Raw genomic sequence first — 71169 nt, forward strand, 5'->3', positions numbered from 1 at the left:
TGTTCAAATCAGGGTTTTTTTTTTTTTTTTTTTTTTTTTATTTTTATTTTGATTAGTAATAAGTTTTATTAGAACATATTGAACAGGAGGTGTACTAGATGTAAAGATAGCTAAATATTAAAAGTACAACTTTGTATAATATTGATATGGGAAATGATAGATGTTGGTCAAGCTAGACATGGAAAGAGGAGTATAATTATATTTATAAATGTGTTTTTCTACTGTGATTTTCAGTGTCATTTACATTAGTTTTTTATATTTATTTTATATTAGTTTAGTTATTTTCTAATAATATATATTTTCTATTTTTACCTTTGTTTTCAGATGTTCACAAAGGCAACTGCTGATGGTACACTTTACACACGAGATTGGGATATTGAACCTCTTTTCCCACTGCCAAATGTGGATGCAGTCAACAAAGAGTATTCTCTCTTTCTTTCTCTGAGTTTGGTTTCAAGGCTTGCTTTTCGTTTTGTGTGTATATATATATATATTGATTGTAGGTTACACACGTACCCATTGGGTCTTGAACCCACGAACTCACCGGACCCTAGCACTTATATTTGTCTTTGCCTTGTTCTTAATTTTTCTAGGATTGATGCATGCATTACAACTGGTGGGTGAGGTTGTGGGTTCAAGATCCATTGGGTGTGTGTGTTACCAACCACCACACTCCCCCAAAAAAAAGGATCTGTAGGATTGATGCTCATAAAAAAAAATCCAGGACCAATGGACCTTTTATTTTGAGTTCATCCTTCTCTTTCATTCTTCAATTATGCTAAAGCAGTTTCCATTCAAGAAAGCATGATTTGGAGCTTCTCTCTTATTTTGTTACCTTAACTGTTAAATCATATAGTTTATAATATCAACCTTCTCCTACAAGGAAATTGCTTAGAAATTCTCTCTTAAAACATTGGGTATATTGTACAGACTTTGGCGATAAACACAAAACAGAATTTTTTTTGGAATATGGAGGGTGGGGTGTTGTGCGGAAGGGCTTGGACACAACTAGGTCTTTAAATTGAGCTTTCTTAATTGGTCAATTATTGTTAAGGTTTAATTTATTGGTTTATTAATTGGTTGAGCATGTTTTATGGATATGTAAACTTGATGGATGATTGAGAAATTGATGAGAGAATGGGTTGCATATGAGTTTTGATTTGGTTGAGGTAAAGCATGTTTTTAAACCTTTGAAGTCTAAGGCTGATTTTTTTAGCCATTCTTTGATAAATTGCCAAGAGGTACAAAAGTGAAGCAGTGAAAATAGTGGTTTTAAAGATAGAACACAATAAGGTTGTCATTATATCTTCTAGTAAGCATTAATTAAGAAAGAATTTAGAGAATGCAGGGTTCACAATGTTGTGTAGTATGTTACAAAAACTGTCACATGGGCATGATTTTAAGAATAGCCAATAAAGAGAAGAATGTAGTTGGTTTAGTGATGGATGGGGAAATAAGTAAAGAAGGAAAAGATTAGAAGAAGGAAATCAGTTGGCTCCAGAAAGTGTGGAGGACATTGTAAATCTAGATGTTGAGAGCAAAAACAATTGTTTATTTACATGTTGTGGTTGGAGCTATCAAAGGGGCATATTGAAGATAGTGTTAAGGAAAAATAAAGGTTCTGGAAAGACAATACCTTCAGATAGACTTGATGAGTGCGCAGTAGAAAAAAAGACAGGATATGTTTTTTCAACTCGAGTTAGGGGTTGGTTGAGTTGTGCTTCAATTTAGTTGTCTCTTGGTTCAGTGCAGAAGGTTTGTGTATATTGGTTTGTAGGATTGTAGCTTTTTCTTTTGAGCCTTTTTTTAGCTGTAAGATTATTTCTAAATTTTAGTTAGATGAAGCTACTTTATATGCAACACGCGCTCGTGTGTACACAGTTATTTGGATTTACATTGACAAACAGAAAATGCTATTTGTTATATCCAGGCTCATAAACAGTTGGACATTATATTAACTTGGTGAATTTGATAAGATGACGGATGTTAGAAATTGTTAGTTTCTTAATGAATCCATTCCTGTTACATGTATAAATTTTTATGCTAATATTGGGGAACTCACTGGTGGTTATATTGATTCAGATTAGATTATATATGAGTGTGTGTGTGTGTGTGCGCGTCCGTGCTCATGCTTGTCTTTATAGGTACACGAATAGAGATAACTATTGGGTATATTTGGATAATGTCTGGCATATTGTCCATGTATCCTTAAGTGCTTTATTTCCTGCAGCAGTTTGCAGAGTTCAACCCCAGGATCGTCATTGCCAAAGTACAAAAGAAGTCCAAGTAGGCGATCTAAAAGTAGGTGGGAGCCTTTACCAGAGGAGAAATTTGTTGACAAATCAGCATCTGTCGTGAGTGATACAATGAAATATGGTGGCTGGATAAATGCCAATGACAAGGACAGAAAGGTATTCTTGTGACACTTGTCCTCCTGGCCTTCCTTTGTAGCGCACACAGGCAGTTGATTCATAAATTTTCTTTGTTTTCTTTCCTTACTAAATTTTATTCCTTTTTTTTTGGGATCAAAATTCATTTTTTTTGGTTAATTGCCTTCTCTCTCTCTCTTTCTCTTCCTTGGGGGTGGGGAGTGGTTTGTAGAGGGTGTTTTTGTTACCTTCTTGATTGTGTCTGTGTGTGATTGTCTCTATTTCTGATGACATGCACATTTTTCGCTTAGCTCTAGCTTTATGCAAGTTAGCATCTAAGAATCATATCTATTTTAGATATTTAGTAATTTGCTATATTGTTAAAAAAATTGTGTGCAGCCTTTTTTTGGGAATAATGGGAACAAGGAGAATAACATGAGTGGTATGAAATTTTCTTCGCTGGACCAGAAAAATGCAAGTAAGAATGCCCAGAGGCCAGTTAAGAAGCAGCGTTATGCTGATGGTTTTAATGTTGCTGATAATTGTGATGCATCTAGTGACAGTGATAAGGAACAAAGCTTAACAGCATATTACTCTAGTGCTATAACACTTGCAAATACACCAGAGGAAAAAAAGAGACGTGAAAATCGCTCTAAGCGTTTTGAAAAAAGGCAAGGACGAACAGAAAGTAATCAGTTCAAACCAAAAAATGCTGGAGCTGGAAACCTGTACAGTAGAAGGGCTAGTGCCTTGGTGCTTAGCAAAACCTTTGAAGATGGTGCTGCCAGGGCTGTTGAGGACATTGACTGGGATTCCCTTACTGTCAAGGGGACCTGCCAGGAGATTGAAAAACGCTATTTACGTCTTACTTCTGCCCCTGATCCTGCCAGTGTAAGTTTTTATCTTGCTTTTCTGTCATTGGCTCTTTAACATTTGAAGTTTAAACTAAATTCGAATAAGATACTGATGACATGTTTATGATCAATATAATTAATTTTCTCAACATTATACTACTCTACAGGTAAGGCCAGAAGAAGTGTTAGAAAAAGCGCTGGATATGGTTCATAATTCTCAAAAGAATTATCTATATAAATGCGATCAGTTGAAGTCTATACGCCAAGATCTAACTGTACAACGAATTCGCAATTGGCTGACAGTGAAGGTATAACAATGCATTATGGTGTTCTCTCTCGGCAGATCTTGTATTGATCTGTTGTGCATAGGCATTCAGGATGATTAGTGGACTTGTTTTAACCTTGGTGGATTCTATAGCGTTGCAAGTTCATTGCTTTGACCACATACATATATACATACGTACACATATATATATATGTATGTCTATTTGTGTTTGTGTATCTTTTGAAATTGGTTACGTTGTTCATTCTTCATACTCATGTTTCAGGTGTATGAAACCCATGCCCGATTAGCTCTAGAGGTTGGGGACCTGTTTGAGTACAATCAGGTTGGTGATCTTACTAGCTGAATAACATTTTCTTATGTGTATGATGTTTTCTCTTTTGTACAGCTCATTTCTCTGATTCTGGTAAATTTGTTTTTTACTGTTTGTCATGTCTATCTTTCCGAGTCTGATTCATTTCATTGAAGGCCATTTCTGTTTTCAGTAATTTGTCAAGCCATTTTTATGTGCTGTTTAACGGCCAGACTTTTGAGTGTGCTGCCTACTTGAGCTGTATACACCACAGACATGAGTTGCATATTCTGAAGCTAGTATAAGTTTTGTTTTATGTTTTGTGTACTTCCTACTTTAGCTTTTATTTTCATGATGTTTTATCACTCACCAGAAGAATGGAAAATAATATTAAAGGTGAAGGCTTGGGTAAATACCATTATCGCTTTCTCATGTACTTGAATAATTACAGGTTAATTGATTGTGAAAAATACTGGGATGTCTTATTGAACAAATTAGGTCAATATATGTACTTGTGATGTGAATATTATGCAGAAAGAAATAATTTCTAAATTGACAGGAAAACTCTAGTTTCAAAATTATGAAACTCACCCCCACCTCCAAAGGGGAAAGAAAAAAAATCAATAGCATGCTTATTGTTAAACTTGGGTGAACAAATGTTCATGTTGAGAGTTTTATATCTATTAAAATTTCACGTGTCATGAGTTACAAAATAGTTGTTGGGTTGTGTTCAGTCATTTAATCTGTCTTTTGTGCCTTTTGTCACTTTAATATTGAATTGGCTCAATTTTAGTTTCACTGATGGTGGTTTTTATATTGAGAATTTGAGACATTGACTCGACTTTATTTCAAACAGTGAAGGGTTTATTTTTGTTTCTACTTTTATCAGTATTGGTATTGGAGGGTTTATTCTTTCTTTTCGCTGACTGCTTTAACTGACACCAAAACTTGCATCTTCCTTCCCATGTGCAAGCAATGCTACATTGTAGCAGTTTGTTGCAAGTTAGTTTGATTTGATTGGGTTAATAATTAGTAGTTTTGCAAGTTTGAATTTGATTTTTTTAGTGATCCATTTAGATGTTAAACTATAAGATTTTACTAAGTTTTGTTTATTTTTTAATCCTTTTGGGTGGACAAATTTGTAGTTTTTGTAGAGAAAGTACTCTTTAACAGTTGTATTAGAAATACTATATTGTGCCACTTATTTAAGACATAAGTAAAGGTTAGTCAAATGAAAATAATTGGATGAGTGACATATTTTAGTTTTTGCAATTGTATTTTTTTCATTATTATAATTTTATAATGATGCATAGATAGAAACTTAATTATGATATTTTGCTATTAATTTTTTATTTGATAATCTTTTTTATTTGTGATTTTTCCTCTAATAAATGAAAATATGATTATGAAATACATTACTTTTTATTAAATTACTCCAAATTGCAAAAAATAAACTTAATGAGACTGCCTATAAAAAAATTATCGCACACAATTCGCGAGAGAGAGATGCGTTGTTCTCCTAGACTGTTTTTTAATTTCAGAAAAATTGTTGAGTAATATGGTTTTCGTTTTTCCTTTGGCAATTGTTGTTAATGTAATTCTTAGAGATGTTATAATGCCCTTAAGAATTTGGTTCACTGGTTGGTTGCCTTCTATGTTGTTTCAGTGCCAATCACAATTGAAAACCCTTTATGCTGAAGGAATTGAGGGATGTCATATGGAGTTTTCTGCTTACAACTTACTGTGTGTAATTTTGCACTCTAATAATTACAGAGATCTCTTATCATCGATGTCAAGGTTAGTTAATTTGCAAAATGATAATTTGCTTTTATTTGTCTATCATTGTGCTTGAAGTTCTTTAAGATTTTGTTATTTTGTTTTTTATAATGAAGTTGAGACTGCCAGTTTATACAATATTTTTTTTTTTAAATTTTATTTTTATGTCATGCATGAAATTAGCTTGTGAGCTCTCTGTTTCTTAACCCCTTTGGTTGCCAGATTGTCAGATGAAGCAAAAAAGGATGAAACTGTAAAACATGCTCTTGCAGTTCGTGCAGCTGTCACTTCGGAAAATTATGTTATGTTTTTTAGACTGTACAAGACGGCTCCTTACTTGAGTACCTGCCTTATGGGTGGGTATACATTATGAAATTGTCTCATAATAAGTCTTACATAATCAACCACATAGTGGGAGTTATGTTAATAATAGTTATTAATTTTTATGCAGATCTATATGTTGAAAAGATGCGGTATAAGGCTGTGAGTTGCATGTCTCGTTCATATCGCCCAACAGTACCTGTTTCATACATTGCTCAGGTTCTGGGCTTTATCACTGCCAGACCAAGAAATGAAGGGAGTGACGAGAAGGACTCAGATGGATTAGGGGAGTGTGTGGATTGGTTGAAGGCACATGGTGCATGCCTTATTGCCGATAATAATGGGGAGATGCAACTTGATACAAAAGTATGTTTAACCTCACCTCTATAGTTTACAATTGTATATGGTATCTATTATTGGCTAAATCACTTATCCATGATTGGTAATTGGAATGTGAGTACATGACTGGATTCCCCTCTATTGATCTTGGCTTGCTTTATTTCATTCACGAATTCTCTCAGGGTTTGCATTACAAACCTAATTTGCTTTCCTAACAAAATCCTTTATGACACGTAGAACATTTGCATCTTTTCTCCTGCCTCAGGGTTTCTTTTTTGGCAAGGAGAGGGGGGTGGGGTTAAACCTAAGTATTAAGAGCTTAGTGATAATGGTATGCACCTCATTGATCTCGTTGGTAAGTGGTAACACACTGTTTATCGTTGGGTGAGTGATCAAAAGGGCATTCACAGCTGCATATATGGGAACTTTGTAGGTGGGACATGAGACATGATATAATCTTGTGTTCTTCAAAGATAGCTGAGCTTTTACTTAAAAAAAAAAAAAGGAAAAGAAAATGCATGGACGTTTTATATGCCATTGGGCTGCATTCCTGATCATGTTTCATGTACTGGTCTATGATAAGGGTGTTTTACATTGTTGTAATTGTTGATGAAATTCTTTAGTTTTAATTACATTTTTTAACTGCTTGTTGTATATTTGATTTACAGGCTTCATGTGCAAGTCTTTTCGTGCCGGAGCCTGAAGATGCTGTGGCCCATGGAGATGCCAATCTTGCTGTTAATGATTTTTTGACACGAACATCCTTATAGCCAAGGTTTTGTATTCATTTTCTCTTCGTTCATTAGTAAGGAAAGTAGTGGAAAGATCCTGCCGCCTTATAAAATCTGTTGTATTTCAAAGGGGAGTGGTATTTTCCACTTGAATGGGATTTTCGACAAGGTTGAGCCACGGCAGGGTTGCCCATAACATTAGCAAGGTTTAGATCAGAGCTGTATGATATTCACTTGTGATGAAAAGAATCCAGATTCCCCGAGAAAAAAAAAATGCTAAAAATTGGCAGTGGGGTTGATTTAGCAATGTAGTGGATGATTAGATTTCAATTTTCTAATCAAACCCCAATTCATTCTTTTTTGCGAGGACAGAACATAGTAAATATATCATATTTGACAAGAGAGGAAAATAAGGAAAATTAACTTCTTGTTGTATGTGTGATTAATCATTTCGTACGTGTTCAATTTAATATTTTTTGTGACTTACTAGTTACTACCCATATGTTGTGTAGTTAATAAATAAGTAAAGTTGAGTAATAATTTATTTATTTATTTCATTAATTAGTTTTGATAGATTTGAAGTAGCACTAACTTTAGGTAAAGCTATTGAACATGTTGAAACATGAAATTACTAATTAGGAATAAATAATAATGATCTGTCTGTGAGTCTTTAAAAAAAAAAAAAATTTAATATCATTTGTCAGTGAGTCTTGTTTTTAACAATCGTATATAAACAATTATAAAAAGAAAAACAAAAAAGCAATTGTATATAAACAAATAAATTAAATGTTACAAAAAAAAAAAAAAAGTTAGGTTTCAAACTAAGAGCTTGTTTGGATTGGGGCTAACTCATTACTCAACATCTATCACTCAAAACTTATTACTCAAACTCATTATCCATTACTCAAAACTTAGAGTTTTGAAACAATCCAAAACTCAAAATTATTTGTTTAGTTTAGAGGTGTGCATGGGTCGAGTTGAGAGGATTTTTTGATCAAACTCACCATGGTGAGTCAAAAAAAAATTTAACCTAATTTAACCCATCACATAAGTTCAACTCAAACATAAGTTCAACCCATATGGGTTGGGTTGAACCCATGGGTTTGACAACTTTTTTATTTATTTATTTATTATTAAATTGAGTAGAAAAAAAAAATAAATATTAACATATTAAAAAGAACTCAAAGATTAGTATTAATGTAACTCCTTAAAAGCAAACAACACTAATGACTAAACAACAATAGTAATTTACTAGGGTTTGTGTGAAGTAATTGGCTTTTATATGAGATAGGAAGAGCTGGTTATTTAAAATAATTTATTAATTATATAATATTATATATATATATAGGAAGTGCTGCTTTATAGTTATTTTTTTTTTAAATTATTAAATATATAATATATCTATATATATATATATAAGTGCCTTATAGCTAGTTTTTTTTAAAATAAATTATTAAATATATAATATATTTTAAATATATATTAAATATGGGTGGGTCGGATCGGGTTTAGCGGGTTTGTAATTTTATGATCCAAATCCAACCCGACCTGCTATAAAAATAATTTTTGTAACCCAACCCAACCCACAAAGCCCTAAAAACCAACCCAATCCGGTGGGTCGGGTTTGACAGGATGGTGGGTTTTCTGCACATCCCTACTTTTGTTCATAATTGAGATTTTGATATTACTCACTTTTTCTCTTTTTTAGTGGAGCTCACACTTGCCATAGGAATAGAACGGTAGCCCGCATGTCCTCTCAGCTCATATAAAAATTGTTTAAAAACAACTTCCTTCTTTTCCACACACTCTAACTCTCAATCCCTTCTTCCCAATTTCAACAAATGCAATTTCAACAAATATTCTTCTTCCCAAATCTCCAACACTCTTCGAATCCATCTCTGGCACCTCCCACACACTCCGATTTCCATCTCTAACCCATTCCATCAAATACCCATCTCCCTCATCTCTAACATGCTGCATATTCCATCTCTAGCATGAATACCCATTTCTCCAAATACCTATCTCTAGAAAACAGAGAGACTCATCTCGTCATCTATATTGTAGACCCATTAAAAGTAAAGTTTGAAGCTTCTATTCTTCTCCAGCAAAAGTTGAAGACCATCTCTAGCAAAAATCAAAGATTATCGGTGAGGTTTTTTTTTTTTTTTTTTTGGAGTTGTAGTGCTCTGTTTTTCTTGCTTTGTTGGTCTTTATTTTGTTTTCTTTCGAATTTTTTATGATTTTTCCTATTTTCTGGCTTCCGAAAATCATAAAAAATAAAATATGTTGAATCTGGCCTCCATATTTTGACATGTTGAAGGTTGGATTTTTCTTAGCGTGTGTACAAAAAATCAGGGCAAGACTCCAAGAATTGCTCCAAAAAAGACCCATTATTCCTCCTCAATAAATCAATGTTTCCTCGTGTCAGAGCGGATTTTTTCCTTTGCCCAGAAAGGAACACTAAAATTCATGAATGGGTTCCAAAACTCATATTTCTACTTGCTTTATTATTTTCCCCATATCTTTTTTTTCTCGATGTATGACTTTATGACTATTGAAAATTGTGTTTTGATTTTGTTTGTGCAGGGTTGAGTTTGTTTAGCTTTTGGTGATTATGCTCTGAGGTTAGGAATGTGGGTATTTGGTTTCTTATGACTATGCTTTGAGGTCAAGAATGTGGGTATTTGGTTTCACTTGCAAGTATGCTCTAAGTTTGTCTAGATTGTTCTCGTGTGATTTTGCCTCTATGGTTTTGTTTGTTTTTACTATAATTGTATTCTGGGAGAGTAGAATTTTGTATTGACATGTAGCACTCTGGTGAATAATGTTCATAACATGTTGCATTAATGGAGTTAGTTTGGCTGATGGAGTGTTCGCCATGGAACGAGCTTGCTGGGGATGAAGAGGGAAGTGAAAATGAGAAGAGGCTGAGAGAAGGAAGTGAGAAGATGGGAAATTTTTGCTGAAAATTTGGGGGAGAAATGAAATGAAACAGGGGAGTTCCAATGGTAATAATCCAAAGCTTGACTCTGATGTGACAATGCACTGGTTTCGGGGCCCACAACCTCATCTTATTTATGCTACTTGCAACTGAGTTTCAGTTTTCAAGTTTTGAAAACAGTAAAATCCTGTTTTCATTTTCCATCATCCACATCCAAATTTTTGAGTATTTGAGTCATGAAAACAGTGATCCAAAACTAAGCTAAACAGATGGTCATTTGTGAGACCCACTCGGTTTGGATGATAGATCATGAAAACTGAGTGATATCACTCAGTTTTCATGATATCCAAACAAGCTCTTAGACCATTGAAGTTTAATACAATCACAAATTAAGCTTTATAGTTTCAATAATTTTGAATTGAACTCTGAACTTTCAAAATTGTATTAATCTGAATTTGCAATTAAATCTGGAATCCAAACTTAAAAAGTCCAGAATTTAAATTGTTACCATTTTAATTTTTTGTAACTTAATGAAGCCATAACTCTCCGCAATGGGAAGTGCCCAAGGATTATTAGCGAAATATAAGTACTAGCTTAGTGCACATCGATGCCCTAATAGGCTGGGATGGCACTGGGTGCTAAAGAGCAATCTATGGACAATTCACTTTCGTTATTCACCATAGTCGTAGTGTTTGAATTAGAATATTTGAGAATTCTTAGAGTAAATCCACCATGAAATTTCTAAAATCATATTCATCCATATTAAAATGAGTGGATTGATACATAATCACTATTTAAACATTTTTTAACACGACTTTAAAAATCAATAATAGAGTTATCTTAAGAATTCAATATTAAAGATAATTAGAACTTAGTTGCAAGTCGGGCAGGCACTTTTTTTTTTTTTTTTTTAGGAAAGTTAGAAAGGCAGGTACCAATGTTTAAAACACTAATTCTTACCAACAAAATTTATTGTGTTTCGCTCTTAAGATTATACATGCCTTAAAGCTGCTGTTGTGATTTTTTATGGACAAAATTTAGTTACAAAATTAGTTGTAACTTAAAATAAAAAAAAAATTACTATATAATTTAAAAATTTAATGATTGAATTGCATATTTTTTACACTCTTAATACACATGTCAAATTTGGTGTCAATTAGATATTATTTTTTATATGATTTATAAATTTATATTTTATGCATAATTTTAAACTACAAAAACTTGTAATTTAAACAATTTATTCCTGAAATAGTTATTAATATTTAATTTTCTAAAATTTTACAAGCAAGGCGGATATAAAGATGTAATCTAAATTTTAACATTTTTCTCTAATAAAAAAATATTGAGAAATGTTGTAGTCTAAGATAAGTAAACTTAGTTACATTTTTATATTTTGATGATTTTTGTTTATTATCAGATCATTCAAAACATCAATGCATTTCTGTAATTGCATTTTATTGATCACGTTACCCATGGATTTATCTCGTGTAAAAAGTAAAAACTGCACTGCTTCTGTTTTATTTTTAAAAAAAAAAAAATTAGTATTTGATAGTCGGTGGAGGAGGATTTGAGCTACAAACCTCTATTGACAACGGAAATAACATACATTTTAACATTTCATTTCCTCGCTTCACCCAACAAATCACATGAAATCAACCATACTTCACACTTCAAATAAAAAGATACAAATAAAATTTCAAATAAATTTGATATTCATTCCTCACCAGATGAAGAAGAAGCAGAAGTAGAAGGAGATTGGGGCCAAACACTAACCTTCTCTTTCTCATATTTCACATACAAAGCCGTAACCGCCGCCACAAAATAAACCTGAATCAGCACAATCGATGGCGTGTGATAATTTATCACTCCTTTACCTGTGGCTATCTCCACCAACACCAAAGCCGTTAGCCCTAAAATCGCGACCCGCCCGTTTATCCTCTCGCTATACGGGCTAAACCCGAAGTCCACTTTCAACCCGCCCGATACCGGTTCTTTTAGCGGCACTGGTGGCAGGAACATTCCGGACCCGGTGGATGATGATGATTTTTTAGGTTTTTTGCCCTTTCGGAGCTCCGCTTTCTTTCCGGTTCCGCTCCGGTACCGGAGTCGGACCTGCGAGAGGCGGTTCTCGAAGGAGTCTTGTTCGGGTTCGGATCCGGTGGAGGTGGAGTCAGTGGATGGTTCCGGTTCGGATTGGGGATCGGTGGCTCGGGTCGTGAAGGAGAGGGAAGGCTTCGGCGCGTGGGGTTTGGGTGGTGAGGGCGCGAGTGGGAATGGAGTTGAGAGTTGCAAAGACGAAGAAGGTATGTTTGCCATTTCTCTTCTTCTTTAGTTTATTCTCTGTGCGTGTGTGTGAGTTTTAGTGAGTTTCTTCTTCTTGTTCTGGATAAGAATTCATTTCACTATTTGTTTTTTATTTTTATTTTTTATCTATATTGTTCTTAACTTTTTTTGAGGTGAAAATATATATATATATACATATATATATATATATTTATTAGTGGTGGGAGGCGTTTGGATTGGCTCTTTGCTTTGCTGAGTGGACAAATAGGAGCAACGTGGTGTTCTTTATTTTATTGGATAATATACAAAAATCATCCATGTAGTTTGAGCTAATAAGTACTTTCAGGTACTCCTAAATATTTAATTTGTTCCTTAAAACACAAATGGCTCTTAACACGCCATGATCCTCTAAGTATTCTAGTTCCTTCCAATAGCCAACAGTAGATAAAAATAGCAATCATATTTAAAAAGCAAGAGAACTTTCAAACAGTGTTAAGTGGTGTTTGTACTTTATGAGTAAAATGAATATTTAAAAAAAAAATTGACAGTTTTTTTTTTTTGGAGACCAAATATAGAAACAGTATTTGAGATTGTTAATTTTGGTATTTAACTTTATTTTAATTTACCTCTTTTATTTTCTCTTCATTATTTTGAAGGGGTTAGCATCTCTAAACAGCTAGGCAAGTAGCCAATTACTCTCTCTCTCTCTAATGTTTCCATAGCCAAAAGGCCCAAAACCGAAAATACAAGTTTCAACACCCAACAGATATAGAGATAGGCAAGGTATTTCATTTGCTACAGTGGCTCATAAAGCCACCCCAATTTTAAAACAGGTTAATTTCATTTGGATTGCAATATATTGACAATATATTGCAATATATTGTCCTTATCTAATCACCTGAGTTTCCACATAATTGTTCATATTGTGAAAAGGTTCAAATGAAAATGTTTTTAGTTGATTCAATTACGTGTACCTTATCAAACATGGAAGGGGTAAGCTCGAGAACTAAAAGCCCAAAAGGCTACACTTGGAATGGCATCAAGAAAGAGGCTTTGTTGGACCTAGGCCCAATGGGTTCTAGGAGAGGTCCCAAGGCCCTTGATTGGCCCTTGTGCTGCTCAGCCTGAAACTATGTTCATGACCCACACCAAGTCCTAGAACTCCTACCGAACTTTGATAATAAAAGTAACAACCAATCACCTATCGACAAAAGTTTTCGGACAAAGAAAAATGTTTGACCACTTGAGGGAGCACACTACACACCCATCCTCCAACCAAAAAGCTCAATAACTAAACTCCCTCAGAACTCAATATAATCGTTGAAGAAATGTCTACCTATTAGATCAACATTTAATACTCTAACCTATTGTCACTCCTTTTACACTAAATGGAAAGTGGCAGTGCCCCAATTGCATATCTTTGGGGCAAGCATCCTATTAACCTATCTTCTCAACTGACTTAAAGGAATGGTTTGTTATCAGAATTCCCCACTTCATAGGGCAATTGGAAATTAACCCCTAAGAAAACTTATGTAAACACCTACAATTAGGAAGTAAGTTATGTTTATAAGAACAATTCTTCTTAGTCTTCATGATAGTGCCTCGTGTCAACCCTATGAACTAACTTTGTCTTCAAGTGCCCCATATCAACCCTTTAGGTTGGTCAAAATCCTAGGAAGTAGGATGTTAATCTTACACGTTTGGATCCAAATAGTTGAAAACTCATTAAAAGGATTTAATGGGCTTTTCGTCTTCTAGCTATGGATGGACAATTGGGCTAAGCAAAATATCTATGAATGAGCAATGAGCATCTGGCTCACTTGGGAGACAAAAAGGGTCTCATTATTTTCCCATCCCTACAAATCAATTACTCTCTCTAGCTCTATAAAATCTTTTGTTGAAAACAAAAATCCCTGAGAAAAGAAATAAATTTACGGGCATGAAAATTTAAGAGTCATGTATGCAGGGCGAAAATAGCCCAATAACACAATTTGACAAAATATTTAGTAATTTACCATTGTTTGCAAAGTATTTAGTAATCTACCACAGGTTTGTAATTCGAGTTCGTGGAACTCGAGTTTTACATGAAACTCAAGTTTATGAAAATCAAGTTTCTTAAAAATGTGCTACAGTGGCACCTACTGATTTGACATTTTCTAATAAAGAAGTCTACGTGGAACTTGAATTCCTTGTGATATAAAACTTTTTGGGTGTGTTTCAAACACCTTCTCCACCTTTTCACAATTATTGACTTATCTCACTTAAAGTCTTTAGATAGCTACAAAAGAAAGATGCCATATCCGGTCAAAGAAGATTACCCCATGGCCTTAGGAATAAGTGGAAGATAAGCTCTCAAGTGACCTTGACAAAAGAAAGAAAAAAGAGAGACCCACACCTACCCTTTTGTTTGTTTGTCTCTTCCTTTTTTTTGAGAAACCGCCCCCCTAAAAAAGAGGGGGGGGGGGGGGGGGACAATCGCATTGAATGGAAATATTTGGAACTAATGATGAAGCGTATGGGTTTTGCAGACAGATAGGTGGCCTTAATGATGTAATGTATTTCATCGGTTAGGTACTCGATCCTGATCAACGGCGAGCCCTCACCAACCATTCACCCAACCAGAGGCATCAGGCAAGGGGATACTCTCTCTCGTTACCTATTTCTTTTTTGTACGAAAGGCCTCCATAGCCTTCTTCAGCATGCTGCGGATTCAGACCATATCAAAGGAGTCTCTATATGTAAAACCCTCGGCTGACTCACCTTTTCTTCACCAACGACAACCAGCTTTTCTGCGGGTCATCCATTGCAAAATGCCACAAAATTCAAGATCTTTTGAGCAATTATGAAAGTGCTTCTAGGCAACATTAACGGCCTGCTTGATAAGGAAATTCAGATGTGGCAATAGCGCTCACGAGCGCTTTTTTTAAGGTGTGGGGACATAAATACATCTTACTTTCACAGCAAGGCCTCCCAAAGATTCCGAAGAAATCAAATTCTTGGGCTGAGGAATAGTCAGAATGTTTGGTGCACTGAGGATAATCAGATCAAGAACATTGCTTTTGGGTTTTACCAGTCCTGTTCTCATCCTCTTCCCTATCAAATTTTGATGAAGTACTCCACAAGGTTCAACCCTCAGTTACGGATGATATGAATGCAATGCTGCTGCGATAATTCAATAGGGAGGAAATTGAAATTGCCATGAAACAAATGGCACCCATGACAACCCCGAGCCCCGACGGCATGCCCCTGCTCTTCTTTCAATCTTTTTGGAGCACTGTGGATGAGAATGTCTACTCTGCCATTCTCGACTGCTTGCAAAACTGTAAGATTCTAACTAATATAAATCGTACTCATATTGCTTTAATTCCAAAAGTTAAATCCCTGGAAAGAATCACTGAATATCGTCCTATAAGCTTATGTAGTGTGATCTATAAACTAGTGTCTAAGGTGTTGGCAAACAGGCTTAAAAATATCCTTTCCTCAGTAATTTCAAAAAACTAGAGTGCGTTTCAGGCAGGTCGGGTGATCATGGATAACATCCTAATGGCCTTTGAAACACTGCACTATATGAAGCACCATCAAGTTAGCAAGGCAGGTTTCATGGCCTTGAAGCTCGACATGAGCAAAGCTTACAATCGCATTGAATGGAAATATTTGGAACTAATGATGAAGCGTATGGGTTTTGCAGACAGATAGGTGGCCTTAATGATGTAATGTATTTCATCGGTTAGGTACTCGATCCTGATCAACGGCGAGCCCTCACCAACCATTCACCCAACCAGAGGCATCAGGCAAGGGGATACTCTCTCTCGTTACCTATTTCTTTTTTGTACGAAGGCTCANTTTGGGCTAAGTAGCAAGGTTGGAAAATACAACTTCTTTCCCAAGCTGGACAGGAGGTGATGCTAAAGGCGGTAGTACAGGCTATACCAACCTATGCCATGAGTTGCTTTAAACTCTCCATCACTTTGTACAATGACATAGAGCAGCTAATTCGAAAATTCTGGTGGGGCCATAGAAGGGAGCAAAGAAAAATACAATGGTCAAAATGGAGCACACTTTGCCTCCTAAAGGACCTAGGTTGTATAGGGTTCAAGGAACTCCAGAAATTTAATGACACTATGTTGGCAAAGCAAGTGTGGAGGCTTTTAGAAGATAAAAACTCTCTGTTCCATCGTTTTTTCAAGGCAAAATTTTTTCTTGATGGGACTATTTTTGATGCGAAGGAAGGTAATGGTTCCTTCGTGTGGAAAAGCATCCTTAAATGGAGGGAGGTCATAAAAAAGGGTGCCCAATGGAGAGTGGGTAGTGTAGAGAATATCCTCATTTACCAAGACAGGTGGTTATTTGACCCCCATTACGCTAGTGTCCAATCCTCCCTAATTTTCTATGGTTGTGATGCGCAGATATCAGTGCTAATTGACAAGGAGAGGAGCTACTGGATTAAAGATGCAATTAACAACAACTTCTTACCTCACGAAGCTAAGATGATCAAATCAATCCCTTTATGCTTCACCGAGGTAAAAGATCAGTTGCACTGGCCGGGCAAGGTGGATGGTGTCTATTCGGTCAAGGCTGGGTATAGGCTTTTGATAGAAGATGAGCTGACCTCAAATGCAGACCCATTGACTCCCCCCCCCCCCCCCCAATCCTAAAGGCACATGGAAGGGGCTTTGGAAATTGAAAATTCCCAACAGAACAAAAACTCTGCTTTGGCGAGCAGTCTTGGATGCTCTTCCAACCTGAGTCAACTTGGTCAAAAGGAAAGTCCTTACTGATGCTACCTGCCAGCTTTGTGGCTTAGACCAAGAGTCTACACTGCATGCTCTATGGCTATGCCTGAAACTGTCTATGGTATGGGATGTGCATTTTGGTCCGCTAAGGGACGGCGCAAAAGAGTGCTCAAATTTCTTGGAAGTATTTCAGGTATGCATGGAGAAAGCCCATCCCACGAACATGCTTGCTATGATTTCATCTCAAATTTGGCTCAGAAGGAATAAACTAAAAGTTGGTGAATCAATAGCTAACCTGAGACTACTTTACTCTGTGGCGTGAGATGCTTTACTGAAATTTCATCAAGCTCACACCTCGGAACCATCTCCTCCTACTCGATGCCAAACCAAATGGGAGCCTCCCCGTACGGATTGGGTCAAAATCAACTTTGATGGTGCCGTTTATCAAGCGAATGGCAAAACTAGTTTAGGACCATCATTCACAACGACCACGGTCTAGTTATGGCTACATTAAAAGTTATTCCATTGCCCACCTCAATGGAGATGGTGGAAGTGTTGGCAGCAAGGCGGGCTCTTATCTTTGCAAAAGAGCTTGGATTTGATCATATCATCTTGGAAGGTGACTCGGACATTGCGATTCGAGCTATGAAATGCAGTAGTTTCTTTGCTGCAAGCTTTGGCCACATCCTCTCTGACATCAAGGTCCTGTCTACTCATTTTAGGCACTTGGTTTTTAGGCATTCCTGTAGACAAGGAAACAAAGTAGCACATAACTTAGCAAGAGCAGCTTGTAATTTTTTTCCTTTCTGTACTTCGATTAAGGAAGTCCCAGTAGTCTCTATTGTGTTTTATCTTGCTAAAATTTTAATTGAATCGTAGCTAAGCTTTGCTCATGTCGAGCTTCAAGGCCATGAAACCTGCCTTGCTAACTTGATGGTGCTTCATATAGTGCAGTGTTTCAAAGGCCATTAGGATGTTATCCATGATCACCCGACCTGCCTGAAACGCACTCTAGTTTTTTGAAATTACTGAGGAAAGGATATTTTTAAGCCTGTTTGCCAACACCTTAGACACTAGTTTATAGATCACACTACATAAGCTTATAGGACGATATTCAGTGATTCTTTCCAGGGATTTAACTTTTGGAATTAAAGCAATATGAGTACGATTTATATTAGTTAGAATCTTACAGTTTTGCAAGCAGTCGAGAATGGCAGAGTAGACATTCTCATCCACAGTGCTCCAAAAAGATTGAAAGAAGAGCAGGGGCATGCCGTCGGGGCTCGGGGTTGTCATGGGTGCCATTTGTTTCATGGCAATTTCAATTTCCTCCCTATTGAATTATCGCAGCAGCATTGCATTCATATCATCCGTAACTGAGGGTTGAACCTTGTGGAGTACTTCATCAAAATTTGATGGGGGAAGAGGATGAGAACACGGACTGGTAAAACCCAAAAGCAATGTTCTTGATCTGATTATCCTCAGTGCACCAAACATTCTGACTATTCCTCAGCCCAAGAATTTGATTTCTTCGGAATCTTTGGGAGGCCTTGCTGTGAAAGTAAGATGTATTTATGTCCCCACACCTTAAAAAAAGCGCTCGTGAGCGCTATTGCCACATCTGAATTTCCTTATCAAGCAGGCCGTTAATTTCCTTTTGGAGAGATTTCACCAACATTTGATCCCCACCCTTAACTGCTTCCATCTCGGCTCTGACTAGAAGCTTCTTCTTCACCTTAAGCAGCTTCCTAATGCTTCCAAAACAATTTTTACTCCACACCGTAAGTTTTTCCCCACAGATTTGAATTTTCCCGGCTACCTTAGACATTGTGGCCCCCATTATAGGCGAACCCCAGGCATTAGTGACTGTGTTGCTACAGCCTCTGTCTTTGAGCCACATTTGTTCAAATTTGAAAGAGTGATTTGGTTTAGGGATGATACCTTCGGGTTTCACAATAATGGCTTGGTGATCCGAGAAGTTAAGAGTAAAGGTGTTGGACTTTTGTACTTGGATTATGGGAGAGCCACAGGTTGTTTATAACTGCTCAATCAAGTCTTTCAAGCACTAGACCACCATGGTGATGGCCTTTCCAGGTAAATTTCTTCCCTACGAAACCCAAATCCTTCAACCCAGCCTCATCCAACACGTCACAGAATGCCTTCATTAGATTTTCACATCTCGGACCCAACCCACACTTCTAATGAGACCAGAAGATTTCATTGAAATCCCTAGCACACAGCCATAGCAACGAGGGCCTTGAAAGGAGTTGACGAAGCAGTGCCCAAGTTTCACCCTTTTTGGCTAGATTAGCAAAACTATAAATACCTGTGAGGTGCCATATCCCTTCCGTCGCCTCCCCAACAACAGCGTCAATATGGTTTGGCGACGAAGAGACTACATTGATCTTTATTGTGTTCTTCCAAAACAGAGCTAGGCACTCCAACCGATTGGCTTGAGGAGAAACCTAGTGTTGATCAAACCCCAACTCGGTGCACAAATTAATCAGCCTAGCTTCACCCGCCGACGTCTTGGCTAGGAAGAGGGTGGTTGGATCTTGTGCTTGGATATATCTTTTGAGCTCTTGAACGGTGCGCCAGTTCCTAAGCCCACGCACATTCCAGAACAGTAGGCTCATCATGATCGATGGGGCTGCTTGCTAGCCACCACTGTTTGAGGTGAGGGTGTTAATGAGCCATTGCCTGACGTTGCTCTTCTTTTCTAAGAGTTTGAGTTATCTAGGGTAGGAAGTGGTCCATGTTTGCCTAAGGAAACTTCAGGGTTTTCTTCCTCTGATATGTGAGTGGGTTGTTGGATCTGCACCCATCTTTTATCATTGGGTGGGTTCAACGGGCATTGGGCTAGGGTGGTATTGGTAAAATCCTTGAGTGGACTTGGATCCGTGGGTTTGGTAAGGGGGCTTTTGGGAGGAGGGTCTCTAATTGTGCTTGGTCTGTTGACATCCAATGGGCTTCGGCCCGAGTGAGGATCATTTGATTTTTACATGCTGGGTCCACACTATCAAAGTAACGGATATCCTCATTGATTTCAGCAATGAGTTGATCAAAGTTTACAGGCTGTGTGGGCTTTATTGGGGGAACCAAGAAGGGCGGCTCTAAGCATGCCATGTCAGTAGCAGACTGTCCTTTGGAACTATTCGAGGTGAAGTTCACGTCATGGTCCAGGCTTTTTGGTGACAGATTGGTCTCTAGGTTTCTCGATGACAGAGCTGGTGAGAATTCGCTCGCCGCTGTAAGTGGAGAGTCCTGCTGCTATGACTGGGTTCCGGCCTGCTTTTTCCCGTGTTTATCGGCTTTCTTGTTGGCATAGAAGCTCGGGACAGAGAGGAAGTTTTTCCTAGATGCCATGAAAGGAGCTGCTCTAAGCCACTCCTCGAAGTGTTGTTCCTTTTTGTTTAGTGTTCCCTCACTTTCTATCCAACGTTCACAGTCCTTGTCAGGGTGGGTGAGGCAACCACACCAATAACATAGGTTTAGGAGGCATTCGTACTTAAATGAGACCCAATGGACTTTGTTGTTGTCTAGGGTGATGAGACGACCCCGACATTGAGGGAGGGAGATGTTAACATCGACACGAATCCGTATAAAACTTCCTCTGTCGCAGTCATTTGGGTACTTGGGTTGGGTAACCAAACCAATAGCACCATAAATCTGTTCCGCCACCTCCTTATTTCGGAAGTGCAAGGGGATATCATGCACATGCACCCAAAAGGATACTATGTTCATGTCCAATGCATTGATTGGTGCCGAGTGTTCATATCTTGATAGTACCATGATGCACTTGTCAAAGCTCTATGGCTCAGTTGCAAGGATTATGTCAACCTCTTCTTTGGAGTTGAAAGAGAAGAGGATAAGATGATTGCCGATGAACTTCATCCGAAAACCCGTTTTCAATCGCCAGAGGGGATTGAACGTGTTTGCAATGGTGTTAAGGTTGATAGGGTGTCTTGTTAGGAATCTGGCTACAATGGAGAACTCTAACGTGGCTTGGTCAGAGTTCAGGGCCAAGCCGATGCCTTCCTTCTCTGATAGAGAGAGGGATTTCCAACGGCTTGACAGATCGTCCATTGATGGGTTTGAAAAGCAAAAGGATAAAGGGGGAGAAAAGAACTGTTTCCCTGTAACCCCAGAAAAACAACTCAACTAGCCTGAGAATAATTGTGTTATCCATAGGGACGTAGACTCCTCCGGAAGGGAACAACAATGCTACGCAACTACAGGGGGGTTTAGAAATGAACCATCCTCAAAAGCGAGCAACCCTCACTACAATCGTCTAATCTCTCATAAGCTAAAGACAAATAAAGGAAAGAAAAAAGGTTCAAGTGAATAAGGAGAAAAGGCCTTTCTGCCAAGTCACTTACTTTTGCACTCTCCCTCTTCCAAGAGTTTGCCTCATGTAAACTCTGATCGACACCCTTGCCCCTCTGATCTACATAGATCGGCTCGCCCCTCACTTTCAAGAGTTCATCTTTACTATATACTGTCCCACAACATAGATTGATTTCTCTGAAAATATAACACAAATTCATTTGCTCTTCTTCTTTATTTCAAGGAATTGCTTTTGGGTCACCCTTCTTACTCTCTCATGCAGATCACTTCTCCAACCATCATACCGTGGTCGTTATTTGTTCTCTAATCACTTTGGTTGTAGCAATCATAGGCAACGTAGGCGAGGACACACATTTTGTTCAAATTTTTAAAAAACTCGAGTTTTATATTACAAGAATCACGAGCTTCATAATCTCAAGTTCTATTGGAATTTCTTATTAAAATGCCAGATCAGCGGGTGCTACCATGGCATATTTTTAAAAAATTCGATTTTCAAAAACTTTCCACAACTCGATTTGCAAAACAATGATTAAAATTGCTAAAATATTTTTGCCAAATTGTGCTATTGGGCCCTTTTTGTCCTAAGCAGTCATCTGTGTATAGGATAACAAGCGCAGGGAATATAGCCCAAAAACCTAATTTTAAGAGCCCATTTAACTAAATTGTGGGCTGCAACATTAATAGATCTTCCAAACCCAAATGTACATACAAATTGGAAAAGATTAGTAAATGTATCATATTTGTGATGTGATATCTTCTCAACGGAGTCTGGAGTTTCCAAGAAGACTGAAATGCTCATTAATGGACAAAGCCTCCATGCGAGTCCCTATCCACCGTCAACTTTTCGACACCCACAGTTTTAATTGACTGAATGACAAACATGTCAAATACTAATTAATTACTATTATTTCGTGTTGTGCACTGTAATCTCAAACTTAAAAAGTTTTGAACTGTGAAAAATGCATAAAACTTAGCCATCAAGGAAAACTTGAATTGAAAACAACTAAACCATATAGGTCCTAGTCCTACCATGTGTGTGGGTAAGTTAGAAGCACACCTTACAAATTTGAGGGACACAAGTTTTCATCATACGTCGCTTTTGTGATTAATATTAATAGTTCCAACTTCCAAACATTATGTTTGAGAGCTAGGGATACCCATAAACTATCTATGGATAGAATCATGAAAAATAAGCTTAATTCATTTACTTTGTAAGCACTAGCATCCAAGGATACCAAAAAAAAAAACATATTTTGCATCCTCAAACACATTACTTCATCTATTTTACTAACTCATTTTACAACTCAACTTACATTCCAACTTTTTTTTTTTTTTGCTACATACAACCCAATAAAATAATATAAACTACCTAATACAATAATAAAAAATATTATTCTCTCTCTCTCTTTCCTTCCACTACCTTCTTCTCTTCACACACAACTATAAAATTAAATATTATTTTTTTACAACCTATAGCACTACCCCAGTTGCTATTTTACAATCCAAGACAAAAAAACTCACTATATCTGAATTTGTATACTTACTATTCATAGGTTGTAAAGAAAAAAAAATATTTAATCTAGTGGTAGTGTGTGAAAATAAAAAGATAGTGGGAGGAAAGAGAGAGAGAAGAATACCTTTTATTATTTTATTAGGTAGTTTATATTATTTTTTTGAGTTATATGTACAGATAAAAACTGGGATATAGGATGAGTTGTAAAATGAGTTGGTAAATAGATAAAGTAGTATTTGAAGATGCAAAATAAATTTTTTTTTTTTTTGGCATCCCTGGATGCTAGTGCTCTAAGGGTTGCAAATATGCAACCTTAGTATTCATAGGTTGCAAATTTTGGATGGAGTGAATTTTAGTTGTTTTGAGTTGTAAAATAGCAACTGAGATATTTAGAGGCTGTTTGGATTGGGTGTTTTCATGACTCAATTCTCAGTTTTCATAACTCAATTCTCAAAAATGGTGGGACCCATAACAAAATACTCGTTTGCCTGTACTAATACTCTATTTCCATAACTCTGTTTCCAATACTCAATTCTCTACTTTTTGAGTTATGAGTTATGGAAACTGAAAACAACTTTTGGCTGTTTTCAGTTTTTAGTTTTCAATTTTCAATGACAAACTTGTAAATAACATCACATAACCGGGCCTACAGTCAGATTTTTGCTCCCTCTTTCTCTTCTTTTCTCTTTTTTTTTTTTTCTTTCCTTTTTGTCTTTCACGGGCTGGGTGTCTGCTCCTCTTCTTCTCCTTCTTCTTCTTCTTTTTTTTTCTTCTTTTCTTTTCTTTTCTTTTCACTTTTTGGGTCTGGTTCTTTTTCTTTTTTTTTTCTTCTTTTCTTCTCTTTTCACTTTTTGAGTTTGGCCCTTTTTTCTTCTTCTTTCACAGTTTCCGTTGGCTGGGTTTTTTTTTTGGGTTTTTTTTTTTTTTTTTTTTTTTTTTTTTTTTTTTTTTTTCCCACCTGGGTTCACGGTCCCTGGTTTCTTCCTCTTTTTTATTTTTTTTCACTGGGAAACTCACAGAACCCAGTTAAAAAAAAAAAGAAAAAAAAAGCTGCAGTGGCTGACAGAGCTGGGCCCATAAAATAGTGTGAAAAATGTTGAGTGATTGCATTTCAGTGATGTACCAAACAGGTATTGAGTGATGGGTAATGGGTGATGAGTGATGAGTATTGAGTGATGAGTGATGAGTGATGAGTGATGGAAATTGAGTAACGAAAATTGAGTGACCAAAAAAAGCTGGCCAAACAGCCTCTTACACCCTCAATCCTAATGCACCTTGCGTCAATCGCCATCTCCCAACTCCCAAGCACTGTAACTTCATGTGCATCGCTCTGAAGTACTTGGCAGTCGGCAACTCATTAAAAATTGAAATTTTCATGCAGCTAACAAAATTGATGTGACATTCAAGACTGTGCATGGAAATGAATTTGTCAAACTATAATAAGTGCATGCTTTCATGTTACTAAGAATGTACATAAAAATCTTATCAAAAAAGAACGTACATAAAAATTGACTTAAAGCTTATGCGCGAAGTAACAAGGGAATACGGTGGGAACGACTTTATATTGTCTTTGTTATGTCAATGAAGTATGAAGTATGAACACGCAATTGTTTGTTTCCTTCTCCGACAAGGAAAAAAGTAAAATGTGAAAGCCCAAAACATTATCCGTTTATTTTTTAAATAAGCTAACTTTTGTCTTTTTGTTTCACCTTCAACAAATAAACTATCGAAAATTACGAAAATATTAACCTCACCTAGCATACTATCTAATATAGATCCTAATTCGTTGCAACCATTTTTTTTGGTTAGTGTTCAAACTTTTTGGCATACTATCTAATATAGATCCTAATTCATGGCAACCATTTTTTTTGGTTAGTGTTCAAACTTTTTGGCATACTATCTAATATAGAAGAAAATATCTAGTGAGCTCGGTATATAGTTTCTTTGTAGAATTGACACATGGGCCTCATAGATATACACCTGACTTATATAAGATTTTCTCCTAATATAGAGCCTAATTCATTTGCAACCATTCTGCCTTCTGGTTAGTGTTCAAACTTTTGAATTGATGTACTAGTTAGGGTTGAGGGTGTGGCCAAGCTAACCTATAAAGCCTTACGGGTTGCACCCATAGCTTGAGTTGGTAGTTTTTGTTGAGATCTTTTGATAGTACGTTTAGGAACAATATTTTATACCATTGTTGATATGGTTTATTGTAAATTAGTATATAATAAAATTGGTGTCAATAATAAACTTAAGTAAAAATTATATTACTCTAATCATAATGGAATAATTATGAAAAATGGTGTGTTTCTACTTTCTAGCAGTTCTCAATAGTCAATCCTATAAAAATATCTTTTAAATGTATTATTCCTCTTGTTACAATGAGTCAAAGGGACTTTGTTCTCTGGCTTCGAATTAAACTTTCCCTATGGAAAAGTTTGAAGTGTCACCGAATCAAGTAGCTTTCAACTTTCCTTAGGCTTAATTATTTTTCCTTGATGTATTTTTTAGGTTTAATTCTTTTAGTCTAGTAGATATTGATTTGATTACTATGTATACTAAGAGGTGAATTTTCCCCTTCTCTTAAACTCTTTTTAGTACAATCCAAAAATATCAAACTTTATCAATTGTGTCGTTCTTATTCTTTGGTTAGCTGAATAATATGAAGTTGTGAACCCAGGGACTGTTTGGGACTATACGTATCCTTTAGGCCTTTATATTGTCATGCATATATGACAGTGTGAAACTCAAACAAGCTAGCAAAGCATAGAAACAAATCAGAAAAATAAAATGAGATGTATACAATTATTTCATGACCACAGTATCACATGGATTTTCGTCAGAGGGTATACCATATGTGGAATGTCATAATGACACGCCCTATAATAGAGGGTTGCTCTTTTGACGAAATGAAATACTTTGAGGTCTGAGTTTGCCTTACATTTTGGCCATAGTTGGATCCCATTAATTAATTTTGGTGTTATTACACTTTTTTTTTTTTTTTTAATTTTATTTTAAACTTTTACATAGTTATAATTAGAGCAAAGGTTTTAGAAACATGGAGTGGAGCATCATATATAGCACAGAATATTTGGACTCTTATAATAAAGGGCTGCTTTTTTGACGAAATGAAACACTTTGAGGTGAGTTTGCCATACATTTTGGCCAGGGCTGGATCCCATTAATTAATTTTGGTGTTATTACATTCTAAAAAAAACTTTAAATAATTATAATTAGAGGAAATGTTTGCTACATACTTGTATGTAGCAATTGCTGCATACAGGGATAATGTGATAACAAAAAGAAAATAATGTGTCCAATAGTCATGTCAATGCACATGACTAAGTGAACCCTTAAACTCTTATCCCTCTATTTTTGCTGTCACATAACCTTGTATATATGCAGCAAAAGTAAGCGCACATGAATTCATGGGTTTAATTTTGTAGGTCAAATTGGAAAAAAGAAATTGCCCCAAAAGAGAAGAAAGTGGGGGAGTTGACAATGTTAACCAAAATTTAAACCTAAAACAAGGAGTTTCTTCGTTTTTCATGATTCTCCTTTTTGCTGAATAAATAAACAATAATGTTAATGAACAAGAGAGATCAAAGTCTAAGAAGGGACCAATCCATCTTAAATAAGACATGGAGAAATGGGAGCGGACCCAAGAGGAACTATCAGTCCAAGTGGCCAAATTGTAGGCAAAAGAATTGGATTATAATTCTTTTTTCTACTCGTTATTCATTAATATTATTTGATTGATAAGGTATTAGAAAAAAAACAAAAGGTATCAGTATCACGAAGCTGAAAAATATTATCCTCATCATTATCCTTTACACCATATGGAATTGACGGGTGAGTCATCATCATGAGAGACATTGATGAATCAGTTGGGGGTAACTATTGCTTTCAGTGATAAATAATACATTTATGCAACTATTTTCTTCGGTCAAATATCATTATACGGGATACCTCTACTAATTTAGATCCTACGGCAACTTAATATGAATTTTACTTAAACATCGTAACTAATTTTTTTAGCACTTCACAAATCTATACTACTACTAATTAATAATTAAATTATAGTTGTAATTATATTATTTGAGTTAATTAGATAAACTGGTTTTTAATTATGAACTTATAAATTAAAAATAGATTCACTAATCTCTTGTATTTAAGAAATATACATATTCTTTACTATAAAATAGACTATTTATGTTATCAATAAATTACAAATAATAATTTGCAACCTTATATGCTTATTTACAAACTTAATTACACAATGCTATCTTAAGTCTTTATAAATATATATTTTTATACATGTAAACATATAAACATAGAATATCTTATATTATTTGAGTTTGACTTGTTTAATAGCCAAATCTAAATTTAAACTTGATTTTATCATTTGCTAAATATATAAACATAAACGAGTTTTTATTTTCTTAAAAACAAGTTCAAATTATTTATAGACATCTTGATCTATATATTTATAGCTTTACAAAAATGTTAGAAGGATGACAGAACAAAAGGCTTATTTAAGGACTCTTGATTTTGAAGCATGAGATCAAGAATTGTGTAAAAAAAATAAATAAAAATTATAACAAGACCAAGATAATTAATCAATATAAACATATCAAATAGGTTATTATAAGTTTTTAACTTACAATCATTCCATAATGAACAAAATTTATCTCCAACTTGGTCCAATTGGAATCCCATTCCATACATATATGGTTTGATTTTTATTTTTTATTTTTAAAAGTAAAACCCAATTTAACCATAGGTAGTGTGGAATTTAGTTGGGTCAAGTTGAGAGAACACGTGTCACCATTTTAAAGTGATTTGAAGGATTTCTCTCCAAACTACTCCAAATTATTTTGGTAAGAAATTTTGTCATTCTATAATACTCACCCCCCAATTTGATGAAATTTTAGCCATGAATTTTAAATGATTTAATCTGACCATATATTTAAGTTAAATATGGCTATAGAACTTCCTGAACTGAAATGTGATCTAATCGAGTTCAATTCGAGAAAAAAGAAAAAAGAAAAAAGAAAAAAGAAGAAGAAGTGAGAAAGCCACAACAAGCAACCATTCCCTGTAAATTTATTTTTGTCCTTCTTGGTGATTCATACTTAGCTATTTCGTTCATTGATTCCACTGAAGCCTCAACCTACCAGCTGAACCAAATGTTAGACAAAATGAGCTACCCTATTTTGCCAGCAATGTCTAGTTTTAATGCACTGTACCATTTCATGCTATAATTCATCAGGTTTGGTATTATAGTGCCATCCTTTATAAGGTTATACAGTCATTGTTCTCTTCTGGTGGGTATTGCGAAAATTGTATACTAGCATTATTGAATGGTTGCCATTATTGTTGAACAACAGCAGCTGTGCTCATCAGCAACCCTAGGCAAAACTTGCGGGAGGATTTAGTGGAAGAAAAGGCAACCATAATTAAAAGGTATTCAATTCAATTGATGGGACTGTTTTCCTCCCACCAATATTATTTGTCATGTTGTACCCACTTTTAATTTTAAGTACAGTGAGAATAGAACTGTTGTAGATTAGATTTCTCTTCACTTACGCTAGTCGGCCTCCTTTATTAGAGGACTAACAAGTAACAGGCAACAACATTTGTTGATTGGGACTTTGGGTGACCATAATTATTATGCATGAGTGACTAGTTAGCTAGCATATAGCTAGACTATAGATGTTATATAAATACGTACTGCATAGTGCATACTGACTTTATTATAGTCTCCCAATTTCGTAAATATGCTTGTAATCATAAAAAAAAAAAAAATTTAAAAAAAAGAAAAAAAGAAAAGAAAAAGGAAGGTGGAAAGAACAAAGCAAGATCAAGATGCGAATGAATTCATGACGGAAACCGTGGCAAACAATAGAATTAAATAAATTCCGATGTAGGCACTGGTTTTAAATAACATAAAAAAAAAAAAAAAAAACAAACAAACAAATTTTTTTTGGCTTCAACTAAGCTCCAATGACCAATAGGAAAGTGATATTTGTTATTGTCATTTTGCAATGCACATGACCAAGTGAGTCACCTATGTGGCACATGGTAAGACACATGTTATCTTTTAATTGGTGGTTAAATCCTAAAATTATAAACATGTTTGGAGCCAAACATTTTTCAAAGAAAAAAAAATTTTATGAACCTTATTTTAAAGATATTTTTTTCCTCTCGAAAAATTCAAATACAAGAAATTTACCAGTTAAGCTACTGAAATCTATTTTAAAGGGATTTTTTTCTCTAGATAAATTCGAATATAAGAAACCTATTTTAAAGGGATTTGATATATGAAAGAGAAAATCCATCTAAAATAACAAAAGTCAGTTTTTAAAAGTGAATATACTCTGATTCTCAAAAAACCAAAAAAAAAACAAAAAGTGAATATATCTCTGTTTATTTTGAACCAGTTTCTTTGGGGAAAAAAAACTTACTCCATGCAAAAAAAAAAAAAAAAAAAATGCTATGTTTACAACATTTTCACAACAAATCCTAAGTGACAGGTTGTTATTGATAAAACAAAAAAGTAATTTTAGTGATAGATTCAAATTATAACTAATAATAACTAAGAATTTATAATTTGTTATAAAAATATTATGAACGTAGCACTTCTAAAACAAAAATAATTTACATGAGACCTACTATACCCAAAAAGTTCTTCTAATTTTGCTTAAGATAGAATCGTATTCCATGCATAATACCAAATAGCTTGTGGCTCCATGATATTGTCTAGTTTCTCCCCTCCCCTATATAAAAAATTACTCCGTACGTTGAAACCCTTGATTACCACCACCATAAAGAAGAAGAAAAAAAGCTTCAACAACTTAAATTTTGCATTCAGACTTGAATTGAGTGATTTCTGAATCCTTTAGTTTTCAGTGTAAACTATTAATGGTGTGTATAGGAACCACATATTAATCTTTCTTTCTTTTTTTGAATTAAGATAATTTACTATTATTCTTAATTTGGCAATGCGTTAAGTTGGTATAACCATATCATTCTCATATTCTCAACCCAAGTGCCCCTCTCCAGGAAGCTAAATATGCATGTCATTATCATTCTATATGTTAATCCACCAAACCCCTAACAAAATGTTAGGTTTTCTGACCTCCTAACACCATCTTACTATATCCATAACCAATATCTAGTTCCAAAAAGTCAATCTGCCATGCATAGAAAAGTAATAAAATAATAAAGAAACGAATTCAAACTGAATGTTCACCGAATACAAAATAGGTTTATATTTGTGAGAGTAAAAGTAAAAACAACATTACTCTATATGAAACAGTTTTTATACGTACACCAGAGAGCGCAAAGCTCACCACTATGTACCAACGGTCAAATCCCCATATCATATTCAAAATAACAACAAACAACAAAAGCATGAAAAATTAAAACAACCACTCAAGCCAAACAAGGCCTTAGTAGTTCTCTTTTTACCTCCTCTTGTTCTTGCTTCCCAGTAACAAGGCAAAGTAAAACAAAATCCTGAACAAGAACCCCCAAGCCACAGTGACCCACAAGCAATTCCATTTGCTCAAATCAGTGATCCCTTGTTGCTGCAAAATATCCTCGCCCGTTGTCAAACACGTTGAGCTCGTGAGTTCCATCCCTAGCGTGTTGCTCATGCTACTCAAAAGCTTCAATTTCATGGCATTTGGGACCGACCCAAGAGGCGTGTTGTCGAAAATCTGAACCCCCTTAACAAAACACCTCGTGGGGTTACTGAACTCGTTTTGTAAAACGCCTTCGTAGGGGTATTTCACCAGAGAAATGTAGTGGAACCAAATCCAATAACTCGGGATTCGATCGCGGTTGATGAAAAAGCCACTGAAGAGGAGGAAATAGGCCAAGATCGCAACCACTATTGTGTAACCCAGCATTACGTGCGGCACAACGCCAGATAGGAACGTAACGAAAGAGTTTCCGGCCCAGAACGAGGCTAAAATGATCAGAAAGTAGAATGAGAACCCGGAAAGCCCTCCGTCTAGGCCTACCGCCCAAAACGTTATAGCGGAAAACGCCAAGGCGAGGAAAATCAACGATGGAATCGACACAAACGAGTGGGAAAGCACGTAGGACGATCTTCTGTAAGCGTTGTAAGCTGTCTCTCTCATGAAAATGTACCGCTCTTGAAGAAAAACTGGCAATGCATCGGCGCAAGTGTAGTAAGTTGTTGACATCGCGAAGGCGAAAAACCCTAATCGCTCTTGAACGCCTTTTGGCGATTCGTCGAGATGCCAAAACATGGTGGCTAAGATGAAACCGGTGACCATCACCGCGCCCAATCTGATGCCGAAGAGCTCCGGCATTCGGCGAGAGTTCATCATCGAACGCTTGGCCAGCACCACCATTTCGATCCATAGCGAGTTCGCGAACCTCGGCACCATTGAAGAAGGACTGGCACCGTTGTTTGTGGCGCCCGAGACTAACTTTCCTCGCGAAATGCTTGCACTGATTGCTTCTTTCATCGACAAACCGTGTCGATCTGAAGCTTCGGAGTTGCTAGCGACGTTGTGCTTCTTCATGTTCTGCCATGACTTGTTGAACTCCACCAAACTTCTAGTTCCGCCGGGAGATCCTTCGAGCTCGCGAATTAGGTCAAGTGCGAACTCGGTCCGGTTCTCAGTGTCCGGTATCGGATGCCCGAAATCGGCGAAATATTGCGGCAGGTTCATCGGAGAGCCACTGTAAACGGTTTGTCCGCGAGATAGGAAAAGCAACCGGTCGAGCAAGCCGAGAATTCGGTAACTCGGCTGGTGAACCGACATGATCACTATGCTTCCACTATGAGCGATTCTCTGCAAAACCTTCACCACCATGTACGCGCTCGTGGAGTCGAGCCCGGAGGTCGGCTCGTCGAGGAACAAGAGAATCGGATCGTGAATGATGTCGATACCGATCGACACTCGGCGGCGCTCTCCGCCGGAAACTCCGCGGTGACCTTCGTCTCCGATGATGGTCTTCGCGGCGTTTCGGAGACCTAGCTGGTCTATCAAAGCTTGGACTCGCAGTTTCTTCTTGGATTTTGAGAGACTTCGAGGCAAGCGAAACTCGGCTGCGAACATTAGGGTTTCTTCGACGGTTAACATTGGGAATAACAGATCGTCTTGCATAACGTAAGCTGAAATCACCTTCAAGAGCCGCGACTCCAAAGTCTCGCCGTTCAAAGTCACGGCTCCTTTCAAGCTTCCCTTAGCGATTCGGTTCGCCAAAGCGTCGATTAGAGTCGACTTTCCCGAGCCGCTAGCGCCGAGCACGGCGAGGATTTCGCCGTCGCGAGCTTCGCCGGAAATGTCGTTGAGCAGCGTCTTCGTGCTACTGAAGAAGCTGTCTCCGACTTCAGGTTCGGACATTCTCCGGCGAGAGATCAGCGACGGCAAGCTCATCTTCCGGCGGACTTTGACGCTGTAAGTCAAGTTGCTGAAGGAAAGCACGAACGGTAACGGACGAGACTCGATGCTCGTGTCGCTGAGATCGAGGACCTGGTGCACCGGAGTTTCGTTGCCGTCGCCGGTGGCCTCTTTCCGAACGTCGCCGACTTGCTTGAGGAAGTGAGCGAGTGTGGGCGACGCGCTGGTGTTGCCGATTGAGGAATCGCTGAGCTCCATTTGAGAAGAGAAAATCGGAAAAGTGTCTCTCGCCGGCGAGAAATTCTCCGCTGCGATACGACACGACATTCTGGGTTTGGTGGTATTTATATATAGTAGTACTGTGAGTGAATAAGAGTGAGTAAGAGAGAGAGAGAGAGAGAGTTTCTCGGTTAGAGATGGGTGAGTTTAACGGCGTGTTTGGCGTGGAGTTTTGGTTTTAGAAACATGTGTTATAGAAGCTGTTTTTGGAAAGTGCAAAATGTGATTTGGTGCTTTCTGCTTAATGCTTACAGAAGAAGAAAGATGCAAAAACACTTTTTTGGATTTGGGGTGTGTTTTTGGTTTTGGGTGTGTTTTTGGTTTGGGTTCTGTGTTCTTATAACCCAAGCTTATAATATATATGTGTTTGAAATTGAAAGTATGAACTGTGTATTGGGATTTATATGTTTTTTAAAAATATTTTTGGGGGTTTTTTTCTATTTTGACAGTTGGCGTGGAGTTTTGGTTTTAGAAACATGTGTTATAGAAGCTGTTTTTGGAAAGTGCAAAATGTGATTTGGTGCTTTCTGCTTAATGCTTACAGAAGAAGAAAGATGCAAAAACACTTTTTTGGATTTGGGGTGTGTTTTTGGTTTTGGGTGTGTTTTTGGTTTGGGTTCTGTGTTCTTATAACCCAAGCTTATAATATATATGTGTTTGAAATTGAAAGTATGAACTGTGTATTGGGATTTATATGTTTTTTAAAAATATTTTTGGGGGTTTTTTTCTATTTTGACAGGGGGAGGTGAGAGAATGGTGACCAACAACGCCTAATCAGTTGTCTATACGTATAGATTTTCTTGGAGAGAAGCAGAAAGAGAAAAAAATACGTGGTGAGATATAGTTGGTGGGTTAATTGACACGTGGCTTCATGGGTATTTAAGAGAGAAGGGTCAAATGCTGTTGTTTACGCTTTACATTTGTTAAGGGGTACAGGAAATTAGGTTGGATGTTCATCTACTATTGCGTAAGCTAAATTCATTTTTTTTTTTTTTTGGGAGAAAGAAGCTAAACTCAATTTGGTCATCTGGGAAAGCCTAATTTGTGGGCTTTGACTGCAGCTTAATGCCACAACCTACGATTGTGAAATTGTGATTTTGATTAATTATTATATAGTATTATGTATTTACTGAGTTTCAATTTGGTTTATCCACATTTGTATTATTTAATAAAAAATTTTAAAAAATAAATAGTGTAAATTTATGAAAATTATAAGTCATTAAGATTATTGGCTTCTAGTAACATAAAAGATATTTTCAGTTGGCATCATCCAATTGAAAGTGATCATTCACAAATCTTGATGGAGGTAGTTGCATGACAGTCATATAACTTCTGGAGCTTAAAATTTAATGCATCATGGTATTAATATTCCAACTAACATCAACAAATGAAATACTATCGTATAAAAGGAGTTATTATGATTAGTCAGATACTAAAAAGATACTCTCTCTGTCTCACTTTTTTGTCCTGTTTGAAAAGTTAAACTTTTTAAGATAATATTATTTATTATCTTGTCTACCTTTTAAAAATGTATAAGTTTCCAAAACTAGCCTTAAAAAAATTTATCAAAAAATTGAATTAGTAAATTAATATTGGTATAATAGGAACATTAGTAAATTAATAACTTTTATTTTTAGAAATAGGACAATATTTTGGGACATCTCAAAATAGAATAAAAGATAAAAAAAGTGGGACGGAAGAAGTATCACTTAATTGGTTCTCATCGTATGTACTAATAGTAACTTTGTGTATATTAAATGTAGAAGGTAATTTGATATTGAATCCAATTCCCATTAGAGAGAGAAAGAGAGAATAAATAAAGAGATATTGAGTGAGTTTGTGTCAATCGGATATCATTTACTATATAATTTATAATCTTATATTTTATGCATAATTTTAAATTACAAAAACTTGCAATTTAAAAATTTATTGATGACATAGTTATTGATTTTTAATTTTCTTGAAATTTTGCAAACATGGAGGATATAAGAAGAATATGCAATTCAATGGTGGATTTGTCAAAATTCACCTCCAATAAAGAGATATTGAGTGAGTTTGTAGCCTAAGACTACAATCGATTTTGTAGCTAAATTTTGTCCATAAATAAATATTGGCATAAAACTTTCATAAGTACTTTCAAAAAGATGAAATTGTTTCCTCAAAAGAAAAAAAGAGATGAAATTGAATATGATTATTGGATTAAATTTTAGCATCTTCTTTCCTCATAAGTAAGAAACAAAGGATGGGGTTATGAGATTTTTCATGTCTTGCCTTACCTCATCCAATGTGTCATATGTATATATACGTAATTTAATTTCTTAATACTCTCTTTACTCTTGTTAGTGTAGAAGTGTACAAATTTCCCAAGTTTGCAATAGAGTCCACATAAAACAATGTATTTGGAACTAATCTAATTTGATTGACCTTTTTTTTTTTTGGCCTAGAGATTTGCTTAAGGAATTCAATTACTATCTCTTTAATTAAAGAGTTTAAGGAACTTAATTTTCTATTAGTTGTATCTCAAAGTTGGCAGACTAGATTGATCGATCTATAATAATGCATTAATGCATGCATGGGCCATTGTCCAAACTATGTGCTTTCTCTTTTTCTTTTTTTCTTTCGCTAAGCAACTAAGTGTTAGGTTAACAAGTGAGCAGAAACAACAGTTCTTCCATTTTGACTTTTGAATGTAAATTTTGTAGTTGTATGACTATTCTTTTTTGAGTCAATAATTGAAGATGTGTCCTTCCTGTTAGCATACATTTAATTTCTTTCCGGTGTGGGTTTTCGTTTGGAGTGATTTAAGTCTTGCACTGTTATACCCCAAAAGGATTTCTTAAAGGCAAAGCAATCCAGCTTGCACCTTCTTGACACTTTGTTCATAATTCACGACAACAAAGTGTTCCGTCGGATTGGTACAAACTCTAAGAAGAGACAGATTTTTTATCCATTAAACTCCATGAATTGGGATTTCTAGAAGCCTTTTTTATATCCCTTCTTAAGAGAAATCTTAGTCTTTAATCTCAAACTGAACCAAATAGTTAAGTATATAATACATGTAAACTAGCTAGTTAAGTTTTAAAAGATTAATTCATCATTGATTGTAATTTTAAATCTTTCAACGAATGTTTCATTTACTTTCTTGGCATGTCTTGCTGTATAAGGACTCTTTGTTTGGTCAGAGCCAATCTTTTGTGAGTTTTGTCTGTTTTTGCATTCTCAACTTTTTAGGTACATTATACTGATATACCATTAAAGAATATGCAGTCACGTACACACGCATGAAGTCCTCGCTCTAGCTATAACCAAAGACTCACAACATATTATGAGCACACGAAGAAGAGGACAAAGGAAAGTTAAGCTGGTCTGACCCATTCAAAGTTTCAAACTGCTTCTTGTAATTGAGTAATTATTAGGAAGTCAGATGGGCAACGTGTACAAAACTACACATGCAATGGAAGATGCTATTCCTTGGCGAACCTATAGGGGATTGCTTTAATTTTGGGACGTACATGCGTTTAAATTTATGTTTTTAGTCTTTAAACAATATTATATATATTTTTACACACTTTTTAATTAGATGTATTTTTAAAAAAATTAAAAAATATTATTTAAATATACATACCAAACATACCCTTTTTATCTAAATAGTAGTTACTACAGTGCTCCTTGATTCAAACGTATGCATGGATTGCCAATTTGTCACTGTGAGACTTCTGCCTCCACATTATTATTTGGATGAAAAACTGGAAAGAAAAGACAGGGGATGCAAGTTTGATTTTGATAAATTTGTGTAGGCTTTGACAGGAATATATAATGCACCGTATCCAATGAATAATTTCACCTGACTTTGACACAAATTGATGGATTGTCTTTTCTTAATTAAGTCCTGACAAAAGATATATTAATAGTCAATAATCAGAAATCGAGGCCCTTTTGAAAGCCTTGCTTCCAGAAATCGAGGAAGAATATATACTTCATAAAATGGAAAAAAATCATGTTTGACAACCAAGATAAATAGAAGGGTTATATTATAATCTATATATTAGACATTAAAGTATCTATTTATCAACACACGCCATTTGCCTTCTAAAAATAGGGTAAGTAATTGAAAATTCAAATTTGACAGTTTTCATTTATTTATTTTAGAAACAAACGCACACACACATAAGAGAGGAGAAAATATGATATTTGACAATTGAGATAAATAAAAGGGTTATACTATAATCTATATATGACTTATTAAAGTGCCCATTTTATTAACACACATCATTTGCCATCTAAAAAATTGTAAGTTTATTGAAATTTCATGTTTGAGAATCGAGATAAATAAAAAGGTTATATTATAATCTATATATTAGACGTTAAAGTATTTATTTATTAGAGTCTCAAAAAAAAAGTATCCATTTATTAATATACGCTCATTTGCCTTGTAAAACAGTGGAGATAAATAACACACATCACTTGCCTTCTAAAAAGGGTAAGCTTATTGAAAAATCATGATTAATAGTCGATATAAATAAAAGGGTCTTACTAAAATTAATCTACATATTAGACATCAAAGTACCCATTTTATTATTAACACACGACATTTGCCTTGCAAAAAAGGGTGAGTTAAAAGACAGAAAGAGCACATTTTGATTATTTGATAGTAACTTTTTATTTTATATACGTACAAGCTAGTCTGGTAGCTAATGTAGATAGGCAACCGCCCCTTACCGAATTACAAGCTAACACACACCTATAAATTGAAGGTGCTGCAAAAGTTTCCCAAGTCAAAACAGAAACATGGGCGCTAGCGTATCCATGTGCATGAGCATGGAACATATGAACATGGTATATATGGCCCATTGAATTTTCATACGAAACTCTTAGTCAAACTTCCTTTTCTACCATACTCTTTGCAAAAGGTGGTAACTGCATTACCGGTCCTTGACTCCTTGTCTTAGGACTCTAGCTTTTTTAACATGGGCAAGAAAAAGAGTTCCACAAACTCAACCTTCAATCTTCAACGTATGCCCATACATGATAAGTCAATCATCTAAACTTTTACACCACAAAAACCAGAACTCAGTTTGTGAAAAGTAAAGTTACTTCAGGTTCAAGCCAAATCTGACCCAACACAATCGTCACCCCTTATGATATACCCATGTCATCTATAGTGTCATTAAAATTTGACAATCCCTATAAAAAACTTGTCCATCCCTAGCCCGTTCATCATTCTCTAATGTGCCAGTGCCCATCATTCCTTTTAGCAACACTTACTGCATGTCAAATGTGTGACTAACCCATGTGAGAAGTAGTGGGCCATGTCATATATCATATGCTAGTCATGCATGTAGCCTCCATAAGTTCTGTAAAGTGTAAATTAATGAACCCATGCTAGATGTAGGGCATGAGAAGAAATTACTAATTCAAGGCTAAATCTATGCCTTGAATTGCTATTTTAGAACTCAGGCCACCCAAAATTCACTTCATTCAGGTTTGTAAACTTAAAAAAATTTGAAACCTATATATGCAACCTTACTATTCATAGGTTGTAAAAAAAAAGTTATTTTAATCTTATGGATGTGTGTGAAGAAAAAAAGTGAGTGAGAGGAAAAAGAGAGAGAATAGTACTTTATATTATTAGGTAGTTTATATTATTTTATTGGATTGTATGTAAAAATAAAAACTGGGATGTAAAATGAGTTGTAAAATAAATTGGTAAAATAAATAAAATAGTTTTTAAGAATACAAAATAAGTTTTTTTTTTTTTTTTTTGGTTGCATTCCCAGATGCTAATGCTCACTAAAAAGGCAAAAGTATTGGGGTTCAATGCCCCAACAATTTAGCGATGACAACAAGACAAGATGGGACTAGGTAGCATTAATTAAGGGTGCCTAATCCTTGATGCAGATGGGGGGAAACCTGCTTGGGAGAGAAGCAGGACACATTAGGTTTGGAGCAAGTTCGTAGGGCCAGTTCAAAAGACTTGAGGTGATTACTTTTATAAGTGAAATATTTTTGCATATTTATATTTCAATTATTTAAATTTTTTTTATGGTAAGATTGAAAGGTCTTTTTTTCTTTTTCTTGAGTAAATGATGAAAGATTTTTTTAAATGAGAGAGAGAAAAATATACATGAAGTTTTTAATTTTTAGCTATTTTTTTTTTCAAAAGAAAAAATAACTAGGTATGACTTATAACTTATTTTAGGTTGTTATACAAGCATAGAGTTATACTTTAGCCTTTAGGAGTAAAATTATGAGGAATTATTATTATTCGTAACCACAGGCAATTTAGGAAATTGCCAAGGGGTTGAGCCAACATTGCGGATTAGAGGTATTTTGCCATCCTAATTAAATAGTTTTGACATTAATGAGGTAGATATGAAAAAAAAAAAAAAAAAAAAAAAAAAAAAAATATAAAGGAAAAAGTTAATAGATACTTTAAAGCTCTAAAGGCATTAGTTTAGAAAATATTTTTAAAAACTTTTTTATAAAAAAAAAAAAAAAAAGTAATTGATTTTTTTTAACAACTTTTTATATTTTCTGTAAAATTGGTATATATCAAAAAATTTCTTAAAATTGTCCATTAACAAGTAAGCAACCGTTAAAATTTATTTATTTTCATAAATAAATTTCAAAAAGTTTGGGGGCCATCCCTTGGTCTACAAGTGGATCATGTGCTTGCTTGGGGCAACACTCATAGCTCACTGGTGCAAAAATATCTTGTGATTTCAGTTATTGGACGATCATATATACTCATCATGTGGGCTCTCCCCGTATTAAAAACGCTTCGATTTGTCACGAAAATGGTCCTCTCCTAGACTGATAATCAATGAATAGGGACACTATCTCTCTCATTTTATTTTTAAATTTTTTTCCTATTTTTTTGGGTCGGACTCTTCACCATCGATCGATCACCATATCTTTAGCATTGGGACATCAAGAACACTTCTTTCAACTTCCCTGTATACCAAAATGGTTAGTACTTAGTAGCTAGTCTCAATTCTAGGCCTCGAAATTTGGCAGCATTGACAATTGACAAGAGAGCAGCAGTGGTCGCTGTTGTAGACAAATATATTGATGGGAAGAAGTGGTTCACATCCTTAACAACCACATCTAATAAATATGAGCAATAAATACTACGTAATACAGAGTCATGAGGGCAAGATTTTCTGGTCCAAATTAACGTGTAGTGTTTTTTGGACTTTAATACCGAGGCCCTAATACAAAGTAGAATATGGTGGCAGAATTTAAATCGCCGACACTACGTGGTCAAATCAAAAGCAAGGGGATTTACTACATACCCACCAAACCAAGTTGTAACTTGTAAGTAATAACTCATCCTGTAGGAGGATCTGGAAGAATAATGCAAACTCCATTTATGAGTAAATTTCTAGCAAGTTAAATTTCATAAATTGAGGCCATTTCTTTGTAACAAAATTGATGAACGAAACTTCATTTGTCAATGAAGGGACAGCCATAAGCGTCCTTGGAAGTGAAACTGAAACAGCCAGTCCTTCACAAATTAAATTGTGCATGTTAAAGAACAGACAAGAGTGCTTTTTACATTTATGTTAAAAGATACTACAGAGGCTCAGAGAGTCATAATTAGATCTGTTCATGGACCAGGCAGGGAATGCAAACATTAAGATGAAATCTGTAGGGCCCAGGACTTGCTTCGACCTTGGGCCTCAATTCAGTGCCTGAGCCTGGCCCAAAAATCTCCCAGCCCAATAACTGACTAAATATAATGGTAATCTAATTCAAGATTAAGAACTCAAAACTTTCAACTATCTTTTAACAACTTTGAAGTCAAGGTGAATATTGCATGATAACCTGTCCTTGGGCTCTCTTTATTTTTTCCCCTCCCAAGTTCTCAAGCTATAAACTAAAATTGCAAGTAACATTAAACAAAAGTAAATAAAAATTACTAGCCTGCAACAACATCTCCAATGGCTTGAGAAGCAACAATCCAATTTAGAGCTTGTACAGGAGACGTGTAGAATAAGGGCTGAACTGAATGAGTGGTTAGATAGGGAAGAAGCCATGTGGAATCAGAGATCTCAACTAACTTGGCTGCAGTTGGGGGATAGGAATTCAGCTTTCTTTCACGCAAAAGCTTCAGGCAGATTTCAAAGGAACCATATTGATGGAATCTTTGATGACAATCAGATTTGGCAGGAAGATGATTCCAAAATTGAGGAGGTTTTCATGAAGTACTACATGGATCTTTTTACATCTGGTCAACCTACAGATTTTGATGAGATCCTAGATGCCATTCAGCCAAATGTTTCGGTGGAGATGAATAACATGCTTACATCGGAATTCCATGGATTTGAAGTCTCCCAAGCCTTGAAGCAAATGTATCCAACTAAAGCTCCAGGTCCTGACAATATGTCCCCTCTGTTTATTAACACTTTTGGCCGTCTGTTGGTGATTGTGTAATTAAAACAGTTTTGAATTTTCTTAATCATGGGAAAGTGCCACCAAAATTTAATGAGACTCATATTATTCTTATTCCTAAAAAAAAAAATCCCACCAAGGTTACTGAATATCGTCCAAGAAGTCTTTGTAATGTGGTGTATAAATTAGCATAAAAATCCCTTGCTAATAGACTTAGAAAAATATTGTCTTATCTTATCAGTGATACTCAAAGTGCTTTTGTGCATGAAAGATTAATAACTGATAATGTTTTAGTTGCTTTTGAAACTATGCACCACATTAGCCAGAAGAAGAAAGGAAAAGTGGGTGAGATATCTCTCAAGTTGGATATGAGTAAAGCTTATGATAGAGTCGAATGGATTTGGTTGGAAAAGATAATGGAAAAAATGGGATTTAATGTTAAATGGAGAAGTTTGATGAAGCAATGCATTTCCATGGTTTCTTATTCTTTGAAGATCAATGAAGTACCAAGTGGTTATATTACTCCAACTAGAGGCTTACATCAATGTGATACTTTATCTCCTTATTTGTTTTTATTTGTTTTTGATTTGTGCTGAAGGGCTTTCTGCTTTAATTATAAAATCAGTGGAGAATGGGGTGTTACATGGGGTTGCAGCTTGTAAAAGAGGACCAAGTATCTCTCATATATTTTTTGCAAATTATAGCTTAATATTTTGTAGAGCTTCCAAGGAAGAGTGTGAATCTTTGCAGAGAATAATTGGGATTTATGAAAAAGCCTTGGGTCAACTTTTAAATCGAGCAAAAACTTCTCTATTTTTTAGCAAAAATACTCCTAATGATATCAGGGAAGAATTCAGATTGAGATTTGATGTTCAAGTTATTCGTCAACATGAAAAATATCTTGGTCTTCCATCTTCGGTGGGTTGCTGCAATACCTTTTTGGATCTTAAAGAGAAGTTAGCTAGCAAACTGGCGGGGTGGAAGGAGAATTTATTATCTAGAGCTGGCAAGGAAATTTTGATAATGGCTGTTGCCCAAGCAGTGCTTACTTACACTATGAGTTGTTTTAAACTTCCTGATTTTATCTGTGAGGAACTGACGAGTATGGTAAGAAATTTTTGGTGGGGGTAGAAGGGTAATGAAAGGAAGATGACTTGGATGAGTTGGGAGAAACTTTGTGTTCCAAAAAGTCAGGGTGGGATGGGTTTTAAACTACTTAAGGAATTTAATTTAGCTTTACTAGCTAAACAAGGTTGGAAGCTTCAAACGGAAACTAATTCCCTTGCATATAAAGTTCTAAAAGCTAAATATTTTCCTGACTATGAGTTTGTGGTAGCAACTATAGGATAGCGTTCATCTTATTTGTGGCGGAGTATAATGACTGCGCAACATATTGTTAGGAGTGGAGTAAGATGGCGGGTTGGGAATGGGCAGAAGATTCGGATTTGGTTTGACAAATGGTTGCCAAATCCATCAACTTTTAAAGTAATATCACCACCAAAATTGTTGGGTTGTCAAGCTTTGGTCTCTGATCTGATTAACAATGATACTGGGAATAGAAGGTTGAATTAATTCATCAGATTTTTTTACCACATGAGACTGAGATCATTCTTGGTTTACAACTAAGTTCAACTCTGCCTAGAGATGCTTTGATATGGAGTGCAACCCCAAATGGGAAATTCTTAGTGAGGAGTGCCTACGAAATTGCAATGGAGACTAGAGTACAAGCCAATTTTGGTTCTAGTTCAGACAATGGTGATATGAAGTCACTTTGGAAGGTGTTGTGGGGTTTGCAAATTCCAAATAAGGTGAAGCATTTTGCATGGAGAGCATGTAAAAACACTCTACCAACATTGTCTAACCTTAAAAAGAGAGGTATTGTTGGAAATGACTTATGTGAAGAGTGTAGAATGGGTTGTGAATCATCAGGTCATGTTTTTTGGAGTTGCTTATGTGCTTCGGGTACTTGGGCTCTTACATCTATTTTCCATAGACAGCAAAAGTTGTTTTTTAATGACTTTATGGAGTTGTTTGGTTTTTGGTGCATGTTCAAAAAAGTGGTGATGATGTGCTCTCATTAGCTGTGACCATTGCTTGGGCTTTGTGGACTAGGTGGAATGAGAAAAGAAATGGCAAGAAGTTTATGACAGGATTTGAGTTAGTCAAGTGGTGTGGAAACTATATTGAATCATTTAAAGCAGCAACTTCTACAAATTCAGCAAGTTCTGCAAATGTAGCAACTTCTACAAATGCAGCAACATCTGCAACTTCTGCACTAGTATCGGCAAGACCACATTGCTGACAGGTTTGGTCACCTTTAGATGCTTCTGTTTTTAAAGTAAATGTTGATGGGACTATCTTCGCGCAACAAAGAAAGTCAGGGGTAGGAGTTGTAATACAAAATTGTGAAGGATTGTTTATGGGAGCTTTGTCAATGAAGCTAAATCAGCATTCGGGTTTCTTGGAGGCCGAAGCAAAAGCTTATGAATTGGGGATTTTGTTTGCTAAATATATGGGCTTTCATGAGATTGCTCTTGAGGGGGATTCTATTATGATTTCAAATGCTATTGTTGGCATTTCTCCTCCTCCATCTTCGATAGTATCATTTGTGTATGGAATTAATTCTCTTTTAAGTGTTTTTCGTAGTTTTTTTATTTCACATGTTAGTAGGAAAGATAATCAGGTAGCTCACTTGTTAACAAAACATGCTCAGAGTGTCGAGCAATATGCTACTTGGATTGTAGAGAGCTCTTATTTCTTAGAACATGCTCTCTCAACTGATGTATTTATTTCTTGTTCATGTTAATGGAATTTCAATTTTCTATTAAAAAAAAAAAGTAAATAAAAAATTATTTTTTATAAAATGGGACTATTTGTTTTTTTGTACCTAGCCCATACTTGGCCCAAAAATTTAAACAGGTTTACAACTTCCCCCCATATGGGCCCATAGAGCCTTAAGCCCAATCCTGCTTTCAATGAATGCCAGCTCCGTGAAGAAAAAAGTATGTAATATCAAATAATATTACATCAATCATATCAAAATCCAATAATTAAGAGACATACAAAAGAACCATATCAACATTTTACAACTAATCTCAAAGGTGTTAGTGGACCCGAGGTTTATTTTGTGCGTCCCCCATTTATTGGATTTTGATTAGTATTGATACCAAATACACTCTTTTCAGGCAGGCCAGCCGATCCTTGTACAGGTCTAGACTCTAGACTAGTAATCCATGGCAAACAATGAAGTTCTATACTTCTAATAAAAGAGCTAAGAAGTTTAGCATCCCACTCTGGAGCACGATGCTAGCTAGTTATCATGACTCATTTACTGAAAAATTAGGAAGGTAAATATAACAAAAGTTACAACACTGAAAAATCATATATCCATGGATTGAAATATTAAGATGTCCGCGCATAAAGATAAAATATTATTCTCTGCTGAATTGATTATCAAATTGGAATTAATTGACCATAATTTCAGCTCGTTACCAAAGACTGTCAAACATTGTGTCATGTATGACTGTAAGCAAATGCCAACACAAGGCAATTTCATTCAGTGCAACTACAGCAACTTGCATATAAAACTTCATCCAAATGATGCAATTTCTTGCTACAGATGATCAAAATAATCCAAGAAATAGGGAATCCTTCCATCAAAGCAGGCTTCTCCAATTATGTTTGATCATCTGTATAGTTAACAGCAAGATCCCAGTAATTACCAACACCAGCATCAGCAAAAATTTTCCGGGCAGCAGCTTCTGTCATGCACTCATGAACTGAAAATCTGTTGAAATTCGGTTTGGCAACATTCCCTTGCCAAACTAAGACGCATTTGTTAGGAGGTTTATCATCACTTTCATCTTCATCTTCATCCTCCTCTTTTACAGCAGAAGCCCAATTTATGCGTTTAAGCATAAGCTTGCCATACCTCTTTATGGACTTGTTTCCACCTTCAACAACCACAACACTAATACCATCACAAATCACAGCACATCCACTCAAGCGGTTCTCTTGGGCATTAACATCAACTTTGAAGCGTGTCTGAGGGTGTGACAGGTCATTGATCTTGTAAACTGATACAATGGCCTCCAGTGTATTTGACTCATCAAAGAGCTTCCGCTCTTTTTTCTCCCGGCGCTCAGCAGGAGTGAGTTTACGAGCAATATTCCTGTCTATGTGAGCTTGCTCACGTTCCGCTGCTGCACTCCTGATTTCCTTTTCAAGCCTAGTTGGATCTTGGGTTGCTTCAGAGCCAAGGACTTTCATCAGATTGCTCATTTTCACTTTTGGTTTTGGAGGCTCAATCAGGCCTTGTCTTATCAACTCCTGCTTATCTTTCTCCCTAGCCAAACGTCGCTGAGTACGGAGTTTCTTCTGCTCCTTCTTGGTTAACTTCAAGGGTTGAGGTGGTGGAGGAGCTGGCTCAGCAGGGGGCTCAATTGGGCGAGGATGTTCAACATAGATAGTGATCTTCTCCAACTTTATATTATCCATGGCTCTATCAGTAATGTCACCGTAAGTACCAGTTTGCAAGAGAGGCACATCCCTGATGATTCCAGTAAACATAATCAATAAAATAAAACTTACACCCAAAAAGATAAGGACAGATGGCTAAGCTAAAGTTCTTAAGACTACTAAAAATAAAAAAATAAAATAAAATAAAAAGCAAATAGAGGACAAGGAAATGGATTGGTCCTTTCTGCTTCATCACCTACAGTAAGCCCAATAGTTTTTTATGGGTTCATGTGCTCTTTTTAGTGGTCAACAGTGTGAGAAGACAATGTTAACCCTTACAGTTAAATAGCAATAGTTGTAGTTCAACCCTCAGCCGTTTCAAAAATCAGAAAACATACAAACAAATCCAATCATGCTATTTCAGAATTCATGGGTATTCACAGAACAGAAAAGAATCAGATGCGACTCTCAAACAACAGCTTTCTCTGCAATCAAATAAATCTCTAACATAAAGCCCCACCTAGACTTAGTTTTTCAGCCCTTAGTTTGGCAGTAAAAGAGAACGATAATCAGATTTAGCATTACCAACATAGCCTTTATATCATATATTCATATTCATTCCCCTAAATCATGCCAATCAGACTAATAAAATGCCTCAAATAAATGGAAATGATTCAGTATAAACCATGTAATAAGAATTCAATATCAACTTACCACCACTCAACATCAGGAATTGGGTCCTTAGGTTTTTCTTTGGTGATAACTCTCTCTGCTACCTCTATTAAATTTGGATTAATATCAGGTGCTGCCTTTGCCTTAGCCAACTGCGCCTGTTTTGCCTTCTGCTCTTTTGCTTGTGCTTCTCCAAATTTACTCTGCAAAACCAAAATGTCTACAAGTAAAAAATACATGTGTTGAATTTGTATAAGTTATAAAGGAAACATAACAGCAACAACAAATACCTTCAGTTTAATATGCTCAGCATCTTTTGACCATTTGCCTTCTTCAACAAACTGGAAATTCATCCTCTTAGGCCTCAAAAGCTTAGTTTTGTTAATACCCATCCTTTCATCAAAATGAGGGTTTGAGTCTGGATCAACATCTAATTCAGGTTTCAGAATCTGAAATGCATCCTTTTTCTGTTTATTAATGTTGACCTGGAAAATTTAGAAGACAGGATTAAAGCACTCACAAAATATACCTCAAAAATTATTTATACATGTCTGAACAGATTAAAATACTCACAAACCTTTAGAGTGCTGAGGTTGCTTGGTTTAGTCACATTCACCACATTTCCATGTTCATCTATCTCCCTACCAAGCGCATCAAGACGAAGAACAGGGGCCTTGGTTGGCTTTTGTGGAACAGCAACATCTGTTGCCACCTGACCTGGAAACAAGTTTATGAGAGGAGCAAACTCTGGGTCCTGCCGAAAACCCATCCTGGCAGCAAGTTCCTGCGCACGTTTTACTGCTTCAAAATTGGGTACAGCTGTGAGGCCAGCAGAAGCACCAGGATCAGCTGCAGCAGATGCAACAGGTAAGGCTGATGAGCTTGATATCACCCCTGCTGAAACAGATGTAGGGGCAGATACCAGAACCGGCCCTTTCCCTGTTCCAGTAGAAACAGATTGTGCTTTTGGTTCCTCATTCAATCCTAAGTTTGACCTGCCCTCTGAACTTGTGCTAGCACCCTTGTTCAACTACATGATCAAGATTTTAATTAATACATACTGAAGAACACCTACAATCAAGAAGAGAATCCCAACAAAAAAAAAAATCTGCACACAACTTTAAATGAAAGAGGGATAGAGAGGTTAAAGCACCAAAAAAAAATCACTGTAATGGCTCCACAGAACATAGTGCGGATGTATCCTAAGATGAATAACTTACAAGGGGAATTTTCTTCAGCTTCTCTGACAATTCTTTCTGCATTTGTAAAGCTTTCTTAGCTTTAGCTAAAGCATCAAGAGATAGACTTCCACTTTTCCCAGCAGCTGAAGATGTCCCATCTGTACTAGATTTTCCAGGAACCTCATGAGATCTGGTAACAGTAACTCCCTTATTTTCATTTGTGGTAGAAATTGAAGATACCTTTGTAGGAAGGGGATGACCAGGGGCCAAAGACATCTCAAGCACGCTGCTGGATTCCATGGTGAGTGATTCCAGAGCAGCACCCTGTGTCAAAAAATAAACCATAAGTTCATCTACTAGCCCGTCAGAGCTAGATAATAGAAATGAAAAACAGATTACAAGCATCATGAAGGAGGTGCGCACAACTTTCCTCAGCCACTGGAAGGATTGCCTCCAAGGTTAAATAAACTCACAATTAGAAGGTGAAAAAAACTGTCATCAAGGCGAATCTACCAGGTGCTACAGAATTTAAAAGGTAAAAACGCTAGATACTGTTTTATTATATACAGTTTTTTTTTTTTTTTTTTTTTTTTTTAAGTCCATAATGTCCTTGCCTCATAAATGCATTTTTGCTATATAGCAGTTAACTTATAGCATTTGTACTCGCTAATTTAACCAACAACACTCATGTTCATCCCCCAATTGAAACTACACTCACACTTTAATCAATGCGATAAAGTCACAAAGTATCGTATTTTTTCATGACGAACTGTACAGTACAATAGACTAATAAGGTTGATGGGTTGCATTATGCTGAACCAGTATAATCAAACTACGTTGGAAAACTTGGCATTTTCACAGCAAAGCTTGAAATTAATCTGTCCCCCATATAAACACTTTGAACAGACAACGTAATTTGACGATGACATGATGACAAATTTAGAGCAAAAAATAAAACAGAACACAGTGGTCATTCACAAAGAGAAGTACATTAATTATCTTCATCCTCTGGGTTCAGTCCATATCAGAAAAGGCAAGCAGTTGAAATGTGTGGGTAGTGCATTATCAAAATGAACCTCATGTGCTAAAATAAAACAAACACTAATCCTATATGGAAATGTTAAAAAACATCCATGTATAAATTATACCCGAGCCACCTAGATTAGAGTTCAACAAGACCATAAAGATGTATCTAAATTCATGTCACGTTCAACTCAATAGAATAGATTGACAATTACTTTCATTACCTTAACCTGGCCAATATTAGACCAAACATGTATCCTTCCTAACACAATCCATTCAGACGCTAACAGCCCTAACTTCAACACTCTCAAAGACTTAAATTTCTCAAACCTCCAAAGGTTAAACTTCAAAGTTCTTTTTATAAGAGATGTAATTTTTATTCAAATGAGAAATCGATCAAGCAAATAATAGACCAACTCGTAAAGAATTACAATCTCAGATTCACAAGGTCTATAAACTATTAAACACTAGAAAAGAAAGTAACCAAGATGCTCCACAAAATAGTCATACACTTGTACAAGGACCTCATCAACTCGGAGATAAGATTCAAACTTAGTACCACCTAATTTGATAGGTGATAAACTACCACATGTCCCAAAAACCTTAAGTAAGAACCGAATCCTTAATTAGATACACGATATCGGCAACCAACTTTTCAACTGCAAAATCAGGCATTTTTAACATACTCCTTGTAACAACTTGAACATATCATCACAAGCTACAATGACTTCACTAACCTAAAGTTTCAGCTACATGTGTTTGGATATGTGCAAAACCATAAATTTGAACTGCAAAACATCTACAACATCAAAAACAAGCATTGTAAATAGAAAAAGATCAGGAAAAAAAAAACTTACATTACTCGCAGAGGCGGTGCCACGGCGGCTCCGGCCATTGTCGAACAGCTCATCACTCACCTCTTCCTTGGCCTTAGAATCAATGAAATTCACTCGCTTCTCATCTTCAAAGCCCCTATCAACCTCAATTTCCTCTTCTTCCTTTACTCTATCTCCAAACTTCCTTCGCTCCTTCTTTTCCTTCCTCCCTTCTCCATTCTCCGCTTCCTTCCTCTCCGAAACCCTAGCTCTTTTATCAACTCCATCGCCTCTCTCCTCGCTCGCGCCTCTCTCTTTCCTCTTGTGCGATGAAGAATGCCGTCTCTCCACGGACCCGTCCCTATCGTACAGTCGCTCGAGCTCCTCATCATCGGACAGCTCGCGTTTCGCGTCGCGATGCTTAGTCCTATCCCTCTCTCTACTCCCTTCCCTCTCGTTCTCGCGCTTCGAATCGCGGTCTCTGCTCCCTTCTCGATCCTCGTGAGAGCGCTCTCGACCAGATCGGTGGCGGTGAGAAGAAGAGTAGTGGTGGTGATCGGAGGAATCGCGGTCGCGCTCGCGGTGCTTGTCGTCTCTGGACGATCGGTGCTTGTGGTCTCGGTCGCGATCGTCTCTATCGTCTCTGGTGCGCTTGCTTCTTCTGTCTCTCTCCGAGAGGCGGTCCATGCTAGGGTTTAGTTTTGCAGATCACTCTCTCTCTCTCTCTCTCGCCCTTTCTCTGTGTGCCTCTTCCCCTCTCTCTTTTTTTGAGGGTCTGTCTATGTATGATTGATGCAAAATTCTGAGCAGATAATGACTCAGATTTTAATCTACAACCCGGTTCCTTTACGGGTTGTCTGTGCTGAACCGGGTTTATTGATATTTTTATTTTTGTGACACAATCCTATTCTGACTACTGTCTCTGTACTGCATGAATAAATATTTTCTTTTTTTTTTTAATTAAAAACAAACCTTTTTTATTTTTTTGATATAATTGAATTAAAAAATTCTGCATTAAGATAATTGATCACCAATTAATTTTTGATAAATTCTTTATAGTCTTGTTCAATAACAAAAGACTTTATTTGAGCTAACTATAACTCATGAAGCATAGAAAAGCTTTATTTAAATTCTCATAAGAAATCGTCCTTCTTCTTCTTCTTCTTTTTTTTTTTTTTTTTAACCTACACGTATGAAACTTTTTTTATTTATTGTTTTTATTTATATAGTATTTTAGTAATTTTTTTCTCTCTCCTAAAATAAATAAATTCTATCTCTTCCCTCACCTTTCTTATTTTTTTCATCATATCCTCCCTCTTCAACACACCTTCTCTTTCACATAAACAATTTGACATTTCACAAATTATAATTCTGTATAAGGTTGTAAACCAAGCTATTTATTAACAACTTGAACTCGACTCGTGAAAAATGTTTGTTATCATTTGTTTAACAAACAAGTCAAACTCATGCCCAAGTTTAGACTCGATATTAAATAAGTCAAGTTAAAACATAATAATGTATTTGTGAACATAAGGCTTGATTAAATTATAAAAAATAAACATTTTTTTAGAAAAAATATATATTTGTATATGTATATTTTTCTATACACACACACACTTGAGATAGGATTATGTTAGTTTGTAAATAGGTCCATACGATATCAAATTTTTTTTTTTCATTTATTGATATATAAAAATCCATTTATGTTAGTAAAAATTTAGAGTCGTGGTTTTATTATATATGGAAAAAGAATAAGTTAATCAAGTAACTAATAACTAGCTAGTGAACAAGCTCGAGTTTGTTCAATTAAAAAATGGCTAAAGCTTAAATATATAATCGTGTTTGGTAATGAACTTGAGCTCAGCTCACGTTCAACATAAAACTAAATGAAAAAACTCGAACTTTTAATACTTAGCTTGACTAAGCTTGTTTATAGCCCAAAATCCAAGTTCAAAACTCATAAAATACAAATCATAAATTTACAAAACTCTCCCACAATTTTCCCAAATTTAGTGTTCTCCTAAGCTTTGATTAGAAAGCTAAATTGCATGTTTGGATCAATGCAACTGGACACCTATTACAAAGGTTGCTCCAAAAATATTTTTCAGGGTGGCCATTAAGAAATCGATGAGGGTACCAAGAGTTTTAATGTATAATTTTGTCTTTAATCACTTGTTTGAGGGTATTTTGAGGAGTTGACCCCCTAAAAACTATGGGTTAAATATTTGCTTCAAATTGGCATGAATTTGGGGATGGATATTATTTTATTTAATTTTTTTGTTAAATTTTGTGGGTTGATTTGTGTTGTTATAAATTTGGGAAAATCAAAATTTATTTTTAAAAGACTCAAATTTTTTTTTCCAGGGTCGTCACCAACCATGTAATTTTTTTAAAAAATACAAAAAAATTTTAAGGTATAAACCTGTGTTGTTGTAAACTTTTTTCAAGTTAGACCACTCTCACCAACACGACCACTCTCACCAACACATAGCGGCGCTCCTGTACAAAGGCTGTTCCAAGTTATTTAATGCAATATGTGTGCATGTATGTAGCTTTCCCTTTTTGATATTATGGATGCCAAGAATGTTTTATATGGAATTTAAGTTTATAGCCAAACTTTTTTATCAGTAAAATGTGACTAAACCAAAAGAACTTGGGGGACTTGGTTTCCACGCTAAGAGAGCAAGAAATATCTTTCTATGGCCAAGGTTTTTATTTTTTATTTTTTTTGTTGAGAAGATTCTATGGCCAAGTTGGTTTGGAAAGCTTATATAGAAATGATTCGGGAGCATGGGTTAGGTTAATGTTTTAAAGTGCAAGTATCTCGGTAGGCTTAGCATAGTAGATTGGGCTGGAGATGGGGTGGCCCATATTCTTGAAGGGATCTTATTGGCCCATTAGAAATATTGAAAACACACACGGGTGTTTCAAGGTAACTGGATTGGTAAAAGCTAATAGCAACAATGCGGTCATTTGCCATAAGCATCAACTGCTATGGAAAATTATGTTTCTATTGGGTATTTGATGACCCTATCTTCATAGAAACAGGCTGGTTTTCATTCCATATGAGGTTCAACTAGTTGGGCTTATACCAAAGCTTGTCCATGCATGTTTCCATAAGGACTTTGACTTCTTTTCTGTTTTGGGATTGATATTGATTCCCAATGGCCCAAACGTACACACGGGTCCTCTCTAGGAAATCCAGGACTAGTAGGTGATGGTGTGGTTTTAGAGACCACTGTGATAAGTGATTTGGGCGTTTTCATGTGAAATAGAAATAGTGTACAACTTTGGGATATAAGGTATAGCCTGTCCCTTGCTTCATGTATGTGTTTTATGTGTAAAGTTTCTTTTCTTGATAGTGCTATTAAAGCAGTATTTAAACTCATATTCTTTTTTAACCTCCTACAAAATGACATGATTGCATTCCATGAATCACAAGAGCATATCTGTAATGCAAGTCATTGTCTGCTAAAGTGGCCTCCAAACACATCCTGTAAGCACTAAGCAGTAGAGAGTAGAGGTTTTTAGTTGGGGGCGCAAAATTTTGGTGCCCAAAACATACAGTTTGTTCAGTTACGTTCCACATGTTGTTTATGAAATAAGGTACCAGGGATCATGATTCTTGGGAGCTTGGCTAAAGAACAAGGTTAGGCCTGTGGCTGTGTGTGTGTGTGTCTGTGCATGCCTCTTTAGTTTACCTTAGCCATTCACTATAATGCTTTTCTAAAAAATGTTGGAAATATTTTAGTGAATAAACAAATTTTGATACAACAAATAATATCCCCAATAATTAGCAAAGATATAAAATAACGAGGAGTTTAAAACAATCTCACAATGCTATAGAATTACGCTATGAAAGCGTTGTCTTTAAAGGTTGATTTGTGCCACCCAGAGTAAAACTCGGTGCAACTAGTTTTCCTAGCCAAACAACCCCTCAGGATTAAACTATAGCGTCAACCTTCATGATGGATGCACTTCCACTCACGAATGTCCATCACGAAGGTTCAAGAACAATATAAATATAAATTGTAGAAGAATATATAGGAGAGAAATATAATAGAATTGTGTATATTCTAAACATAGAATAGTAAAAAGACTCTTTAGAAAATGTGTTATAATGAGTATTATATAAGCTACTTATGAAATAATAGTCTATAATTATCAATTATTACCTAATGACTATTTTTCTCATAATTGCCCAACAGCTATTTTACTCATAAATTTTCAACAGCATGAATATAAATAATAATAAAAGTGTTTGATAAACACACTCACACCAACACAAAATACCTAAGATGACAAGTACGTTTTTTGTTTTGTTACCTTATGGGTCTATTTGTAATCTACTTATTTTACTGAAACTGAAATTTTTTTACTAAAAGTACGGTAGATAAAGGTAAAAATTAGTTGAAATGGTACAGTAAGACTCATGAATAATTTCAAAAAGTGTAGTGAGGTCTATTAATAATAGCAAAAATAAGCTGAATAGTAAAATAAGTTGGCAAATTTCATCCATCTCAAATGCACACCAAGTAAAAAAAAGAGATGTTGAAAGCAAAATGATAATATACGCAGTATAAGCATAGCAATAAAAACCATAAATGAAGAAGAGCCGCACATAACCAATCAGATCTAGTACTGCAAATGCTGTATTGGTGTACTTCTAGGTAGGAATTTACACATTTAATGGAACACAAAATCAAGCTAATTCATCATAAGGAATTCCAGGCACACCCCTTATGTACAATATCCAATACTCATTTTGTTGAGCTCAAGTACATTGCTTCACCATCATCTACCTCGTATCCTCTTTCACCATTTGGGCAAAGACCTTACTCATTGAAATACCAGCAATGTCACCTACACTGAATTGTGCAGTGGATACACTGATCTCCAAGTGATTGACATGACTAACTTGTGAAGACGGATCACCAGCACAACTGGATCCTTTTTCACTACCTTGAAGTTGAAGTGCACACTCCAAATTCCAAAACACATCTCCCATTGAAGGCCGATCAACACCACATTCTGCCAAGCATTTCTCTGCTATTTCTCCAAACTTCATTAATGAATCTGGTTTAATTTGACCTGCAAGATGAGGATCTACAACTTCCTCCAATTGCTCTCTTTTCAGTGATTTCGTTGCCCATTCAACTAAATTCACCTTTTCCCTTGGAAGGGATGGATCAATGACAGGTCTCCCACAAAGAACTTCCAACATGACTACCCCAAAAGAGTACACATCTGATTTTTCTGTCAGTTGTTGCCTTGTCAAATACTCAGGATCAAGATACCCAAAGCTTCCTTTTACGGCAGTAGTGACATGCGTCTTATCAATCTCAGGACCAGTCTTTGAAAGCCCAAAATCAGCAACCTTAGCCATGAAATTCTCATCTAGTAGTATATTTGCAGACTTGACATCACGATGAATAATTGCCTTGGCAGAGCCAGTGTGAAGATAGTGAAGTCCTCTTGCTGATCCAATGCATATCTCAAGCCTTTGCTGCCAAGTTAAGCTGGGGAGATCAGAACCATACAGATGGTTCTTTAGGGTTCCATTCTCCATGTACTCGTAAATTATGATCATCTCATTCTGCTCGTCACAATAACCAATCAGAGATACCAGATGGCGGTGACGAAACTGAGATAACATTTCTATTTCAGTCTGGAATTCTGCAAAACCCTGTTGTGAATGAGAAACCCCCCTCTTCACTGCCACTTTTGTTTCATCTCTCAACATTCCCTTGTAAACCTTCCCAAAGCCACCTACACCAATAACTAAACTTTCGCTGAAATTATCAGTAGCCTCTTGAATTGCCACAAAAGGAAAGCGATACCCAAATTTTGAGCTAGAAAAGATAGCAGCCCTGTTGGGCGAGTTATTCTCCATTTCATTAGGGGCAAAATTTTCTACTGCCTTTGAATGGCCGACATGTGCATATCTTAGTCTTCTTCTTCTGCAGAGCACGAAGAGAATGATAGCCAAAGTAACAGCTGTGAACATTCCACTGGCCAATCCCACTATCAAACCAACTTTCATCTTAGAACTTTTTTTCAAATCAGACTCAAAGACAAGGCTGCCCTTGGGATTGCTTATTTTCATGATCTCCAGGCCATTAAGAATGGCATTTGGATAAGAATTACCAATATCAGAAGGGCCAACACTGACATTCAGCTTAAGGCTATCGCTTAACTTTGTGATGACATCCATATAATAAGGCACACCCAAGCCTGATCGACTGCTAAGATCAAAATTTCTAACAACAAGCATTGAGTTGATATAAACATTGAAGCTTATACTAGGTGAAGACATACTCCCAATGTCACAAAAGTGAAACCGGACCAAATACTCAAAGCCAGGATCAACATCAAAACGCCATGTCACATTTGCTTTGGTATTAGGATCATGTTCTGAGTCCAACTGAGTGGCAGTGCCATAGACAGAAGAGGGAGCGATAATATCTGTTACCCCGCCTTTCGTGAAATTGACAGCTGTAGTGTTTGACACAAACTTTGCAAGATAATTGTGTATCACATAAGTATCATCAGAGACCCAAAGACGCCATAGGGTATCATCTTGGGGATACACACTTTTGTTGCCCATATCCACCCTTTCAACTGTCTCTAATGCCTTATTAGACACACTGTAATTGTTCTGTGTTCCAATTGCTGGCGCACTCTCAGGAATGAGCTCATCAGGAAGCGAAAAAACTTCCAAGGCATTTATGAAGGCGAAGGAATTGGAACTAGGGGTAAAAGTAAGAGTCAGATTGCTTTGAGTTATGTTCAAAGAGTATTCCTTTACCTGAGGAGGACCACTTTCTATTTGGAATTCTTTGAGAAGGGTGATATTTTGAGCTGAAACTGAGAATTTTGCTGTGCTCAGATTGTAGTTTTGATAATTGAAAGGGAAGAAATATAGGCGAATCCAATGCCTCCCATGTTTCTTAGTTGGAAATGTGTAACTAGAGGGTCCATCTAGTATTCTTGCAGTTTGGAACAGAGTTGAATTATAAGGAGATGAAGTAATTTCCAGGGTTGTGTTTGCAAGAATCTTTTGCGGGGTTGAAAGGATACTGGAATCAGAGTTATCACCCACAAATATGCGATCACCCACCGATTCATTGGTGCGGGATCCACAGTCTATCAAATAGTTGTCTATAGGATTATACCCATATGAAACACATATCAAACACAAAATAGATGAAACCCACATGAGCAAGTCAAAATTTTTAGTACTCATTCTTAGTTAAACAACACACTCAACTGAGAGAGAGAGAGAGAGAGAGAGAGAGATACAGAGTGGGTTAGGATCTTGAAGCAAAGTGGATTGAAATAGAAGTAGCAAAGCTGAGATAATATTAGAAAGTTGCTACAAAAGTTGCAGAACTAGAGGTGTGAGAATACTAGGATATTACAAAAATCTTCCCCACTAACGTATCAGTGACAGACCACAAAATCAAGAACATATATGAATGAATAAACAAAAGGGGTCAAGGTTAAAGATCACCTGGAAATGGATGAAGAGGAAAATCCGGGTTCTTTTATCAAAACCCAAGATGAAAGGAACATCTGAACTAGAAATATCTCACTGCCATGAGCTCCCAGACTTGTTCAAACTAGTAGTTTAAAAACGATTAACAGGGACACCATGCGTAACGTACCAAACGTTAGTAGACCACCACTGACAAAATTCACAACGACCGTACAAGTGTTCAACTTTTTTTAACTCATTCATATACATACCACGAACCCAAGTGTAAAGTTAAGTTACTTGCTTTCGAGTGAAGTTATAATGTTATTTTCTTTTAGAATCGATTTCTTTCGTTGTGCGTATTTATTTCTTAAAAAAAAAAAAGTGTAAAGGTACAAGAATGTAAAATCATAGAGGAGGGCGAAGATAAGGAAGTCAAAGGTTTTTGATTTTCTGCCAGGTATTTATGTTGAATAAAGTCGAGGACAGCTATATCTATCTATGGATGGCTCATGAGTCATGACTTTTCTCCGTGTGGCCTCTGTAAGAGTTGTTAAAGATTAGGTTCCAAGATTTTCTTTTGTTTTTTTTTTCCTTTTCAATAATAACAAGGACATAACTCTTTTTACAATATGTTTCACAAAAATTGTGAATGTGTAACATCGGCTTCTTCAACAATAATGCATGGTGCATTGAGCTTGAAAGGTACTAGTCTCGATCTATCATGTACAAGGTTTTTGGACTATTTCATGGACAACAACCATAATTTTTTATTAAAAAAAATTATAAAAACAGTATGGTATCCTAAAGTTTTATTTTATTTTATATTGTTATAGTTTAGCACCGAAATATTCCTATCAGAATTTAGAAGTATTACACGAACCTTCTCACTCTCTTTTTTTTTATATAAACAGTTATGGTGCATTGATCTTGAATGATACTAGTCTCGATCTATATCATGTATAAGGTTTTTGGACTGTTTCGTGGACAGAAAACTTAATTTTTTATTAAAAAAATGATACCCTAAACTTATTTATTTTATATTGTTATACTTTAGAATTGAAATATTCCTATTCAGAAGTATTACACGAACCTTCTCACCCTCTTTTTATATTCAAACAAAAGATCAATCAAAGGGACAAGGCAGCCTTATGCTGATCTCTCTGTTTTTTTCTCGATAATAATGCAGAAACTATTAAGCCCTTTCAGTCATGTCAGGTGGGGAAAACGCGTTATCCCCACAACCACCCAACACTGTGCGCTAATGATGGATAGTGATAGTGATAGTGATAGTGATATAGTGAGTAGCAATTCTCCTATTAACATTTAACACACGGTTTATTATACACACTTCAACGTTAACTGTGTAAATTTGTTAATAAAAAATTATTTATAATAATTTACGTGTCTAAGTTTTATCAAAGTGTGCGAACTTATTAAACTTTTTGTAGCAAGTAGCATGGACCAATGAAATTGAATGACATGAGAAAGAATATTATGAAGGTATGAAACGCACATGTTAGTGTGAGATATTGGTCTTAAACGTTCGGCGGCAGAAAATACATTTTCAACAATAAAGTGAAGAGTGGGTTGCTGGGCCTCCGTGCTAGTGCTTAGGGGCATATAGTGGGTATAGTACTGGTGGGTGTCCCCTGGTCTAATCCGAGTGGGCTCAATTGCCAATTCTTGAAAACTGGAATGTTCTTTACAGCCACTACTAGGAATATTGAGATCAAGGGATATTATATTATATTGGGTGTAATTATAATTATTATTAATTTTATCAGTCGTTATATTAAAAAGTTATTTAAAAAATTAAAAATAAAACAAAATAAAATAGTTAAAACTTTTTGTATCTATCCAATGGGCCATGGCTAATGTGAAAATATCAAAATAAGAGAGTAATTAAAGAATAAACCTTTAGTATCAGCCATTAGATATAATTGCCCTCGATGGTCGGTGCAGTACACTGGATCTCGATTCGAAAAAAATCAATGGGTAGAAAAGAATAGAAACTTCAATATGGTGAAGGGTCAATGCACATGTTGTTTATTTAATTTGCATTTAAAAAAAAAATTATGACAAGATAAAATTTAAACCTACAATTTAGTTTTTTTTTTTTATATATAAATAATTTCAATTTATAACGTTCACTTTTGATAATAACTTTTTATCATCAAAATAAAACATTAATCAGTTTTTCGTGAAAGCAATAATTGAATCATAAATTTCTTATTCAACTATCAGAAACTTTACTAATTGAATTAACTAAAACCACATCTACGATTTAGTTAAGTACGTAGAAGTTAGAACCCATAAATCTATTTAAGTTGTTGGTTGAATGGGATTAGTGCATTATTAGTCTGAAGAATGTTTTTATTTTTTATCAACTTTTCAACATTTCTTGTGTATTCCGCAAGTGTATTGACCTTCTTCATATGAATTCTCAACATCAATAAATAGGAACAGGTTATTTAAATCCAAAATTCATTTCTTTATTGATTGTAACACTATAATCAATAAGGAATGTTGAAAGAAACAACCTAAGAAAGAGTATTAAGCACTTAACAACTTTTCTAAATAACTTAAAATGGAGCAATCAATCAGAACAGAATCCTTTGAAAATTGAAAATTTTCACACTACTAGCTAGAACCTAAAGAAAAGTTATTGATATATGGAAGAGGAATGTTCAAATCTGTTCTCCAAGGATTCTCCTCTTTTAATTGTCACTGGCCACATTTGCGTGCTATACTTTAAAATAACTATTCACAATTGAGGCTTTTTATAATTATTAATAAAACTTAGATCATATCTACACTATACCTCAAAATAACTAATTACAAGTGAGACTCTTTGTAGTTGTTAATAAAGCTCAATTCAACCCAATATGTACCTGATATGAGACTTATCACACATACATACACATCACACAATCAATCAAATTAGGGTATCAAATTAAGTGCCAATTCAAGGCCAAAAAGGAAGAAAAAAAAAAGCTATAAATGAGAGGAAGAATCCAGGTCTAACCTTGTGGAAAATTCTATCACGGTTACAGTACAGGTGGGAAAATCGGCGGTTTTATGTATATATAGACATAAAAATATTAGAATGTAACGCCTTGACAGTGTAAAGTTAACCACCCAAACATTACTCTTTTTGAATTTCAAAGACTTTGGTGCCAGCCACCTTTGTTGACCTTTGTGTGAATTGTGATGGCCCTCGTGTTGTTGAACTTGAATATGGTGAAAGTCTTGTCACTAGAAATATAATAGATCATCATCGCTGAATATGAAAGCTCTTTTTTGTTTATTTGTTTTTTGATAGGATATGGTGGCTCTTTAGACTATAATATACAGGCAACATCACGAGAACTATAGCTTGGAGGAATTAATGGAGATAAAAAGGTAAAATTATGGTGCTTGATGGGACTAATGAGAAAGACTTTTCAGGACGGATCCTTTAAGCCCTTGACAGACGAAACAACTAAGCATTCCGGTGATGTAATCACACCACTGACGAAGGCAAATAAGCCATTCAATGAAGTTAATAAATGATTCAGGTGGTTAGAAGGCCAGCTGTGCAGACCGTTAAAGATCCATTAAGAACCATATTATTGGGGATGAGATGTTACCCAAATGAGCATTAAAACCACCATAATAGCCACAACAACTATAGGCTACGGGAATGTATATATAGCACTCCAAGCACCAACATAAGGTATATAGACACACTTAGAAATACTTCTGGTTTCATTACATTACATTATTCTTTTCCAAAGAGTTTCCTTATACTAACTTTGGCATCGGAGACGTTGTGGCAGACACCACACCAATGACCATCTTAAGGGAGCTACTATACTACTTCTATAATCACAGATATGAAGGCTTGGCTCCATCTGGACGCACTTACTTCAACTGACGATTTTGCACTTCATCAGTTTGGCGCCGTCTGTGGGGACGAAATTTTCGTATTCATATTTGAAAACATAGTTTCCATTAACTTCTATATTTAGATGGAGTCCCACCTGGATTCAACAGCCTTAACTTAGCAAGTCCAAGCTCTTGCAGCCACCATTAAAGAGCTCACCAGGCAGAATCAGAAAATGAGGTTACGGCTTCAACAAGAGGAGAATCGGTCTAGAGCCAACCAAGAGGATGAGGGAAATAGCCATAGAAGAAGTGACCGCCGAGAGCTTGCTACTCCAAATGAACATAACTCAGATCTTCTTCGAGAGATGAGGAGGGAGATGGATGAGCTGAGGAACGTCATTAAGGAGAAAACAGATCGAAGCGTGGATAGAATGGTCAAGGCAACAAATTCGCCTTTCACTACGGCGGTCCTGGACTGTCTAATGCCGTCAAAATTTCGACTACCCTAACTTGAGCTATTTGACAGGCTAAAGGACCCCCAGGACCACCTCAACACCTTCAAGATGATACTAGGCCTTTAACAGCCCTCTGACGAGATACTGTGTCGTTCCTTCCCCACCACTCTCAAAGGAGTGGCAAGAGAATGGTTCACCAAGTTGCCAACATCATCCATCGACAGCTTTGAGCAGTTGAGCAACGCCTTTTTATGCCACTTCATTGGAGGACAACGCTCTAAAAGGCCAGCAAATTACTTGCTTACCATTAGACAAGGGGCGAAAGAAACCTTGAGGTCATATGTGAAGCACTTCACTTGGGAAACCCTGGAGTTAGACGAAGCTGACGACAAAGTGCAGTTAACGACCTTCAAGGCAGGGTTGAAGTCCAGAGAGTTCGTGGCCTCACTCGCAAAGAATCCTTCTAAGACGATGGCAGAGATGCTCCTGAAGGCACAAAAGTACATGAATGCTAAAGATGCATTAGCCGCCATAAAGGATGTAGAGAAGCCAGCAGACAGAGGAAGGAAGGAAGATGATCGTAGAGGGTAAAAAAAGGAGCGTCCAGATCGTCGGACCAGTGATAGGGGTAGACAAAAAGATGAGAAAACTCCCAGAACAGCGAAATTCACTCCTTTAGTTATGCATGTTGACAAAATTTTAATGCAAATTAAGGACGAGCATTATTTCAAGTGGCCAAGGCCATTACATTCGTCGCCAAACGTGCGTGACAAAAAGAAATACTACCGGTTTCACAAAGACCATGGCCACTATATAGAAGATTGCCAAGACCTAAAGGAGCAGATAGAGGAGTTGATACGAAAAAGGAAACTACAGAAGTATATAAAGAAGGGGGAGTCTAGCAAGTTCAGAGAGAGAAACAAAAACCAACGCGAGTCTTCACCCAGAGATGAGGACCACACGTTCCAGCCTTCGTAGAATATAATCAGAGAGATAAAGACGATTACAGGAGGACCATTCACAGGCGGGTCATTCAGATCCCTTAGGAAAGCATGTTAGAGGCAGGTGAATAGCGTCCGCATGACACCTCCGTATAAGCATAGACGGACGTACCAAGACATGTCTTTCAACGAGGGAGATGCTAGGAAAGTGAAGCAGCCACATAACGATTCCTTAGTCATAATGCTCACGATAGAATGATTCAATACCAAAAGGATCCTCGTGGACAATGGTAGCTTCGCAGACATCATTTACCTTCCAGCTTTTCAGCAGCTGAAACTAGATCCAGGGAGACTGCGCCCATTTGACTCCTCCCTCGTCAGTTTCAGTGGAAACAGAGTGTATCCCAATGGCATAGTGACATTGACAGTAATAGTGGGGACTTACCCGAGGTAGTTGACTCGTCAGTTAGACTTCCTGTTGGTAGATTGCCCCTCATCTTACAATGTGATTATTGGGAGGCCCACACTCAATTGATGGAAGTTAGCCACGTCCACCTATTGCCTAAAGGTAAAGTTCCCAACGAAGAACGGTGTTGGCGAGGTAAAAGGAGATCAAGTCTTAGAAAGAGAGTACTACTAGGCCGTCTTGGTTACAAAAGAGAACCATACATGGATGATTGAAGAGAAGGAGGATGATAAAATGGAAACCCTAGAGATAGTAGAACCGGTCGAAGGAGAGGCAATCAAGACAACAAGAATAGGGATGACGCTAAGTCCCGAGATGAAAAAAAATCTCATCAAGTTCCTTAAGGGAAACTCGGACGTCTTCGCATGGAGTCACGAGGACATGCTAGGTATATCTCCAGAAATCATTCAGCATAAGCTGAACATGGATCCTGAGAGAAAACATGTCCAGCAAAGACAAAGAGTCTTTGCCCCGGAACGAAACTAAGCAATTACAGATGAGGTTAACAAACTGTTATCGGCAGGCTTTTTCCGAGAGGTATACTATCCTGAGTGGCTCGTAAACGCCGTCCTAGTGAAGAAAGCAAATGGGAAATGAAGAATGTGCATGGACTTCACGGACCTGAACAAAGCTTGCCCAAAAGATAGTTTTCCTCTACCAAAGATAGACCAGCTAAGGAATTCTATAGCTAGGCATAAGTTACTGACGTTCGTGGACGCTTTCTCAGGATACAACCAAATAAAAATGGATGAAGAACATCAGGAGAAAACTACTTTCATCACAAGTCAAAGGCTCTATTGCTATAAGGCAATATCCTTCAGATTAAAGAATGCTGGAGCAACTTACTAGGGGTTAGTGAACAAAATATTCAGCAAGCAGATTGGTAGGAACATGGAGGTATACGTGGATGACATGCTCATCAAGAGTGGAGAAGAACTTACCCATCTAAACGGCCTGGAGGAGACGCTTGCCACCCTCAGACAATACTAAATAAAGTTGAATCCTAACAAGTGTGCCTTTAGTGTAGCCTCGGGGAAGTTCTTGCGATTCATAGTATCCCAAAGGGGAATACAAGCAAACCCAGAGAAGGTACAAGCCATACTCGATATGGCATCACCCAAGACCGTCAAAGAAATCCAGAAGCTCACAGGAAGGATAGCAGCACTTAACAAGTTCGTTTCTAAAGCAACCGACAAATGCTTGCCCTTCTTTAAAACATTGAAGCAAGCTTTTGCCTGGACTGATGAATGTGAGGCAACGTTTCAAGAACTTAAGCGCTACCTGAGCAATCCACCCCTCCTAAGTCTATCCAAGAAGGAGAAAGTCTATATCTATATCTGGCGGTATCAGCCATAGCCGTGAGCATAGCCCTGATTAGGGAAGATGACAAGAAACAACTCCTGGTTTACTACGTCAGTTAAGCTTTCCAAGGAGCAGAAGCCAGATATCCCAGGATCGAGAAGATCTCATTTACACTAATAGTAACTTCGCGCAAGTTACGATCGTACTTTCAGGTAAACCCCATCTTGGTAATGACGGATCAACCCATTAAGAAGTCCATAAACAAACCCGAGGCAGCTGAGAGGATGGTCCAATGGGTAATCGAACTCAGCCAATTTGACATTAAGTACCACCCTAAGACAGCCATTAAGGCACAAGCTCTGGCGGACTTCATTGTCGAGTTCACCCTCCCAAACGAGGATAGCCTCACCAACGAAACGAAATGATGGATAGTACAAACCGATGGTTCCTTAGCCCAAAAGAGATGGGGAGTAGGGGTCGTCATAACTGCCCCTGACAGAGAAATGCTCAAATACGGAGTTCAACTAAAATTCTCAGCCACTAAAAAGGAGGCCAAGTACAAAAGAATACTGACGGGACTGAGACTCAGGAAGGCACTCGGAGCTAAGAACCTACTAGTCCAAAGTGATTCAAAACTTGTGATAGGGCAGATTAAGGAAGAATATAAAGTAAAGGAGGAGAGAATGCAAAAGTATCTCAGATTGACGAAGCATTTGATTCAGGAATTTGATAAAGTGGAGTTTATGCAGATCCCCATAAACTAGAACATGGTAGTAGATGAAGTCGTGAAGTTAGCATCGTCGGAAGAAGGAGTGACGAGCATGGGCTTGGTGATGGAAGTCTAGAAACTCCCCAGCATCGAGGAAATCTCCACATTCACAATCCAAAGCATAGGTAGTTGGATGACACCAATCATATCCTTTCTCTAGGATGGGCACCTCCCTCAAGACATCGAGGAGGCCAGGAAAGTCAGGAAGAGAGCAGCCAGGTTCACGATCCTGAACGACACACTATACAAAAGAGGCTTTTCCATGCCTCACCTAAAATGTGTGGATGAAGGAGAAGCCAAATATATTCTAGAGGAGATCCATGAAGGAGTTTGCAGAGACCATGCAGGCCACAGATCACTAGTAAGTAAGGTTATCAGAACAGGTTATTTCTGGTCTACAATGCAGATAGATGCAAAGGAACTCGTCAAGAAGTGTGACAAGTGCCAAATGTTTGGGAATGTCCAACGCCTTCTAGCAGAGAAACTGATGGCGATATCATCCCCCTGGCCCTTCACACAATGGGGAATCGACATCGTTGGCCCGTTGCCTCAAGGTAAAAGACAGGTAAAATTCCTGCTAGTCGCCATTGATTACTTCACAAAGTGGGTTGAAGCAGAGGTATTAGCAACCATCACTGAAGCCAAAATCTAGAACTTCATGTGGAAGAACATAGTTTGTAGGTTCGGGATTCCATGAATGATAATATCAGATAATGGGAGGCAGTTCGACAGCTAGAGCTTCAAGGACTTTTGTTCAGGCCTAGGGATCAAGAACCAATTCTCTTCCCTGGGACATCCACAGGCAAACGGATAGACGAAAGTGACGAATCGCACACTACTCAAGATTATCAAAGTCAAGTTAGACAACGCAAAGGGTGCTTGGCCGAAGGAATTGCCTAACATCTTGTGGGCTTACAGGAGCACGGCAAGAACCCCAACAGGAGAAACCCCCTTCAGACTCACCTATGGCACCAAAGCAGTAATCCCGATCGAGGTAGGAATAACCAGCATCAGGCGAGAGATGGTCCATGAGGAAAATAATGACGACCAGCTACGAGTTAACCTAGATTGTCTAGACGAAGTTAGAGAGAAAGCCTCCGACAAGATGACAAAGTACCAGCAAAAGATGGCAGAGTACTACAACAAGAGAGTCAAGCTCAAACAACTTGACATAGGAGACCTCATCCAGCGCAAGGTCACCCCTGCAACCAGAGACTATGGCTAAGGAAAGCTCGGCCCCACCTGGTAAGGGCCCTATCAGGTCGTCAATTACTCCAGACAAGGCAACTATCACCTGAAGACCCTAGACGGCCAGAGACTCACGCGACCATGGAATATTGAGTACTTAAAGAAATACCACCAATAGATGCAATAGACAATTGTACTCATTCTCGAAAGCAATAAAAAGAACTATTCAACCAATGTCTTAATGAGAACCGATCTTGTAATGTGAAAGTCACCCCAAAATGGCTAAGTAACAAGATTCTGCTTAGACGGATGTAAGTTACTAACGAAGCCAAAAGAATGACAAGATCCCTAACAGTGTGTAAGTCATGAAAAGAAAAAAATGGCTAAGTAACAAGATTCCGTCTAGACGAATGTAAGTTACTGACGAAGTCAAAAGAATGACAAGATCCCTAAAAGGGTGTAAGTCACAAAAACAAAAAAAAAATTGCTAAGTAACAAGATTCCGCCTAGGCGGATGTAAGTTATTGACGAAGCCAAAAGAATGACAAGATCCTTAAAAGGGTGTAAGTCACAAAAAGAAAAGAAAAAAAATGGCTAGATAACAAGATTTCGCCTACACAGATATAAGTTACTGACGAAACTAAAATACAAGAACCTTGTAACAAAACTGTTCAAGATGCTACTCAAAGGCTCAAGCTGAAACTGAGCTCTCAACCAGCTCACCAAAACCCTCAACAAGAACCCTTGTAAAGGAATGAGTCATAGGAAATCAACTAAGTAACATAACCCGCATAAATTGTTAACGAAGAAAAGGAAATGTCACAACTAAAAATTTCTGGCCATGTACAAAGCATTGACGTAAAAACGAAACCCACAGGAATAGAAATCACAAGCAAGTAAGTATACAATCACTAATATAATTAAAGCCCAAAAACAACGAGCAGTTACCATTGTTTTTACATCTAAACCAAAGGCCTATAAACACTAGGCGAAAGATTATTTTCTTAAGGTAGATAAAAAAATTGTTTAGGAATTAGACTTACAAAAGGCCCAAAACATAACGGGCACCCAAAAAAAAAAAGAAAAAAAGAGAAAAGAATTTTTCTAAGTGATAGGTTCAGGTATCGGTGGCGGCGTCATCTCCGGTGGGGCCATTCTCAAGAGCATTACCTTCTGGAGTCGAGGACTGAGTAGCTTCGTCAAGCGCCATCTCCTTGTCCACTTCCTCCAAATCTAAGGTCTCCAGGTCCACTCAGGAAGGATGCTTGACAAGGTATCTCCTTAGAAGCTCAAAACCCTTGAAGTACCAGCTGAATAGGACTGTGTTATGCTCCTCAGTCTGTTGGAAAGCCTCAACAGCCTTAGTAGCAATAGTTTTGAGCTTCTCCATGGCACCTAGAAGTTGTTCGTCTTTCTCTAAGGTCAAGTGACGCTCAGCTCTGAGGTCGTCATTCAAGGTCTTGACTTTTTCCTATTAGGTGGTGGCCTCGTCCATAGAGTCAATGAGATTCTTCTTCAGCGTAGAATTCTTCGCCTCCAAAGCCTTCATTCCAGATGTTAGAGACGCCACATTGGCCTTTTGATTGAGGTACTCAGAAGTAATATGAAGACTTTCCCCCAACACCTGAAAAGAAATTTGAAGCAGTAAGTGCAATGAGAAAGAAAAAGAGACTAAAAGTTGCACGAACATTTTACCTTAACAACCTTGTGGACGTGGCGAGACGCAACCTCGTTAAAGGGCCCGCCGGAGAAGACCTTTAAATCCTCAGCAGCCACGACCCCGTGAGCCCTGTCCACTGCCAATCTCTCATCGTCCCAGATGGTAGACGAGTGAGAATCAACCTTCTCCTTCTCTTTGTCAGATAAGCGCGGCCTTTTAGAGGCGGGAGTAGGGATCTCTTCAACCGAGGTGGCAGGAGAGGCTATCCTCGTCATCTCAGTACCAAAAACAATGGGAGTGACAGAAGTAGTTGGAGTGACGGAGGGACCCTTCCCTGTGACGCGCACCGCGTTCTTCCCAATGCTGGACAACGACACATCCTTCGTTGATCTCATCTTTACATACATATCCTTGTTGAACTTAGTTGTCATTTCTACAAATGGGAAAACACTTGTTTAACAAAAAACACAATCCAAGTATATACAAGAGAATCAATACTAACGACCCTAACACTTACTCTTTTTTCCCTTAATATCTATGTTGTGTAGGACGAAGGCAGAAGGCTTTGGACCAAGACAATAGAAAGAAAGAGTCCTTGGGTCCACCAGATCGTCCCAGTCCTTAATTGTCTTCGCGTATGCAATTGCCTTCTCCACCCACTCTTTATACCTGCTCTTAAGCTTGAGTTGTCTCTTAACTGCGCGAAACAAAGAATGAAGGAGTCAGTGACGGTAAGAGTAAACACAACAAAACTCAAACATCGAGAGAAAATAATGACGCATCTAAGGTCAGGGTTCCCTACTGATGAAGCAACCTCGGAAGATCACCCCAAACCTCGCTGGAGGGAGTCTCATAGTTGTCCCTAGACACGAAGAAAAACCTGGACTTCCAATATTTGAAAGACGAAGGCAGACCCCTGACGATCCTGGTCCTTCTCTCCCAGGGCATCAACTCATAGTACGCATACTCCTTAGACTCTTTCAAACAGTACAAGTGGAAAAGCTTGTCTACCTTAAGCATACCTCCGTCCGTAGCGGCCAACCATATCCCCATACAGCTGACCACTATCCTCTATGAGTTGCGTATGAGCAATATTGAAACGGTCTAACAATTCCATAAGGAATGGATGGACAGGAAACCTCAAACCACAGACGAAGGCAAACTCGTAAAAGCACACCTCCCTAGGGAAGAAGTGACAAGCCCGACCCTCTTCACTAAGTAGACAAACCCTAACTCGCTCCGGGAATTGGAATCTATCCTTAAACCTACCCAGTGTATCAGTGTCTAGCCCACACACCTCCTCGAGGGAGTAAAAAGCCCTAACCTCTTGAGGGGTAGAGACGGCTGTATCTTCCTCCACTAGGTCATCGCTAGACGATAACCCAGTCTCGAGTTCACTAGACCTAACCTCAAACATAATTTCTCGCTCTTTCACCAAATTCTCGAACGAATCAATTGACTAACGAAGCAAAGGCAACAAATTGGCCAATGCAACACTTAAACTATTACCCTTAAAAACGAAATTCTCAAGGTGTGGGAAAACTCCTAAAGACCCCTCTAAACGTACGAAAAGAAAAGAAATTGAGGAGCAATCTATCCTAACCTCAGAACCACAAACCATGGAAAAACTAGAAAACAAAGAAAAAAAAGGTAAATCCTAAAAACCTTGAAACCGAAAACCAAACACAAAAGAAAAGGGAAAAAAATCAAAAATCCACAAAAGTGTATGTCTATGCCGAAAAGAGAAAAGAAAAAGGAAGTGAGAAGAGAAGCATACCTCAAAAGGAAAAAGTAGAAAGCTCTGCCATGCACCAATTTGGAGAAAAATCACAGAGAGAAATCGGAGAAGAAAACACTCAGAGCAATGAATAGTAGTTCGAAAAGGTGAAAGGGAAAAATGAGGAGAGGAGAAGTTTAAAAACCAAGGCTCAAAAAAACTGAAATTCAGTGGGAAACCCAAGGGCCATACAATTGGAGCATTAAATCCACCAGTCAGAACATGCCACGTAGCCACGTCGCATGTGGTGCCGCCACTATGCATTTAATACAAAGCGAAACCCCAAGTGTCATAGACAGCTCATAAAAACCTTTCATCTTCCGTGGTCGTCCTGGCACGTCATGACGACCACAGAACTTGGGGGGAAGCTGATGGGACTGACGAGATAGACTTCCTAGGACGAATCCTTTAAGACTGACGAAGTCGCCTTGACAGACGAAACAACTAAGCATCGCAGGCGATATAACCACACCACTGACGAAGGCAAAGAAGCCATTCAATGAAGTCAATAAATAATTCGGGCGGTTACAAGGCCAACCATGCAGACCATTGGATGTCCATTAAGGACCATATTATTGGGGATGATATGTTACCCAAAGGAGCATTAATACCACCATAATAGCCACAATGGCTAGAGGCTATTGGAATGTATATATAGCACTCCAAGCACCAATATAAGGTAAATAGACACACTTAGAAATACTTCTGATTCCATTACATTACATTATTCTTTTTCAAAGAGTTTCCTTATACTAACTTTGGCATTAGAGACGTTGTGGCAGGCACCACACCGGTGACCATCCTAAGGGAGCTACTATACCACTTCTATAATCACAAATACGAGGGCTTGGCTCCATCTGGACGCATTTACTTCGACTGACGAGTTTGCACTTCATCAGTGCACAAATCTTTAAGCCATATATTAACCGGTGACCATCCTAAGGGAGCTACTATACCACTTCTATAATCACAAATACGAGGGCTTGGCTCCATCTGGACGCATTTACTTCGACTGACGAGTTTGCACTTCATCAGTGCACAAATCTTTAAGCCATATATTAATGGAGAGAGGATACGCACATTGCCACAATAAATTATAAGATTCAGTTACAATAAACTACTAATATATATATTTAAAATATGTCAGATTTAATGCAGGGCCTATTTTAAGTTTTGATTTATAAAATGATGTTTTAGCTATTTTCATCTTTGATGTGAATGCTCTAATTATTTCCTGTCTTTGTTTACACTGAATACATGTTTCTTTTGTTGTATCCCTTCACCATTTTTTCATACAAGTCACATCATGTTAGTAATGCATGCACTACCTTCTGAAGTTCACTTTCTCAAATCATGATAGTCTGCCCTAATCAAATATCAGTTTGGTACAACTATTTTTTCAATTTTTTGAAGATAGAGTTGTTTTAAAAAAAAAAAAAAAAAAACTTTACCTTAAAAAAGAAAAGAAAGAAAAAGAAAAACACTCTCAGGGATATTTGCAGCCTAACATAGTGAGGGGAAACAATATAATTAGTTGACAAACGTTTGAAAGGATTTTGTAAACTAACATCTTGAGTTTTAAAAACTCAATTTGTTACTTGAGTTTTATAAACTTGATTTAAGTCGGTGCTGAGCGAAGAATCTGGAAACAGAGGAAGAATCTGGTTTGAGATCCACCGAAGAACATCAGAAGCAAAACAAAGAAACATCAGATGGTTTGAGATCCATTGAAAGAACAGGGGAAGAAGAAGAAGACAACGAAGATGAAGAGCTGATCTAAAAAGAAAATGGTGGAACTTGAGTTTCTAAGACTTGAGTTCCACGTGGAATACATCAAATCTTGCATCTCGAGTTTTAAAACTCAAGTTCTAACATTGATCTCGAGTTTTAAAAACTCGAGATGCTAGTTTTCCAATTTGTTTTGCAATATGACAACTAAAGATATTCTTAGAAAATTAACGCTAAATGGAAAGAAAATTCAAGACACTCTCTCCTCTTGGTTGATTGAAGACCACAATAGAAAAGAGAAATGAGGTAAAAATGTTGATGTGAACAGTTGTGTGGGCCAGCAGGTCCATATATGATCATGCCTAAATAAGCCCATGGACCGATATGCAAACGCAAAGGGCCCAAGGTCCACAACTTCTCCATATTTTTGTGTAGCGTGTACCATGTCAAATTCTCATTCTGTCACGGTATTGGGTAAGTATTGCTTTGCTTCAGCTCTGGAAGCAGCATAAAACTGTCCTATTCCTTGACTGTATAGCAACA

At 36.8% G+C, this 71169-nt stretch overlaps 6 protein-coding genes and 1 long non-coding RNA gene across 8 annotated transcripts; 3 read left to right on the forward strand and 4 right to left on the reverse strand.

The window, feature by feature from the left end:
* The first annotated feature begins 297 nt into the window (after positions 1–297).
* LOC112015814 (SAC3 family protein A) lies at positions 298–7393 on the forward strand. Its single transcript, XM_065770049.1, has 9 exons — positions 298–422; positions 2231–2411; positions 2769–3260; positions 3391–3531; positions 3772–3831; positions 5465–5595; positions 5797–5930; positions 6026–6261; positions 6903–7393. Exons 1-9 carry the CDS (start codon positions 325–327, stop codon positions 7002–7004), a joined length of 1575 nt encoding a protein of 524 aa, XP_065626121.1. The 5' UTR covers positions 298–324; the 3' UTR covers positions 7005–7393.
* Positions 7394–8580: 1187 nt separating this feature from the next.
* Positions 8581–10112, forward strand: LOC136066178 (uncharacterized). The gene is made up of 2 exons (XR_010627630.1): positions 8581–9112; positions 9552–10112. It is a non-coding gene; the product is annotated as an uncharacterized LOC136066178 (long non-coding RNA).
* A 1379-nt stretch (positions 10113–11491) lies between these two features.
* Positions 11492–12344, reverse strand: LOC112015837 (uncharacterized). The gene has a single exon (XM_024048284.2). It carries the CDS (start codon positions 12220–12222, stop codon positions 11620–11622), a length of 603 nt encoding a protein of 200 aa, XP_023904052.1. The 5' UTR covers positions 12223–12344; the 3' UTR covers positions 11492–11619.
* A 17691-nt stretch (positions 12345–30035) lies between these two features.
* On the reverse strand, positions 30036–32818 carry LOC112015809 (ABC transporter G family member 6). The gene has a single exon (XM_024048245.2). The coding sequence runs from the start codon at positions 32496–32498 to the stop codon at positions 30255–30257; it is 2244 nt and encodes a 747-aa protein (XP_023904013.2). The 5' UTR covers positions 32499–32818; the 3' UTR covers positions 30036–30254.
* An 11444-nt stretch (positions 32819–44262) lies between these two features.
* Positions 44263–49796, reverse strand: LOC112015834 (protein RDM16). 2 transcript variants are annotated; one of them, XM_024048279.2, is made up of 6 exons: positions 49036–49796; positions 47195–47479; positions 46552–47004; positions 46265–46459; positions 46017–46177; positions 44263–45393 (listed from the first exon to the last, which is right to left on the reverse strand). In XM_024048279.2, the coding sequence occupies exons 1-6, from the start codon at positions 49678–49680 to the stop codon at positions 44520–44522; spliced, it is 2613 nt and encodes an 870-aa protein (XP_023904047.1). In that variant the 5' UTR covers positions 49681–49796; the 3' UTR covers positions 44263–44519. The 2 variants fall into 2 exon arrangements, with proteins under 2 accessions (XP_023904047.1, XP_023904048.1); XM_024048280.1 differs by lacking the exon at positions 49036–49796 and having other exon boundaries at positions 47195–47313; positions 47396–47479.
* Positions 49797–53615: 3819 nt separating this feature from the next.
* LOC112015835 (receptor-like protein kinase HERK 1) lies at positions 53616–56821 on the reverse strand. The gene has a single exon (XM_024048282.2). It carries the CDS (start codon positions 56237–56239, stop codon positions 53792–53794), a length of 2448 nt encoding a protein of 815 aa, XP_023904050.1. The 5' UTR covers positions 56240–56821; the 3' UTR covers positions 53616–53791.
* A 6488-nt stretch (positions 56822–63309) lies between these two features.
* Positions 63310–65498, forward strand: LOC112015826 (uncharacterized). The gene is made up of 3 exons (XM_065770035.1): positions 63310–63525; positions 64680–64892; positions 65088–65498. Exons 1-3 carry the CDS (start codon positions 63310–63312, stop codon positions 65496–65498), a joined length of 840 nt encoding a protein of 279 aa, XP_065626107.1.
* The last annotated feature ends 5671 nt before the right edge of the window (positions 65499–71169 follow it).

Source organism: Quercus suber, unplaced genomic scaffold (genome assembly GCF_002906115.3).
Source record: "Quercus suber isolate HL8 unplaced genomic scaffold, Cork oak 2.0 scaffold_167, whole genome shotgun sequence".
In the NCBI taxonomy this organism is placed as follows: Eukaryota; Viridiplantae; Streptophyta; class Magnoliopsida; order Fagales; family Fagaceae; genus Quercus; species Quercus suber.

What these genes read in the sequence shown, in the direction of transcription:
- LOC112015814 (XM_065770049.1), top strand. Translation starts at nt 325, where the DNA reads ATGTTCACAAAGGCAACTGCTGATGGTACACTTTACACACGAGATTGG. An exon ending in CTGCCCCTGATCCTGCCAGT is followed by an intron (nt 3,261 to 3,390) that starts GTAAGTTTTTAT and finishes ACTACTCTACAG; the next exon opens with GTAAGGCCAGAAGAAGTGTT. An exon ending in CTCTTATCATCGATGTCAAG is followed by an intron (nt 5,596 to 5,796) that starts GTTAGTTAATTT and finishes TTTGGTTGCCAG; the next exon opens with ATTGTCAGATGAAGCAAAAA.
- LOC112015837 (XM_024048284.2), bottom strand. Translation starts at nt 12,222, where the DNA reads ATGGCAAACATACCTTCTTCGTCTTTGCAACTCTCAACTCCATTCCCA.
- LOC112015809 (XM_024048245.2), bottom strand. Translation starts at nt 32,498, where the DNA reads ATGTCGTGTCGTATCGCAGCGGAGAATTTCTCGCCGGCGAGAGACACT.
- LOC112015834 (XM_024048279.2), bottom strand. Translation starts at nt 49,680, where the DNA reads ATGGACCGCCTCTCGGAGAGAGACAGAAGAAGCAAGCGCACCAGAGAC. An exon ending in GCAACCTCAGCACTCTAAAG is followed by an intron (nt 46,460 to 46,551) that starts GTTTGTGAGTAT and finishes TAAATTTTCCAG; the next exon opens with GTCAACATTAATAAACAGAA. An exon ending in CTGAGCATATTAAACTGAAG is followed by an intron (nt 46,178 to 46,264) that starts GTATTTGTTGTT and finishes TTGGTTTTGCAG; the next exon opens with AGTAAATTTGGAGAAGCACA.
- LOC112015835 (XM_024048282.2), bottom strand. Translation starts at nt 56,239, where the DNA reads ATGAGTACTAAAAATTTTGACTTGCTCATGTGGGTTTCATCTATTTTG.
- LOC112015826 (XM_065770035.1), top strand. Translation starts at nt 63,310, where the DNA reads ATGGCATCACCCAAGACCGTCAAAGAAATCCAGAAGCTCACAGGAAGG. An exon ending in GTCTATCCAAGAAGGAGAAA is followed by an intron (nt 63,526 to 64,679) that starts GTCTATATCTAT and finishes TCTACAATGCAG; the next exon opens with ATAGATGCAAAGGAACTCGT. An exon ending in CAAAGTGGGTTGAAGCAGAG is followed by an intron (nt 64,893 to 65,087) that starts GTATTAGCAACC and finishes GCAAACGGATAG; the next exon opens with ACGAAAGTGACGAATCGCAC.